The sequence below is a fragment of the Apium graveolens genome, chromosome 10, assembly GCF_009905375.1.
Source record: "Apium graveolens cultivar Ventura chromosome 10, ASM990537v1, whole genome shotgun sequence".
In the NCBI taxonomy this organism is placed as follows: Eukaryota; Viridiplantae; Streptophyta; class Magnoliopsida; order Apiales; family Apiaceae; genus Apium; species Apium graveolens.
The window spans coordinates 231,136,960-231,209,048 of record NC_133656.1 but is presented as its reverse complement, the minus strand read 5'-3'; the positions used below and the strand labels follow the sequence as shown (position 1 = coordinate 231,209,048).

Genomic DNA, 72,089 nt, shown 5'->3' with positions numbered 1-72,089 from the left:
TGAAGGAGCTGGAGAAGAGGGCCACGGAGGCCGAGGAGGAACTCAAAAGGGTGAAAACCCAGAACGAGATCCTGGACGGTCAGGCTACTGCGCTAAAGGAAGACAAGGCCAAGCTGGAGGAGGCCCTTAAGAAGGCGAACCGGAGGATCTCCCACCGGAACGTCTAGCTGAAGAAGCCCCGCAACGAGCTTCAGAAGAATAAAAAATAGCTGGACCAGACGGAGGAGCGCTGCTTCCGGTTCGGCGTTGACTATGTCCTGGGGAAGGCTCATGGCCTGAACTAGGATTATAAGTAGCTGCTGGACGACAACCTGGAGGATCCTATCGGCCGACCAACAGATGAAGTCCCTCATGTCTCCTCTGGTGAAGATGAAGAGCTCTCGGATGAAGACCCACAGGCCTAAGCTGCCGGCACCGAGGTGCTTGATATGACTGAAGATGATCTTGTGGCGAAGTTTGCCGTTGGTGTTTCCATGGTCATACCCAACTCTTGCAGCGGCTTTCTTCGTTCGTCTTCTTTACTTGTAATTTTATTTTTTATAATTGATACTCTTTTCTTTGAGCTTTTGTAATTTAACTAGCCTTCGGGCTTTTATATTTTAATGCATCTTCATCTTTTGTCAGCATTATTTCTTTTATTTTAACCGCATGTTCGGCCTACTCATTTGCCATAACGATTTTAATAAAACGAATTGTATCTTCGGATTATTCACCTTAACAATTTTAATAGACGAATGAGTCGCACCTTCAGCTTTACTCATTTGTCTTGGCAATTTTAATAAGACGAATTGTATCTTCGGCTTCATTTGCCTTAACAATTTTAAGAAACTAAAATGAATTGTATCTTCATCTTCATTTGCCTTAACAATTTTACGAATTGTATCTTCGACTTCATTTGCCTTAGAGACTTCGGGTTGTTAATGCTTCAAAAGGCTGCTGTTGGGGGAAGGAACAGGGATGTTGATCGTTTTGTAATTGTCCTTTGACCAGCATGACCTCGTTCATTTCGCCAATAAGGTGGAGCGACCGGTCTTCTTCGGGATCGCCCCTAGACCGGGTTGTCATCATTTTGTATGCGTGATTGAGGCCGAAGGATCATGTATTTTTTTGGGATTGCCCCTAGACAGGGTTTCCTTCAGACATCTTTAATATCATTAAACAGTATGGGAAGGATGAAGAGTTTATCGTCTTCGAGATTGCCCCTAGATAATACTCCTGCGGCCGCGTCTTTGGTACTTAAGAAAGAAATGTGACATAAGAAAGTGCATCTTTATTTATGTTTGAACTGCTTAAACTTCTCATATAAAATTAAAGTACAAACAACTTTTAAAGAAATTTCTTACTGATAAAATTTCTGAAGGCGACTGGCGTGCCAGGTATTTTTGATTCCTCCGCCCGATAATGTTTCAAGCTTGTATGTTCCGGGACGAACGACCTCGATCACCTTATAAGGCCCTTCCCAATTAGGCTGAAGCTTTCCTTGTTTGGTTGGCATAGATGCAGCCAGCTCCCTCAGGACTAGGTCTCCAACTCCGAACGACCTCTTCTTAATGTTGGAGTCATAATGTTGTGCCACTTGTAGCAAGTATTTCATGTTCCTTTGGTGGGCGACTTCTCTTTCTTCCTCCAATAAGTCCATGTTTTCACTTAGCCCAAAGCTGTTGGTTTCCATGTTGTAAACCTCAGTTCGGTATGATTCCAATCCTACTTTGACTGGGATCAGGGCTTCGGTTCCATAGGCCATTCTGAAAGGGGTTTCCCCTGTTGAAGTCCTAGGGGTCGTTCGGTAGGCCCACAAGATCCAAGGGAGTTCTTCTGCCCATCTTCCTGTAGCCTTGCTGAGCCTCTTCTTTATCCCTTGAAAGATTACTTTGTTCGCCGCTTTTATTACCCCATTCCCTTGTGGTTGGGCGACTGAGCTAAACCTTTGCTCGACTCCGAAGTGGTGTAGAAACTTACGAAATTTGTTTCCAATAAACTGAGTTCCATCATAAGAGATACAAATATTCGGAATTCCAAATTGGAGGATAATCTGTTCTAGGAAGAACTTCTTTGCTGCTTCTTCGGTTATGGCCGATAAAGGTCGGGCTTCGACCCACTTGGTCATGTAATCAATGGAAATTATGCAGTACTTTGTTTGCCTCGTGCTTGTTGGGAGAATGCCTACTATATCCACGGCCCACACGACGAACGTAATGGGATTAGTACGGAAGTCATTTCTTCTGGGGGTTGTTTCGGGACAGTGGCGAATAATTGGCACTATACACACTTATTGGCGTATTCACTGGCATCGACCTTCAGGGTTGGCCAGAAGAAGCCCCGGCGAAGGATTTTAAAGGCGAGGGACCGACTAGCCAGATGCTCGCCGCAGATTCCTTCGTGCATTGCCTCAAGAGCTTGTCGTTGTTCTTCGGTTTTTAGGCATCTCAGGAGGGGTTGACTGACTCATCGGTGATACATCCTCCCGTTGATGATGGTGTAGCTCGATGCCCTGTATTTGATCTTTAGCGCCTCCCTTCGGTCCGGATGGAGGATACCTTTCTCTAGAAAGTTCCTTAGGGGATTCATCCAATCGTTCCCTTGGTGAATCTCCAGACATTCTTTCTTCTCGATCGAAGGCATCTTGGCTTCGGCGAGGTAGATCGAACCAGTTAAGCTCTGTGTTTCAGTCGAAGCTAGCCTGAAAAGGGCATCCGCCCGTCCATTGTTTTCCCTGCCAATTTGACTTAGCTCAAAAGTTTCAAATTACAAAGAAGCATCTTTTACCTTGGTGGCGTAAGCCTTCGTCCGGGGGTCTCTCTGCTCATATTCTCCAGAGAAGTGCTTCACCACCAGCATAGAGTCGTTGAAGGCCCTTAGGTGCTTCGTCTCAAGGCTTCGGGCCAGCTCCATCCCTGCGAGGAGTGCTTCGTACTCTGCTTCATTGTTTGCCAGAGGGAAATCGAATCTTATAGCCTGGCATATCTCGAATCCTTCGGGGCTGGAGAGAATTAATCCGGCCCCACACCTTTTCCCAACGACTGGCCCATCTACAAAGAGCTTCCATTTTCCTGGGGTCCGAATGAGCTGTTCGCTGGTCGTGCGATCCTGTGGCCCCGTGAATGTGCACTCGACCACGAAGTCAGCTAGGGCTTGGGCCTTGATCTCCGTTCTGGGGACATACTCGAGATCAAATTCCCCGAGTTCGATGGACCAGGCCACTACTCTTCCCGAGGCTTCAGGCCTGGTTAAAATCTTCTTCAGAGGTTGACTGGTGACAACTTGAATCGTTCGGTCTTGGAAGTAATGTCACAATTTTTGGGAGGCCATAACCAACCCATATGCGAATTTTTCGGCATTGGGGTACCTTGTCTCTGCATCCTTGAGGACATGGGACACGTAGAACACAGGGTATTGATTGCCTTCATAGTTTTTCACAAGAACGACCCGTAGGGTTTTGTCGGACACGGCCAAAAAAAGTTGGAGAGTTTCCTTCGGGTCGGGCCTCATTAAGAGTGGTGCCTTAGTAAGGTATTCTTTCACTTCTTCAAATACCCTTTGGCACTCGGGCCCCCACTCGAAATTCTTTGACCCTTTAAGAACGGCGAAGAAGGGGAGTGCCTTTTCGGCTGATCGGAAGATGAAACGCCGAAGGGCGGCGAGCCGACCGGTCAGCTTCTGGATGTCTCTGATGCATTTAGGGGCTTTTATATTAATGACTGCTTCGATCTTTTCAGGGTTCGCCTCTTGTAATATCCCGTAATTTTTAGAATTAGATTAATAATATAATAATAGAATTAAAATTAGACAAGGACTAGGATTTAAAATTTAAGTAGACTAATGGGCCTAAAATTTGGATCAGATTATAATATAGATAACTTGTAGGTTAAGAAATAGGGTTTTGTATCGTTATAAATACATTCTATTCGTCTTCCTCATTTTAATCATTAAAATTCGTAGGCCTTTTTCTCTCATAAATCAGCAGTTTTGTAAAATTCGTAGAAAATTCATCGTAAGTCGGAATTCAGTGATCCTGGATTTTTCGGAGAGGACTTTTCGTTATCTTCAACTTTCTTGTTTCGTGTTTTTCAAGAAAACGTATTTTAGAGGGTCAAAAATTATATATGTCTTTCTTGTTTCGTGTTTTTCTTGTTTCGTGTTTTCTTGGTATATATGTTCTATGGTCGTAAAGTGTTTTTTATATAAATTATTATGATTGTTGATATCTATTATAATTATAATATATTATAATAAATAATATATTTAGACAATGATGGTGATGTATGATGAGATAATGTCTCATTACTCCACTTTCAAAAATAAAAATAACTACCGGCAAGAACAGTGCTCAGATACCCGCCAAATATGTAAATCACTTGTGTGTATTCATATTTTTTTGAATTATACATATTGATTTTAATTAAAAAATTTAGTCTCTGCATATTCAAAATGCATATTTTTTATAAAAAAAATATACATATTCAATATTCATGTACCTGTTAACAAAAAATATATATACAAAACACGCATGTGTGTGATATGTATTCGATACACGCATTATGCATACTAACCTATAACCCGTGCGATGCACGGACTAATTATACATTTATAATTTTATTATTTTCTAAAAATAATTAATAAAATACGATAATTATATATTATTGAGATTAATGAAATTAAATATTTACATATTATTTTTGTATGTATTATATCGAATGATTCAAAATTTAGATAGTTAAATTTAAAAACAAAACACTCAAAATATTATAAATGCTATGACTATGGTTCGAGTTATGAAAATAGAACTACAGGGACAAATTTTTAGAAGATGTTAAGAATTTTTATGTTAAGAACTCTATTAAAGTATCTAATATGGATGACATAATATCGATTTGCGGTCATAGGCGTGAAGGACAAATTGTTACATAATTTTATCTGTTGAGATATTTTATGGCGTTAGTTATTTACTTTCATTATTTATGTATTTTTTTTGTTTTAGTCAATTTATAACTTACCTATTTTGAGTCTTCCATGTTGATATTTTCTGTTCAAAACTGTTTTTCAAGTGATTGATATAATATCCCGAGAGATGGAATACCGAGGGTAACACCGAGTTACTTGCATTGCCTCTCTTAGGCCTTAAAATACATTTTTTCGATTTTGATATTACAAAACTTCTTCGACTGCCACCTTTAATCCAAATTATGATTTGGTATTATTTTTTTGTAATTTTGTTTTTAAATTTTTTCATGGTTTTTTAATTATTTTTGTTATATTATAATCTGAATTATTAAAACTAATTTTGGAAGGTTTTTGTTTCCCTACAAAAGAGACAAGAAAGGAGTTGAGTGCGATTATATATTATTGAGATTAATGAAGTTAAAATATTTACGTATTATCTTGTATATAATATATTATTGAATAATTCAAAATTTAGATAGTTAAAATTTTAAAATGTCGTGTTACTTTGGGTCGCTTCACACAAGTGCATAGACTATTGAAAAGTGGGAGTTTTGAATAGTAATGGTGTATATGGATGATTTGGTATTGTTTTTTATAATATTATTTTTTTGTTTTTTTCTTGATTTATTAATTATTTTGTTATATTATAGTTTGAATTATAAAAAAAATTTGGAAGGTTTTTATTTTCCTACAAAAGTGATAAAAAAGAAGTTGGGTGCGATTAGAAATCAAGTTGGATAGTAATTCAAAGAATTTGTAGTTATAGCAGATACATGATTTAATTTTTTAATAATTTATAAAAGATAATAAGTATATATTATTGAGAGTAATGAAATTAAAATATTTACGTATTATCTTGTATGTATCATATTATTGAATGATTCAAAATCTAGATAGTTAAAATCTTAAAATGTCCTCCTACTTTGGGTTGCTTCCGCATAGACTATTGAAAAGTGGGAGTTTAGAATAGTAATGGTGTATGGGGATGATTTGATATTGTTTTTTAGAATATTGTTTTTTTTTACTTTTTTCTTGATTTATTAATTATTTTGTTATATTATAATTTGAATTATAAAAAAATTGGAAGGTTTTTATATCGCTACAAAAGTCATAAAAAAGAAATTAGGTGCGATTAGAAATCAAGTTGGATAATAATTTATAGAGTTTGTAGTTAATAAGTTATATCAAATACATGATTTAATTTTTTTTAACTAAATTATATTTGTTTAAACTTTATTTTGGAAGGTGTTAACATATATTTTAGAAAGGTGTTAAGTGACCGAGGAAAAGAAATCATGGTTTGCTTATAATAGTATAGTATAGATTCTTGTTTACTGAATATTTTGAACAATTCTTTCCGTCATTGGATATTTGCGTATTCTAAATAGAAAAGTGGATATTTTGATACAACTACATTTATTATTATAATTTCGTAATTACCTAAATAAAATAATTTGGCCCGTGAATATCGTGTAATCTTTCGATAGTTTATAACAAGAAGAACATTAGTATATATTTTCCCAAAACGAAACCAGTTTGAAATAAAAGTCTTAACTGGCGGATTAAATTTATCTATTTTGAATAAAATCGTTAGATAAATAAATATTTTACTTAATTTTTCTTATTATATACTTGAAAAAAGTCTTTCAAGTATTTTTCAAAATTAGCTTTTTGATAGCAAAAAAATATTTCAAAAGAATAACTATCAAAAACTAATATCAAGATTTTTATTTGTTTAAACCTCTAATTTGATTTAAAAGTAGCATGGAGTATAATTTTAGTTGCGGAATGCGGATGGAAATTGAGCAGCGGTTAAAGGCCCAAAATAATGTCGTATGATTAAAAAAAGTCCGAAACAGCTCAAGAGGGCCCATTTCTAACCTTAAAGGAATGTTCCAACGATAATCCTGAACTTTAATGTCTTTTTGTAAAAAAAGGAAAAATGTTTTTTGGTTTACTTTTCTTCTTCCTTTTTTTTTGCAGAAAAATCACTGGCGATCACATGAAGCTGTATTTTTCTAAAATTGAAATTTAAATATAAAATTTTTATTTCAGTTTAATTATTTATGCAAATATCCCCTAGTAGTTAGAATAACTATAAATAAGTTTAAAAATGTAAAAGAATAATATTATTACAGTTTAATTCCGCTGTAAACTTTATTTATGCAAATATTCTCTAGTCGCTACCAAAATTATGAATAATTAAAAAATTATTATTATTTAATAATCTCTAATAAAATGGAACTTAACTCTTAAGTTAATTATTATTATAATTAACTTGACTATTTTGTTAGGACCCTTTTGATATCATATTTTCTGTACTAAACCAGGAGTCTTTATCAATTTCAAAATTTTGGATTAAGTTATTATATAAGCGTACTTGAAAAAACAAGAAATTTTATGCAGACAACACTGCCAAATTACAATTATGCATATGAGTTTGAAATCAAGAATCGGGTTAAATTGATATGAGATTGAGGAATGATTGCTCATATAATGTGTTTGGTTCAATGTTATAGATAATCTGTTTAATTTTAATATAATTAAAAGTTCAATTGCTTTCTAATATGATAAATAAAAACATATTATATAATACATTGAAATTAAGTTTTTATACAACTTACAAACAAAAATTTAATAAACATGCATATGATTGGTAAAATAAAATTCAAACAATTAAATTATAATTTAATATTTGTTAAGAAATTAATATATAACTAACTGACAATAAATAAAAATAATAATATTTATTTTAAAATTAAATAATATATCATTTTTAAAATATATGTATTAAAATTGTATTTAACTAATATATAAATATGTTTGAAATAATAAAAAAAAATATATACCTCATGCCCTTTTTCCAAACTCACCTTTCACATGTAGGATGAACCAAACGACCTTTAATTATTAGATTCAGTAGTAGAAGTAAAATGATAATTGAACTGAATTAACAAAAAACCACTGCCGAAACTGCACTGAACAATTAAGGCTTGCAAGCGTCGTTCCATGGGAGCTCGTGGTTGCCAGTTGGCAAATTTCTCCGAACAATTCTAGGATTCAAGTTTTCTAGTATTACAAAATTGAGGCTGGCGGCGGGGATAGGTCTGTGTATACATTGAAACTGGTTACTGTACAGTCATCTCTTTATATTTATATTAGAGCATCTTCAATAACCTCTTCAAACAAGTTTTTAAATCAAAATTTAAAAAGTATGTCAAAAAACCAAGTTTCAACAAGCTCCTAGTAGCTCTTAAAAACCTTAAGAATCTCTTCTCTCTACTCTCTTTTAAGAGCCATTAGATAACTCTTAACTTCTTTTAGTTAATAAAATATTCACATGCACATGTTTCATTTCAAACATTTGTCATGCACAATTTGAAATATGAATAAAATATAACTTAAGAGGCAAAATAAAGATTATTGTTGGAGTTAGACACGAAAATCTATGTCCTCACTTGCTAAGAGTCACATTGTTTATATTATATTTAAGAGTATACTAAGGGACCGTTGTACATGCTCTTGAACTACTAAAACTCTAACACAAACTCCAAGTATTTCTCTATTCCCCCTGTTAAGTCATTCAGCAGACTCTAATGTTTGTTAAACTATTTTAATATTAGTAATACATTTTCCCTATGTTTGTTAAACTATTTTAATATTAGTAATATATTTTCCCTCCAAAATATAGTCACCATTTCACGCTCCATTATGTTAAACTCCTGCTATCATGTGTATGTTGTGCAAATGTTTAGGACATTTTATGTACTTGGTGATGTTACTACTGCTGCTCTATGTCCTGGTGACACCACTTGTTCTCCTGCTATCTATCTCAACGGTTTTCGACTATCCGTGATTAAAAAAAATTCATCATCTGGTTACCTGATTTTTTAGGCTTACTAATAATATTTCATTTAGTGGATATGGATTTGGTATATTTGGTTGATATATCATCATAACTAGAGGTTTTGAAACAGCAGTAGCGTTGCTTCCATCGGTGATCAATTGTTGGTATTCATATATGGAGTGGTGACCAATTGTTGGTATTTAGAATGAAGTCAGTTGCATATGTTCATATATGGAGTTATATCTATGGAAAATAGAATAAAAAAACAAACAGAAAAAATATTGAGGAAGGCTTGTTGGAACATGTCCAAATAATATGACTTAAAAGTCTACATAATATTTATTTTTATAAGGAGTCTATCATTAACTCTTGGAGTTGCTCTAAAACTATTAAATAATACTGCCTTCTTTCGTCCCACCCGTTTGTATACATATGGGATATACACAACAGATGTTGGTAAAAAAAAGTAATTTAGTAGAGAAAAATAAAAAAATGGATAAAATGATGGGACCGAAAAGTGAATAATGATGTGACCAGTTAATATTTAATGTATAAAGTGATCGTGGTGGAAAGTTGAAGTGGATAATAGTTAATTTTAATATTATTAAATTTTATTAATTTTGGAATGTATAATTTAGTAGGAAAAACTAAGAGAAGTGATAAAGTGATGAATCGATTAATATTTAATGTATAAAGTGAGCGTACCGGAAGAAAAGAGTAGATAATAACCACTCCCTCCATCCCTTTGAATTGTATACCTTTTTTTTTGGAAAGCAACTATATATATAACTGGGACAAAGCCCAATAATCCTTAAAAACCAGCCCAATTGAAATTGGGTTTAACCATACTTAGCTTCATCAAAACAAACATCATAAATCACACCATAATCCAGCATAATTAACCACTAAAAACTGAACTTTAAACTAAATTATCTTAAATTAAAATTAACTAATAAAAAACTGTTGGACTTCCCTAACAGTCTTCCCCCTTCAGCATCTTCACTCCAGTGCCGCTTCACAGCTCCATTCCTGCACACCATCAGCTCCATTCACCCCTGCAACAGGCAGACCCACCACAATCTGAAGCCCTTCCATATCCTCTTCATCATCAATGCCCGCACCCACTGCATCTGCATCCACTTCCTCATCATGCAACCCTATTCCCTGGTTCTGCACTCCATTAATTTATGCCTCCTGAGGCACATCGACTTCCTGAGGATCCAGCACCCCATCTTCCAGAACATCAGCTTCGATCTCACCTTGTCTAACAACCCTGAACCTTTACTCAATACTTCCCAACCCCATGTCTAAGTACCAGAACTCTTCAATTCTCCCAAAGTCCCTTTCCACAATCACCATCCTATCCCAGTGGTTAGCCCCATACTCTGCCAGATATGCAGCTAGCACATTGGCTTCTCTATCAACCAACCTAAGCTCACACTTATAGTTCCTATCAGCCTTCCTTTGATTTAGCTGTCACAAAACATATGCGTATTGAGGCCTGCCACCAAGAACCGTAGAATTAAACAACTCCCAATATGCATCTACATGTTCAATTTCCAAGATCACCCTCTTATACCCCTTATAATACGCCTCCTTCAGCCCCTTTAATAATGCATGTAACTCGTTCTCCCTCTGATCACCCAGATCCAAAGACCCACCAGTCATATGCAAAATGAACCCCCCCAGATAATCTCTAAACACTGCACCTATACACGAATGCTGCCCATTTGGCAAAGCTTCCTGTGAAAAATAGTTATGCACATTGCACTTCACCACCCCCGTACTTAGCATCAGCCACCTTGCATTAACATTGATGTTCCCTTCCTCCATTAAAACCCCAATACAAGACTGTAAACCCTACAATTAAACTCTCTTTACAAAGAAATACTAATGATTTTCTGAACAGACAAATGTGAAAAATGTCTACCTGCAAAGAGTCTCTTATATACTACCCCCAATTAATTCCCCAAGAGACTGTCATAATAACTCTATAGCCTCAAAACTATTCCCCAACGCAACGGTTTAGGTTTCCAAGAAGGGATCTAAAAAACCTTTCCAGATTCCCCAAGTAAAATAATTACACTACTAGTAATCATAACTAGGCTATTTAATATCTAAAAATCTACTAAATTCTAATAGCCGAAATTACTTTTCTAATGAACAACAATTCTCCTATTTAATCACCTCCAAATTATTCATAAAAACTCCCCTTTTTGCATGCCCATCCGCAATTTCATTCCACCTTCTATTAATATGCTTCAACTGAACATCTAACAGCTTTTCATTCCACATTTTTTTCTGAAGCTCACCCAAATCAGTTTTCTTAACTAAATTCTCATTATCTGACAGCACCAAGATATGTTTACTAGACCACCTGCTATCCTTGAGCAACTTAAGAAGAATTTCCAAAGCAAATCTCTCCACCTCCAACACACTAGGAAGAGATGCAGGCCCAACAAACTGCAATAATTTTTCACCTGCAATATTTTGAACTAATCCACCAATGCCAGCTAAAATCTTGCCTTGAACATCCCTTTTAAAACTTCCATCTATAAATGCCATAATATCAAAATTACCTTGCTTTATAAAATCTGTCCACAAGTCCTTCTCACTTGAAGTTACTACCCCAACTAGATTAAAAAACCACCAATCCCTTCTCTTTATACTGATAACCCCATTAGCCAAACACCATTCCAAAGCTCTACTTTAAATCAGAATATATACCTGTTTGTAATCTGGATATTTGCTATCAAAGAGATTTCTATGTAGCTAAATTGTCCATATGGTAGCTATTAACACACTATTCCAAACTGATTTAATACCTTCATGATGAAAAACAAACTTTGATCTCCACATAGAATCCCAATCTACAATATATACCATTGAAACTATCCCCCACCAACTTAATACCAAAATCCAGATTTTCCTTGAGAAAATACATTTTCAAAAAATATGTTCTTGGGATCAAAACCACATAGCAAACAAATCTTACATTTACAGTAGTCATGCATTCTCTGAGCTAACCAGATCTTTGTTGGAACAATTTTAGATTTTACTTTTCACAAGAACAATTTTACCTTCTCAGGCACCTTGTATTTCCAAATGTATTCCCATTCATCACATTTCACTACATCACTTTTGATCAGCAATTCATAAGCAGCTCTAGTGGTATATTTATCCTTAGCTGGTACCCAAATAATCATATCCTTATTAGCAGAAAAATACACTGAGTTCACTATAACCCCAAGCTCCTCAAATTCCTTTAATTCCCAATTCCTTAACTTCCTCTTCCAAAATACTTCACCACTCTTCTCATAACAATCCCATAAAGACTTGAAAATGCTTACTTCCTTCTGCTGTAACTTAGAAATGTTGTATAACTAGGGAATCTGTCCATAATGGTTATATCTTTGAACCAAAGATCTTCCCAGAAAAGAGATGATTCCCCATCAGCAAATTCCCATCTCACAGCTCCAGACCTAAAATATCCAGATTCAGAATGCTTAGGAACTGCCCCTAGTATGTCCTGCACCATTACTGAGCATGATTTCTGATTGCTCAACACCTTTATACCCCCACCCTGACCACAACCATACTTGTCTCTTAACGATACATTCCAAGCCATCTTTCTCTCAGCTTGCCATTTAAACCACCACTTACAAAGCAATAATGAATTCATATGCTGCAAAGAGCTCAAACCTAATCCTCCCCGTTTCTTTGATTTGCGAACTGAGCTCCAAGCTATTAAATGCATCTTTTTGCATTTATCTCCTCTATCATCTGCTGAATTTCCCCAAATGAAATCTCTTCTAATTCTTTCCAACTGATTACAAATTCCCACTGTTACTTTATGTAATGCAAACCAATATATTGGTAAACTATCCAAAGTTGACTTAACTTAAGATAACCTCCCAGCTTGATTCAAGCTATCTCTTTTCCAATTGGCTAATTTATTTCTGAATTTCTCCACCAATGGTTTCTAAAAGACTGTCTTTCTGGAGCTAATACCAATTTGACTTCCTAAATAAACCAAAGGCCAGACTCCTATCTTGCAACCCAACTTATCTGCCATATATTCCAATTCTAGATTTGGAATGTGACAAGAATATATGTTGCTTTTTTGGAAGTTAATCTTCAAACCAGAAAGCAACTGAAAGCATTGGAGTACTTTTATTATTCCCAAAATTGATTTCTCATTACCTTGTAGAAAGACTATTGTATTATCAACATACTGTAAGTGAGAAATGTTCTTACCCTCCTTTCTCATCTATAAACCCTCAATGATTCCTTGTTCACTTGCTGTATTTAACATTTTGCTTAAGACCTCTCCGGCTAGATTAAATAGCACAGGAGAAAGAGGATCCCCTTGTCTAATTCCATTAGACATGCTGAATTCTCTAGTAGGTGTACCATTGACCAGATAAATAACCTAATTGATTTAAAAAGATTTTCCATCCACTTGATCCATCTGCTCCCCAATCCCAAACACTTTAGATTTTTGAACAAAAAACTCCAATTCACTGAATCAAAAACCTTCTCAAAATCCAACTTTAAAATCAGTCCTTTATTTTTTGAGGTCTTCATAAAATGGAAAACCTCATCTACTATCAAGATGCTTTCAGCAGCCTGCCTACCCTTTACAAAAACAATTTGATTCACCCCTACTAACTTATCATAAACTGAGTTTAGCCTATTTGCCAATACCTTAGTTAAAAGTTTAGTAACACTATTTATTAAACTTATAGGTCTGAACTCACTGAGCTTATTTGGCACCCTGACCTTTGGCACCAATGCTATGAATGAAGAATTAAAACCTTTAGGAAGAACTCCAGTACTAGCAAACAAATTAAACCCTTCCAAGACTTTAACCTTCAAAAAATGCCAAAATTCCTTAATATACTTCATATTAAAACCATCTGGCCCTGGAGCTTTATCATTACTAAATAATTTCAATGCATTTACTATCTCCTCCATACAGAAATCCCTTTCCAAAAACATCACTTCTTCATCATTTAACCTTTTATCGATTAATGATCCCAATTCAAAACACTCCATCTTCCTTGAATTAAAATATTTTTAAAATACTTGTAGAAAGCCATTATGACCTCCTGAGCTCCAGTTAAGACATTTCCGTCCACTACAACTTTGTCAATTTTAATTCTGCATCTCCTTCTCTAAATCAGTTTATGAAAAAAATTTGAATTTTTGTCTCCTTTCAGATTCCAATGTATTCTTACTTTTTGTCTTAGCATTGAGTCCCTTTTCTTGTAGCTTTCAGCTAATTCTAGTTGACACTTAACAACTTCCTCTCCTCCAACATGGCTTCTATCCATACACTCCAATCTAATTTCCACTTCTTTAATCTTAATATCTAACTTATCCTTAGATCCTTTACACCATTATTTCAGCCCCAACTTAAACTTCTTTAACATGACTTGGAAATTTTCTTGCATTCCTGATCTTTACCTTGCTTCCAAAATTTCTCCATTTCCATCCTAGCCTTTCGTCAGACAACCACCAATTAAATGCCCTAAAAGGTACCGGTTACTTTGTACTTTTACTAACATACAACAACAAAGGCCTATGATGCGATACCATCATGTTGAGTGCCAAAACTTCTCAGTTATCAGCAGCATACCAATTATCAGTCACCAAAAACCTATCTAACTAACCACACCTCCCAACAGACCCATACCAAGTGAAATTCTCATTTACCATCCCAATTTCACACAAATTATTACTCCTAATACAAGCCTTAAAACCCTGTACACACCCAACCTTCTATATGTGCAAATGCAATTGGCACTCTCTTTCTCATCCATAATACTTTTAAAATCTCCAACTACAGATACCAAATTATTACCTGCAATAACTAAATTTTTTGATATCTCCACCCACAACTACCTCTTACCTTTTAAATTAGAGGACCATAAACATTGACTACATGAAAAATGTCATTATCAAGTTGCATTTGAACTGAACCTACTGCCACGTTCTTCTGGAAGCCAAACCTAAGTATTTGAGACACAAACTGTCCCATGCCATGATCAATCCCCCTGACAAACCCTCTGAATTCTGTATTAGCCATCCTACCTGATCACTATCCATATGGATTTTTCCCAAAACTTCCTCCAGTCCATACATTTTGTTTCCTACAAACATAATATATTAACCCCTCTAGATCGATCAAGTCTTTAACCATCCTCCTCTTCACACCATGACACAACCCTCTACAATTCCAAGATATTATTCTTATATCTCTACTGACATAATGGTTTATTTTTACTAAAAAACTACTTCACTTACTAAATCAACTTACAGCTCTCCTTGTTGCAACTGTTCTGCTATTCCATTAAGAAACAATCTCTCTATCTCCTAACACCGTTAATCCCATTTGCTCAGCACATTCTATTATTTCTCTAGCTGCTTCTTCCTATTTATCTCTATATTTTCTGCAAAAATCTCCAAACTGCCTCCAACTCCTAAACCAGGGCCTAGCTTTTTATTTCTTCCAAGATACTTCCTACAACCCAAATTAAAAACCACCTTTCAAATCAAAAGGATTGTTAAATTTCTACCTTTCTTTTTAGGTCTTCCAACTCCTTTAACATTGAACTTAACAATTCCATTACACAAAGAGCCCTGGGAATTGGCAGCAAAGACACCAGATTCAAAGTTGTCAGACATTTCAACTATATCTTTTGTCTCCCTAAACTTCAACTCACTTAGAGAATCCTTACTAGAAAGATAATGATTCTACTCCAACCATTCTTCTGCAGCTTTACCCTTTACCAAATTCAAATTCTCCCTATCCTCTCTATCCACATCCAACATCTCTCCCTCCTTACACAATTCTTGCTCCCGAGGAGCAACTAAACTTCCCTTAGTGCAACCTTTGCTCCCATTACTTACTACTACTGAATTAGACTCCTCTACCTGTCTAAAATCCACTTCCTTGACTACATTCAAATCCTTATCCTTAGATTCCATTCTACTATCCTATTTCCTAACTCTTGATATTATCTCTCCATCAGTTAAACTCATTGGACCCATTTTATTCTTCAGCTTTTCAAATTTGGGCATGCAGGTTTAAGAAAATTATAATTTTAGGAGAAAAAAAATAAGAAAAATGTGTAACTTTATTGTATAAAGTGAGTTAGTGGAAAAAGATAGTGGATTTAAGCGGGTATAATTAATTTTTACTCTATCCGTCCCGTTGAGATGTATACGTTTCGTTTGGGCACGAAAATTTAGAAAAAATGAAATTTTGTAAAGAAAAAATAAAAAATAGGGAAAATGGCGGGACCAATCAATATTTAATTATAAAGTTAGTGTAGTAGAAAAAAATAGTGGATATAAGTGGATGCTTTGTTGTTGTTAATTTTTATATTATAATTTTTTTATTATTTGTAGTAAATTTTGAATTATATAGAATTGAATGGGACATCACAAAAAGAAAGAGTATAGAAAATGAATGGAATAAATGAAGTATATTATAAAACTTGACTATTTTAGATAAATTTTGAAATTTATAAATTGAGCGGGACTTCTAACAAAGATAAGTGTATAGAAATGAATGAAACATACAAAATAATTTTAATATTATTAAACTTTTCTATTTCCGGAATATTTGATTGAGATTAAACGGGACAAAGAGTATTTTCCATAAACAACTACACACCATGTCATGCGAGATCATATATTTCCCATATTTTTTATAATTTTCTAATTGATTTGTTTCTTTAATTTCTCGTAAGGGTTCTAACTAGAGCCGGTTGTCACGACCTTAGAGTTCGACCCGTTCTAAGTCCAACCGTGTCGGCGTCTAGCGCTTGTCGCCCTCCAAACGAACTACTAGATCAGTCTTCCCCAAGTGTCCGCCCTTACACTTATGCAGCGAATATTAGAAAAATGTAATTTTTTTATCGTAGGGAACCCGCAGCCGCTACCCTTTGGGTGCACACTGGGTAAACCCCACGAGCTCACGCAATAGCCTGCAAATCACATGAACCAAGTTAAAACCGTATTTAAGCGACAAGCTCTGACTCAGGAGGCATAATCATAAATTCTCCTCCCGTGAGATTCGAACTTGTGACCAAGAGAAAATTATCCCCTCTTTAAACCAACTGAGTTAACCCTTGCGAAGGAGAAAAATGTAATATTAGACACATACTTACTAACAAAGGCCTATTTTATTTATTAAATTTTGTATCAAATATTATAATACTTATAGAGTTTAATTATATATACAAATAATTATTGTTCAAATTATTAATATAAGGAATTTGTCAAACATCTTTTTTTTGTAAAATTATTTACGGTTTTATTAACTTCTGATTAAAATTATAAAAATAGCATTTTATTATGAAAATATATGCCAAATACGATTTGCATAATAATTTGAACTATACTATTTTAGATTGCCAATATGATTGTAAGTTTGGAGAATTCAATTTCACAAATACTTTTCCAAAAATTGAGTTGTAAATATGGTTGTAAAATGTATTTTTGCAAAAACCAATAATTGGCGATTTATGAAAACCTCTTAATAATATAATAATTTTAAGTTCAACAAAAATTTAAAATATAATTGTTACGCCCAGATTCATTCGGGTGTTTGAACAGGCTTCGGCCTACGTGAAAGATGGCTTTCGGTTAGTACCTGAAAGTGAAGAGAATGTGAGGGTTTGTACCCCCGATTCACCTCCGACATGAGAATAAGAATCTAGTTGTAGAGGTGGGTAAGAATACAAGAAGAGCAGAGTGTTTTAGAAAATCTGTGTGTGTGTGTGTTGTCTTACTTTTCCAGGGGTTTTATACCCAATTTTACCAGGAATGAATTTTACGTTACTCATCATTAAAGAGGGAGTAAAAAGGGGGGAGTTATGCTTCTTCTCCTTTCCAACGGCCTCGAAGAGAATGGGGCTTTGGCCTGGGATTTTTCATGGGCCTTCGGCTTATGGGCCTAGGTGGGCCTTCGGCCCAATAGCTCAATCGTCCAGACGGGCCTTCGCTCAGAGGGCCTTATTGGGCCCTACAGCCAACATGTCCCTGTCCTTCGCTGGGGCCTTCAGGCGGTCTGAAAGACATCAATTCAGGCCCATATTGGGACGAAGAAATCCTAGGGCGACCGCTCAGTTTCGCCTTGATCTTCGTTCGTACACGTGGCACATCTTTGGAAACTTGTGGTGTATTAAAGTGACGCTGTTGGCACGTCATTTCACGGATTAATCCCAGCCATTGAATCCTCAACCGTTTTAAATCTTGGGACATCTAATTTTGAAACCCCCAAACCTCGCCTTTTGAATTCATTTTGGGCGCCTATATAAGTCCATTTGTGCATTTCCTTTTCTTTTCATCACTTCCATTTTCTCTACACACAACAACGACTGCGGCTAGTTTTCCAACCACGGTAACAACTCTGTCTTTCTAGATTATCCCATCTCAATATAAGAACACCGTCAAATCAGTAAGTTCTTTTTTATTTTCAAGCGTTCCTTACATTTGCATGCAAGTTTTTGAGTTTTATGGTTTGTGTATGTGAGTCCAGTGGCTTTAAGTTGTATGGGATATTTTCTGGGTTTTAAGTGTACATTGTTGTGTTTTTGGGGTCTTTTAGTTTTATGTGTACTTCTGGGGTAGACAATAGGAGTTTTCTGGGTTTTGGTAGTTTTCTGGGGCCTACCACGGGTTCAATAATGGCATGCGAGACATGTTTTTGGCCAAGAAACCTCTTCAGGAGTTCTTGGCCTAAGAACGTCCTTCGGGAGCCGACCCAGGGGGGCAGATGGGCGGTTTGGAGTTTAAAGATGGCAGTCGAAGGGTTTTTGGGGGCTAGAACTTCCTTCCTTCCGGGAGATTTGCCCGTTAGAACATCCTTCGGGAGCTTGACCCCTTTGCCAGATTCTTTTTTGTTCGTTCGGGTCTAAGGACATGGTACTCGGCCTTTTAGGCATGTTATGGCATTTTTTCCTTTATCATGTCCTGAGTACATGGACTAATGTCCTCTGTTTCCGAATACCCGGGACAATGGACCGAACGATCGCGCCTCACAGAGGACTTGGGTGACCCACGGCCTGGCACTTTGGCGGGAACGTCTTCATTCCGCCCCGAGAGACGGTCGCGATCTCTTCGGATCGGTGGCCGAAATTATCCGGCGGCGAACAACATGGTCGGAGCTGTTCCGAAGGAGAGGATAATTCAGATGTATTCTAATTCTCCGTCCCTCGAACTTCTTCTGGCTCTATCCCAAGGAAAATGAGTGGATCTATGATACTCCGGGGTGCCGGAGAGGTATGGCAACTGTGCTGTCGGATTTCGGAGGCGGCGTTCAAGTGCGGCTTCCGAGTGCCGACGCTGAAGATAGTGAAGCATCTCTTCAAACAAATGGGGATCGCTCTGGGGCAGATGGATCCAAATGGGTTCATCCACATTACTGCTTCCAGAATATATGCCTTCATGCCGGAGTTACTCCTACTCCGAGACTATTCTGGCGGCATTACGACTTCCGAAGGAACTCGAAGAGCCCGGGGTTTTATACCATCGCTCGTCGGGCTGGCCGGGCGGATTAGACGGCCACCAATTCCAGCAACAAGAACACACATACTCACTGGTGCTTCATGAGTGGGTGGAGGTTGGCCCCAATGTCCGTCTGGCGGGATGTGAATCTCTCGTTGCTCCTTGCGCCGAGCTTGACGGAGAGGGAGAAGGAGGACTACGCGGCCCTGGTAGAGTGTCCGTGTGAGTAAGCTGGGTCCCGAAGAATTTCGGGATAAAGGCTAGCTGTTAAGTTTGTGGGGTGGGGGGTAACAAACTTCTCATTCGTCATCTTAGTTTCTCTTTTATTATTCTAGCAACTTTCTTTGTTCTTTCATTTTCTTCTTCATTTCTCCATTATCGGTCTGACTTATTTTTCTTTTATTTTTGTTTAGTGTCTTCCATAGAGGCTTTGATCGAGAGGAAGAAGGCCAGGGCGGCCGAGAAGAGGGTCGCCGAAGAGGCGGTAAAAAAGAAGCTGCTGAGGGAAGGGCCACGCCGAATCCTTCTGAGAAGAAGGAAGGCGGTAGAGGGTCTTGCCACTTCGTCAGGCTCCAGCCGCTTCCGGAGGGGATGAGGAGGACGAGCTGGTGGTGGTCAGGGAGGGGCATCCCTCCAAAAGGACCCGTAGCCGGGAGGGGGTCATTCAGTCTTATCTCCCAGTATGGGGTGTGCTGACGTCCGATCACACGGTCTACTACCCAGAGAGGCAGTCCACGAAGGAGGTGGCTTCGGACTTGTGCCACGGTTTCCAGCTCCCGGCCGATCTGCCGGACTTTGCTTCGCTTCTCCAACCGAGGATTGTACTGAGCTTCTATCCTTTTTGTCCCTGGTATATTTTAATTTTGTTTCTTCTGCTTTCGCTCGTCTTATCTTTCGGCTCCTTTCTCTTTGTTTAATGCTTTTGCCTTGTCTTTTTTGGCAAGCTGCTCCTTGGGCTGCGCCGTGGAGGACAAAGTCCGGGACATGGAAACTCAAATGTCCGAGATGAAGGAGCTGGAGAAGAGGGCCACGGAGGCCGAGAGGAACTCAAAGGGTGAAAACCCAGAACGAGATCCTGGACGGTCAGGCTACTACTGCGCTAAAGGAAGACAAGGCCAGCTGGAGGAGGCCCTTAAGAAGGCGAACCGGAGGATCTCCCACCGGAACGTCTAGCTGAAGAAGCCCCGCACGAGCTTCAGAAGAATAAAAAATAGCTGGACCAGACGGAGGAGCGCTGCTTCCGGTTCGGCGTTGACTATGTCCTGGGGAAGGCTCATGCCTGAACTAGGATTATAAGTAGCTGCTGGACGACAACCTGGAGGATCCTATCGGCCGACCAACAGATGAAGTCCCTCATGTCTCCTCTGGTGAAGATGAAGAGCTCTCGGATGAAGACCCACAGGCCTAAGCTGCCGGCACCGAGGTGCTTGATATGACTGAAGATGATCTTGTGGCGAAGTTTGCCGTTGGTGTTTCCATGGTCATACCCAACTCTTGCAGCGGCTTTCTTCTTCGTTCGTCTTCTTTACTTGTAATTTATTTTTTATAATTGATACTCTTTTCTTGAGCTTTTGTAATTTAACTAGCCTTCGGGCTTTTATATTTTAATGCATCTTCATCTTTTGTCAGCATTATTTCTTTTATTTTAACCCGGCATGTTCGGCCTACTCATTTGCCATAACGATTTTAATAAAACGAATTGTATCTTCGGATTATTCACCTTAACAATTTTAATAGACGAATGAGTCCGCACCTTCAGCTTTACTCATTTGTCTTGGCAATTTTAATAAGACGAATTGTATCTTCGCTTCATTTGCCTTAACAATTTTAAGAAACTAAAATGAATTGTATCGTCATCGTCATTGCCTTAACAATTTTACGAATTGTATCTTCGACTTCATTTGCCTTAGAGACTTCGGGTTGTTAATGCTTCAAAAGGCTGCTGTTGGGGGAAGGAACAGGGATGTTGATCGTTTTGTAATTGTCCTTGACCAGCATGACCTCGTTCATTTCGCCAATAAGGTGGAAGCGACCGGTCTTCTTCGGGGATCGCCCCTAGACCGGGTTGTCATCATTTTGTATGCGTGATTGAGGCCGAGGATCATGTATTTTTTGGGATTGCCCCTAGACAGGGTTTTCCTTCAGACATCTTTATATCATTAAACAGTATGGGAAGGATGAAGAGTTTATCGTCTTCGAGATTGCCCCTAGATAATACTCCTGCGGCCGCGTCCTTTGGGTACTTAGAAAGAAATGTGACATAAGAAAGTGCATCTTTATTTATGTTTGAATACTGCTTAACTTCTCAATATAAAATTAAAGTACAAACAACTTTTAAAGAAATTTCTTACTGATAAAATTTCTGAAGGCGACTGGCGTGCCAGGTATTTTTGATTCCTCCGCCCGATAATGTTTCAAGCTTGTATGTTCCGGGACGAACGACCTCGATCACCTTATAAGGCCCTTCCCAATTAGGCTGAAGCTTTCCTTGTTTGGTTGGCATAGATGCAGCCAGCTCCCTCAGGACTAGGTCTCCAACTCCGAACGACCTCTTCTTAATGTTGGAGTCATAATGTTGTGCCACTTGTAGCAAGTATTTCATGTTCCTTTGGTGGGCGACTTCTCTTTCTTCCTCCAATAAGTCCATGTTTTCACTTAGCCCAAAGCTGTTGGTTTCCATGTTGTAACCTCAGTTCGGTATGATTCCAATCCTACTTTGACTGGGATCAGGGCTTCGGTTCCATAGGCCATTCTGAAAGGGGTTTCCCCTGTTGAAGTCCTAGGGGTCGTTCGGTAGGCCCACAAGATCCAAGGGAGTTCTTCTGCCCATCTTCCTGTAGCCTTGCTGAGCCTCTTCTTTATCCCTTGAAAGATTACTTTGTTCGCCGCTTTTATTACCCCATTCCCTTGTGGTTGGGCGACTGAGCTAAACCTTTGCTCGACTCCGAAGTGGTGTAGAAACTTACGAAATTTGTTTCCAATAAACTGAGTTCCATCATAAGAGATACAAATATTCGGAATTCCAAATTGGAGGATAATCTGTTCTAGGAAGAACTTCTTTGCTGCTTCTTCGGTTATGGCCGATAAAGGTCGGGCTTTCGACCCACTTGGTCATGTAATCAATGGAAATTATGCAGTACTTTGTTTGCCTCGTGCTTGTTGGGAGAATGCCTACTATATCCACGGCCCACACGACGAACGTAATGGGATTAGTACGGAAGTCATTTCTTCTGGGGGTTGTTTCGGGACAGTGGCGAATAATTGGCACTATACACACTTATTGGCGTATTCACTGGCATCGACCTTCAGGGTTGGCCAGAAGAAGCCCCGGCGAAGGATTTTAAAGGCGAGGGACCCGACTAGCCAGATGCTCGCCGCAGATTCCTTCGTGCATTGGCCTCAAGAGCTTGTCGTTGTTCTTTCGGTTTTTTAGGCATCTCAGGAGGGGTTGACTGACTCATCGGTGATACATCCTCCCGTTGATGATGGTGTAGCTCGATGCCCTGTATTTGATCTTTAGCGCCTCCCTTCGGTCCGGATGGAGGATACCTTTCTCTAGAAAGTTCCTTAGGGGATTCATCCAATCGTTCCCTTGGTGAATCTCCAGACATTCTTTCTTCTCGATCGAAGGCATCTTGGCTTCGGCGAGGTAGATCGAACCAGTTAAGCTCTGTGTTTCAGTCGAAGCTAGCCTGAAAAGGGGCATCCGCCCGTCCATTGTTTTCCCTGCCAATTTGACTTAGCTCAAAAGTTTCAAATTACAAAGAAGCATCTTTTACCTTGGTGGCGTAAGCCTTCGTCCGGGGGTCTCTCTGCTCATATTCTCCAGAGAAGTGCTTCACACCACCAGCATAGAGTCGTTGAAGGCCCTTAGGTGCTTCGTCTCAAGGCTTCGGGCCAGCTCCATCCCTGCGAGGAGTGCTTCGTACTCTGCTTCATTGTTTGCCAGAGGGAAATCGAATCTTATAGCCTGGCATATCTCGAATCCTTCGGGGCTGGAGAGAATTAATCCGGCCCCACACCTTTTCCCAACGACTGGCCCATCTACAAAGAGCTTCCATTTTCCTGGGGTCCGAATGAGCTGTTCGCTGGTCGTGCGATCCTGTGGCCCCGTGAATGTGCACATCGACCACGAAGTCAGCTAGGGCTTGGGCCTTGATCTCCGTTCTGGGGACATACTCGAGATCAAATTCCCCGAGTTCGATGGACCAGGCCACTACTCTTCCCGAGGCTTCAGGCCTGGTTAAAATCTTCTTCAGAGGTTGACTGGTGACAACTTGAATCGTTCGGTCTTGGAAGTAATGTCACAATTTTGGGAGGCCATAACCAACCCATATGCGAATTTTTCGGCATTGGGGTACCTTGTCTCTGCATCCTTGAGGACATGGGACACGTAGAACACAGGGTATTGATTGCCTTCATAGTTTTTCACAAGAACGACCCGTAGGGTTTTGTCGGACACGGCCAAAAAAGTTGGAGAGTTTCCTTCGGGTCGGGCCTCATTAAGAGTGGTGCCTTAGTAAGGTATTCTTTCACTTCTTCAAATACCCTTTGGCACTCGGGCCCCCACTCGAATTCTTTGACCCTTTAAGAACGGCGAAGAAGGGGAGTGCCTTTTCGGCTGATCGGAAGATGAAACGCCGAAGGGCGGCGAGCCGACCGGTCAGCTTCTGGATGTCTCTGATGCATTTAGGGGCTTTTATATTAATGACTGCTTCGATCTTTTCAGGTTCGCCTCTTGTAATATCCCGTAATTTTTAGAATTAGATTAATAATATAATAATAGAATTAAAATTAGACAAGGACTAGGATTTAAAATTTAAGTAGACTAATGGGCCTAAAATTTGGATCAGATTATAATATAGATAACTTGTAGGTTAAGAAATAGGGTTTTGTATCGTTATAAATACATTCTATTCGTCTTCCTCATTTTAATCATTAAAATTCGTAGGCCTTTTTCTCTCATAAATCAGCAGTTTTGTAAAATTCGTAGAAAATTCATCGTAAGTCGGAATTCAGTGATCCTGGATTTTCGGAGAGGACTTTTCGTTATCTTCAACTTTCTTGTTTCGTGTTTTTCAAGAAAACGTATTTTAGAGGGTCAAAAATTATATATGTCTTTCTTGTTTCGTGTTTTTCTTGTTTCGTGTTTTCTTGGTATATATGTTCTATGGTCGTAAAGTGTTTTTTATATAAATTATTATGATTGTTGATATCTATTATAATTATAATATATTATAATAAATAATATATTTAGACAATGATGGTGATGTATGATGAGATAATGTCTCATTACTCCACTTTCAAAAATAAAAATAACTACCGGCAAGAACAGTGCTCAGATACCCGCCAAATATGTAAATCACTTGTGTGTATTCATATTTTTTTGAATTATACATATTGATTTTAATTAAAAAATTTAGTCTCTGCATATTCAAAATGCATATTTTTTATAAAAAAAATATACATATTCAATATTCATGTACCTGTTAACAAAAAATATATATACAAAACACGCATGTGTGTGATATGTATTCGATACACGCATTATGCATACTAACCTATAACCCGTGCGATGCACGGACTAATTATACATTTATAATTTTATTATTTTCTAAAAATAATTAATAAAATACGATAATTATATATTATTGAGATTAATGAAATTAAATATTTACATATTATTTTTGTATGTATTATATCGAATGATTCAAAATTTAGATAGTTAAATTTAAAAAACAAAACACTCAAAATATTATAAATGCTATGACTATGGTTCGAGTTATGAAAATAGAACTACAGGGACAAATTTTTAGAAGATGTTAAGAATTTTTATGTTAAGAACTCTATTAAAGTATCTAATATGGATGACATAATATCGATTTGCGGTCATAGGCGTGAAGGACAAATTGTTACATAATTTTATCTGTTGAGATATTTTATGGCGTTAGTTATTTACTTTCATTATTTATGTATTTTTTTTGTTTTAGTCAATTTATAACTTACCTATTTTGAGTCTTCCATGTTGATATTTTCTGTTCAAAACTGTTTTTCAAGTGATTGATATAATATCCCGAGAGATGGAATACCGAGGGTACACCGAGTTACTTGCATTGCCTCTCTTAGGCCTTAAAATACATTTTTTTCGATTTTGATATTACAAAACTTCTTCGACTGCCACCTTTAATCCAAATTATGATTTGGTATTATTTTTTTGTAATTTGTTTTTAAATTTTTTCATGGTTTTTTAATTATTTTTGTTATATTATAATCTGAATTATTAAAACTAATTTTGGAAGGTTTTGTTTCCCTACAAAAGAGACAAGAAAGGAGTTGAGTGCGATTATATATTATTGAGATTAATGAAGTTAAAATATTTACGTATTATCTTGTATATAATATATTATTGAATAATTCAAAATTTAGATAGTTAAAATTTTAAAATGTCGTGTTACTTTGGGTCGCTTCACACAAGTGCATAGACTATTGAAAAGTGGGAGTTTTGAATAGTAATGGTGTATATGGATGATTTGGTATTGTTTTTATAATATTATTTTTTGTTTTTTTCTTGATTTATTAATTATTTTGTATATTATAGTTTGAATTATAAAAAAAATTTGGAAGGTTTTATTTTCCTACAAAAGTGATAAAAAAGAAGTTGGGTGCGATTAGAAATCAAGTTGGATAGTAATTCAAAGAATTTGTAGTTATAGCAGATACATGATTTAATTTTTTAATAATTTATAAAAGATAATAAGTATATATTATTGAGAGTAATGAAATTAAAATATTTACGTATTATCTTGTATGTATCATATTATTGAATGATTCAAAATCTAGATAGTTAAAATCTTAAAATGTCCTCCTACTTTGGGTTGCTTCCGCATAGACTATTGAAAAGTGGGAGTTTAGAATAGTAATGGTGTATGGGGATGATTTGATATTGTTTTTAGAATATTGTTTTTTTTTTACTTTTTTCTTGATTTATTAATTATTTTGTTATATTATAATTTGAATTATAAAAAAATTGGAAGGTTTTTATATCGCTACAAAAGTCATAAAAAAGAAATTAGGTGCGATTAGAAATCAAGTTGGATAATAATTTATAGAGTTTGTAGTTAATAAGTTATATCAAATACATGATTAATTTTTTTTAACTAAATTATATTTGTTTAAACTTATTTTGGAAGGTGTTAACATATATTTTAGAAAGGTGTTAAGTGACCGAGGAAAAGAAATCATGGTTTGCTTATAATAGTATAGTATAGATTCTTGTTTACTGAATATTTTGAACAATTCTTTCCGTCATTGGATATTTGCGTATTCTAAATAGAAAAGTGGATATTTTGATACAACTACATTTATTATTATAATTTCGTAATTACCTAAATAAAATAATTTGGCCCGTGAATATCGTGTAATCTTTCGATAGTTTATAACAAGAAGAACATTAGTATATATTTTCCCAAAACGAAACCAGTTTGAAATAAAAGTCTTAACTGGCGGATTAAATTTATCTATTTTGAATAAAATCGTTAGATAAATAAATATTTTACTTAATTTTTCTTATTATATACTTGAAAAAAGTCTTTCAAGTATTTTTCAAAATTAGCTTTTTGATAGCAAAAAAATATTTCAAAAGAATAACTATCAAAAACTAATATCAAGATTTTTATTTGTTTAAACCTCTAATTTGATTTAAAAGTAGCATGGAGTATAATTTTAGTTGCGGAATGCGGATGGAAATTGAGCAGCGGTTAAAGGCCCAAAATAATGTCGTATGATTAAAAAAAGTCCGAAACAGCTCAAGAGGGCCCATTTCTAACCTTAAAGGAATGTTCCAACGATAATCCTGAACTTTAATGTCTTTTTGTAAAAAAAGGAAAAATGTTTTTTGGTTTACTTTTCTTCTTCCTTTTTTTTTGCAGAAAAATCACTGGCGATCACATGAAGCTGTATTTTTCTAAATTGAAATTTAAATATAAAATTTTTATTTCAGTTTAATTATTTATGCAAATATCCCCTAGTAGTTAGAATAACTATAAATAAGTTTAAAAATGTAAAAGAATAATATTATTACAGTTTAATTCCGCTGTAAACTTTATTATGCAAATATTCTCTAGTCGCTACCAAAATTATGAATAATTAAAAAATTATTATTATTTAATAATCTCTAATAAAATGGAACTTAACTCTTAAGTTAATTATTATTATAATTAACTTGACTATTTTGTTAGGACCCTTTTGATATCATATTTTCTGTACTAAACCAGGAGTCTTTATCAATTTCAAAATTTTGGATTAAGTTATTATATAAGCGTACTTGAAAAAACAAGAAATTTTATGCAGACAACACTGCCAAATTACAATTATGCATATGAGTTTGAAATCAAGAATCGGGTTAAATTGATATGAGATTGAGGAATGATTGCTCATATAATGTGTTTGGTTCAATGTTATAGATAATCTGTTTAATTTTAATATAATTAAAAGTTCAATTGCTTTCTAATATGATAAATAAAAACATATTATATAATACATTGAAATTAAGTTTTTATACAACTTACAAACAAAAATTTAATAAACATGCATATGATTGGTAAAATAAAATTCAAACAATTAAATTATAATTTAATATTTGTTAAGAAATTAATATATAACTAACTGACAATAAATAAAAATAATAATATTTATTTTAAAATTAAATAATATATCATTTTTAAAATATATGTATTAAAATTGTATTTAACTAATATATAAATATGTTTGAAATAATAAAAAAAATATATACCTCATGCCCTTTTTCCAAACTCACCTTTCACATGTAGGATGAACCAAACGACCTTTAATTATTAGATTCAGTAGTAGAAGTAAAATGATAATTGAACTGAATTAACAAAAAACCACTGCCGAAACTGCACTGAACAATTAAGGCTTGCAAGCGTCGTTCCATGGGAGCTCGTGGTTGCCAGTTGGCAAATTTCTCCGAACAATTCTAGGATTCAAGTTTTCTAGTATTACAAAATTGAGGCTGGCGGCGGGGATAGGTCTGTGTATACATTGAAACTGGTTACTGTACAGTCATCTCTTTATATTTATATTAGAGCATCTTCAATAACCTCTTCAAACAAGTTTTTAAATCAAAATTTAAAAAGTATGTCAAAAAACCAAGTTTCAACAAGCTCCTAGTAGCTCTTAAAAACCTTAAGAATCTCTTCTCTCTACTCTCTTTTAAGAGCCATTAGATAACTCTTAACTTCTTTTAGTTAATAAAATATTCACATGCACATGTTTCATTTCAAACATTTGTCATGCACAATTTGAAATATGAATAAAATATAACTTAAGAGGCAAAATAAAGATTATTGTTGGAGTTAGACACGAAAATCTATGTCCTCACTTGCTAAGAGTCACATTGTTTATATTATATTTAAGAGTATACTAAGGGACCGTTGTACATGCTCTTGAACTACTAAAACTCTAACACAAACTCCAAGTATTTCTCTATTCCCCCTGTTAAGTCATTCAGCAGACTCTAATGTTTGTTAAACTATTTTAATATTAGTAATACATTTTCCCTATGTTTGTTAAACTATTTTAATATTAGTAATATATTTTCCCTCCAAAATATAGTCACCATTTCACGCTCCATTATGTTAAACTCCTGCTATCATGTGTATGTTGTGCAAATGTTTAGGACATTTTATGTACTTGGTGATGTTACTACTGCTGCTCTATGTCCTGGTGACACCACTTGTTCTCCTGCTATCTATCTCAACGGTTTTCGACTATCCGTGATTAAAAAAAATTCATCATCTGGTTACCTGATTTTTTAGGCTTACTAATAATATTTCATTTAGTGGATATGGATTTGGTATATTTGGTTGATATATCATCATAACTAGAGGTTTTGAAACAGCAGTAGCGTTGCTTCCATCGGTGATCAATTGTTGGTATTCATATATGGAGTGGTGACCAATTGTTGGTATTTAGAATGAAGTCAGTTGCATATGTTCATATATGGAGTTATATCTATGGAAAATAGAATAAAAAAACAAACAGAAAAAATATTGAGGAAGGCTTGTTGGAACATGTCCAAATAATATGACTTAAAAGTCTACATAATATTTATTTTTATAAGGAGTCTATCATTAACTCTTGGAGTTGCTCTAAAACTATTAAATAATACTGCCTTCTTTCGTCCCACCCGTTTGTATACATATGGGATATACACAACAGATGTTGGTAAAAAAAAGTAATTTAGTAGAGAAAAATAAAAAAATGGATAAAATGATGGGACCGAAAAGTGAATAATGATGTGACCAGTTAATATTTAATGTATAAAGTGATCGTGGTGGAAAGTTGAAGTGGATAATAGTTAATTTTAATATTATTAAATTTTATTAATTTTGGAATGTATAATTTAGTAGGAAAAACTAAGAGAAGTGATAAAGTGATGAATCGATTAATATTTAATGTATAAAGTGAGCGTACCGGAAGAAAAGAGTAGATAATAACCACTCCCTCCATCCCTTTGAATTGTATACCTTTTTTTTTGGAAAGCAACTATATATATAACTGGGACAAAGCCCAATAATCCTTAAAAACCAGCCCAATTGAAATTGGGTTTAACCATACTTAGCTTCATCAAAACAAACATCATAAATCACACCATAATCCAGCATAATTAACCACTAAAAACTGAACTTTAAACTAAATTATCTTAAATTAAAATTAACTAATAAAAAACTGTTGGACTTCCCTAACAGTCTTCCCCCTTCAGCATCTTCACTCCAGTGCCGCTTCACAGCTCCATTCCTGCACACCATCAGCTCCATTCACCCCTGCAACAGGCAGACCCACCACAATCTGAAGCCCTTCCATATCCTCTTCATCATCAATGCCCGCACCCACTGCATCTGCATCCACTTCCTCATCATGCAACCCTATTCCCTGGTTCTGCACTCCATTAATTTATGCCTCCTGAGGCACATCGACTTCCTGAGGATCCAGCACCCCATCTTCCAGAACATCAGCTTCGATCTCACCTTGTCTAACAACCCTGAACCTTTACTCAATACTTCCCAACCCCATGTCTAAGTACCAGAACTCTTCAATTCTCCCAAAGTCCCTTTCCACAATCACCATCCTATCCCAGTGGTTAGCCCCATACTCTGCCAGATATGCAGCTAGCACATTGGCTTCTCTATCAACCAACCTAAGCTCACACTTATAGTTCCTATCAGCCTTCCTTTGATTTAGCTGTCACAAAACATATGCGTATTGAGGCCTGCCACCAAGAACCGTAGAATTAAACAACTCCCAATATGCATCTACATGTTCAATTTCCAAGATCACCCTCTTATACCCCTTATAATACGCCTCCTTCAGCCCCTTTAATAATGCATGTAACTCGTTCTCCCTCTGATCACCCAGATCCAAAGACCCACCAGTCATATGCAAAATGAACCCCCCCAGATAATCTCTAAACACTGCACCTATACACGAATGCTGCCCATTTGGCAAAGCTTCCTGTGAAAAATAGTTATGCACATTGCACTTCACCACCCCCGTACTTAGCATCAGCCACCTTGCATTAACATTGATGTTCCCTTCCTCCATTAAAACCCCAATACAAGACTGTAAACCCTACAATTAAACTCTCTTTACAAAGAAATACTAATGATTTTCTGAACAGACAAATGTGAAAAATGTCTACCTGCAAAGAGTCTCTTATATACTACCCCCAATTAATTCCCCAAGAGACTGTCATAATAACTCTATAGCCTCAAAACTATTCCCCAACGCAACGGTTTAGGTTTCCAAGAAGGGATCTAAAAAACCTTTCCAGATTCCCCAAGTAAAATAATTACACTACTAGTAATCATAACTAGGCTATTTAATATCTAAAAATCTACTAAATTCTAATAGCCGAAATTACTTTTCTAATGAACAACAATTCTCCTATTTAATCACCTCCAAATTATTCATAAAAACTCCCCTTTTTGCATGCCCATCCGCAATTTCATTCCACCTTCTATTAATATGCTTCAACTGAACATCTAACAGCTTTTCATTCCACATTTTTTTCTGAAGCTCACCCAAATCAGTTTTCTTAACTAAATTCTCATTATCTGACAGCACCAAGATATGTTTACTAGACCACCTGCTATCCTTGAGCAACTTAAGAAGAATTTCCAAAGCAAATCTCTCCACCTCCAACACACTAGGAAGAGATGCAGGCCCAACAAACTGCAATAATTTTTCACCTGCAATATTTTGAACTAATCCACCAATGCCAGCTAAAATCTTGCCTTGAACATCCCTTTTAAAACTTCCATCTATAAATGCCATAATATCAAAATTACCTTGCTTTATAAAATCTGTCCACAAGTCCTTCTCACTTGAAGTTACTACCCCAACTAGATTAAAAAACCACCAATCCCTTCTCTTTATACTGATAACCCCATTAGCCAAACACCATTCCAAAGCTCTACTTTAAATCAGAATATATACCTGTTTGTAATCTGGATATTTGCTATCAAAGAGATTTCTATGTAGCTAAATTGTCCATATGGTAGCTATTAACACACTATTCCAAACTGATTTAATACCTTCATGATGAAAAACAAACTTTGATCTCCACATAGAATCCCAATCTACAATATATACCATTGAAACTATCCCCCACCAACTTAATACCAAAATCCAGATTTTCCTTGAGAAAATACATTTTCAAAAAATATGTTCTTGGGATCAAAACCACATAGCAAACAAATCTTACATTTACAGTAGTCATGCATTCTCTGAGCTAACCAGATCTTTGTTGGAACAATTTTAGATTTTACTTTTCACAAGAACAATTTTACCTTCTCAGGCACCTTGTATTTCCAAATGTATTCCCATTCATCACATTTCACTACATCACTTTTGATCAGCAATTCATAAGCAGCTCTAGTGGTATATTTATCCTTAGCTGGTACCCAAATAATCATATCCTTATTAGCAGAAAAATACACTGAGTTCACTATAACCCCAAGCTCCTCAAATTCCTTTAATTCCCAATTCCTTAACTTCCTCTTCCAAAATACTTCACCACTCTTCTCATAACAATCCCATAAAGACTTGAAAATGCTTACTTCCTTCTGCTGTAACTTAGAAATGTTGTATAACTAGGGAATCTGTCCATAATGGTTATATCTTTGAACCAAAGATCTTCCCAGAAAAGAGATGATTCCCCATCAGCAAATTCCCATCTCACAGCTCCAGACCTAAAATATCCAGATTCAGAATGCTTAGGAACTGCCCCTAGTATGTCCTGCACCATTACTGAGCATGATTTCTGATTGCTCAACACCTTTATACCCCCACCCTGACCACAACCATACTTGTCTCTTAACGATACATTCCAAGCCATCTTTCTCTCAGCTTGCCATTTAAACCACCACTTACAAAGCAATAATGAATTCATATGCTGCAAAGAGCTCAAACCTAATCCTCCCCGTTTCTTTGATTTGCGAACTGAGCTCCAAGCTATTAAATGCATCTTTTTGCATTTATCTCCTCTATCATCTGCTGAATTTCCCCAAATGAAATCTCTTCTAATTCTTTCCAACTGATTACAAATTCCCACTGTTACTTTATGTAATGCAAACCAATATATTGGTAAACTATCCAAAGTTGACTTAACTTAAGATAACCTCCCAGCTTGATTCAAGCTATCTCTTTTCCAATTGGCTAATTTATTTCTGAATTTCTCCACCAATGGTTTCTAAAAGACTGTCTTTCTGGAGCTAATACCAATTTGACTTCCTAAATAAACCAAAGGCCAGACTCCTATCTTGCAACCCAACTTATCTGCCATATATTCCAATTCTAGATTTGGAATGTGACAAGAATATATGTTGCTTTTTTGGAAGTTAATCTTCAAACCAGAAAGCAACTGAAAGCATTGGAGTACTTTTATTATTCCCAAAATTGATTTCTCATTACCTTGTAGAAAGACTATTGTATTATCAACATACTGTAAGTGAGAAATGTTCTTACCCTCCTTTCTCATCTATAAACCCTCAATGATTCCTTGTTCACTTGCTGTATTTAACATTTTGCTTAAGACCTCTCCGGCTAGATTAAATAGCACAGGAGAAAGAGGATCCCCTTGTCTAATTCCATTAGACATGCTGAATTCTCTAGTAGGTGTACCATTGACCAGATAAATAACCTAATTGATTTAAAAAGATTTTCCATCCACTTGATCCATCTGCTCCCCAATCCCAAACACTTTAGATTTTTGAACAAAAAACTCCAATTCACTGAATCAAAAACCTTCTCAAAATCCAACTTTAAAATCAGTCCTTTATTTTTTGAGGTCTTCATAAAATGGAAAACCTCATCTACTATCAAGATGCTTTCAGCAGCCTGCCTACCCTTTACAAAAACAATTTGATTCACCCCTACTAACTTATCATAAACTGAGTTTAGCCTATTTGCCAATACCTTAGTTAAAAGTTTAGTAACACTATTTATTAAACTTATAGGTCTGAACTCACTGAGCTTATTTGGCACCCTGACCTTTGGCACCAATGCTATGAATGAAGAATTAAAACCTTTAGGAAGAACTCCAGTACTAGCAAACAAATTAAACCCTTCCAAGACTTTAACCTTCAAAAAATGCCAAAATTCCTTAATATACTTCATATTAAAACCATCTGGCCCTGGAGCTTTATCATTACTAAATAATTTCAATGCATTTACTATCTCCTCCATACAGAAATCCCTTTCCAAAAACATCACTTCTTCATCATTTAACCTTTTATCGATTAATGATCCCAATTCAAAACACTCCATCTTCCTTGAATTAAAAATATTTTTAAAATACTTGTAGAAAGCCATTATGACCTCCTGAGCTCCAGTTAAGACATTTCCGTCCACTACAACTTTGTCAATTTTAATTCTGCATCTCCTTCTCTAAATCAGTTTATGAAAAAAATTTGAATTTTTGTCTCCTTTCAGATTCCAATGTATTCTTACTTTTTGTCTTAGCATTGAGTCCCTTTTCTTGTAGCTTTCAGCTAATTCTAGTTGACACTTAACAACTTCCTCTCCTCCAACATGGCTTCTATCCATACACTCCAATCTAATTTCCACTTCTTTAATCTTAATATCTAACTTATCCTTAGATCCTTTACACCATTATTTCAGCCCCAACTTAAACTTCTTTAACATGACTTGGAAATTTTCTTGCATTCCTGATTCTTTACCTTGCTTCCAAAATTTCTCCATTTCCATCCTAGCCTTTTCGTCAGACAACCACCAATTAAATGCCCTAAAAGGTACCGGTTACTTTGTACTTTTACTAACATACAACAACAAAGGCCTATGATGCGATACCATCATGTTGAGTGCCAAAACTTCTCAGTTATCAGCAGCATACCAATTATCAGTCACCAAAAACCTATCTAACTAACCACACCTCCCAACAGACCCATACCAAGTGAAATTCTCATTTACCATCCCAATTTCACACAAATTATTACTCCTAATACAAGCCTTAAAACCCTGTACACCCAACCTTCTATATGTGCAAATGCAATTGGCACTCTCTTTCTCATCCATAATACTTTTAAAATCTCCAACTACAGATACCAAATTATTACCTGCAATAACTAAATTTTTTGATATCTCCACCCACAACTACCTCTTACCTTTTAAATTTAGAGGACCATAAACATTGACTACATGAAAAATGTCATTTATCAAGTTGCATTTGAACTGAACCTACTGCCACGTTCTTCTGGAAGCCAAACCTAAGTATTTGAGACACAAACTGTCCCATGCCATGATCAATCCCCCTGACAAACCCTCTGAATTCTGTATTAGCCATCCTACCTGATCACTATCCCATATGGATTTTTCCCAAAACTTCCTCCAGTCCATACATTTTGTTTCCTACAAACATAATATATTAACCCCTCTAGATCTGATCAAGTCTTTAACCATCCTCCTCTTCACACCATGACACAACCCTCTACAATTCCAAGATATTATTCTTATATCTCTTACTGACATAATGGTTTATTTTTACTAAAAAACTACTTCACTTACTAAATCAACTTACAGCTCTCCTTGTTGCAACTGTTCTGCTATTCCATTAAGAACAATCTCTCTATCTCCTAACACCGTTAATCCCATTTGCTCAGCACATTCTATTATTTCTCTAGCTGCTTCTTTCCTATTTATCTCTATATTTTCTGCAAAAATCTCCAAACTGCCTCCAACTCCTAAACCAGGGCCTAGCTTTTTATTTCTTCCAAGATACTTCCTACAACCCAAATTAAAACCACCTTTCAAATCAAAAGGATTGTTAAATTTTCTACCTTTCTTTTTAGGTCTTCCAACTCCTTTAACATTGAACTTAACAATTCCATTACACAAAGAGCCCTGGGAATTGGCAGCAAAGACACCAGATTCAAAGTTGTCAGACATTTCAACTATATCTTTTGTCTCCCTAAACTTCAACTCACTTAGAGAATCCTTACTAGAAGATAATGATTCTACTCCAACCATTTCTTCTGCAGCTTTACCCTTTACCAAATTCAAATTCCCCTATCCTCTCTATCCACATCCAACATCTCTCCCTCCTTACACAATTCTTGCTCCCGAGGAGCAACTAAACTTCCCTTAGTGCAACCTTTGCTCCCATTACTTACTACTACTGAATTAGACTCCTCTACCTGTCTAAAATCCACTTCCTTGACTACATTCAAATCCTTATCCTTAGATTCCATTCTACTATCCTATTTCCTAACTCTTGATATTATCTCTCCATCAGTTAAACTCATTGGACCCATTTTATTCTTCAGCTTTTCAAAATTTGGGCATGCAGGTTAAGAAAAATTATAATTTTATGAGAAAAAAATAAGAAAAATGTGTAACTTTATTGTATAAAGTGAGTTTAGTGGAAAAAGATAGTGGATTTAAGCGGGTATAATTAATTTTTACTCTATCCGTCCCGTTGAGATGTATACGTTTCGTTTGGGCACGAAAATTTAGAAAAAATGAAATTTTGTAAGAAAAAATAAAAAATAGGGAAAATGGCGGGACCAATCAATATTTAATTATAAAGTTAGTGTAGTAGAAAAAAATAGTGGATATAAGTGGATGTTGTTGTTGTTAATTTTTATATTATAATTTTTTTATTATTTGTAGTAAATTTTGAATTATATAGAATTGAATGGGACATCACAAAAAGAAAGAGTATAGAAATGAATGGAATAAATGAAGTATATTATAAAACTTGACTATTTTAGATAAATTTTGAAATTTATAAAATTGAGCGGGACTTCTAAAAAGATAAGTGTATAGAAATGAATGAAACATACAAAATAATTTTAATATTATTAAACTTTTCTATTTCCGGAATATTTGGAATTGAGATTAAACGGGACAAAGAGTATTTTCCATAAACAACTACACACCATGTCATGCGAGATCATATATTTCCCATATTTTTTTATAATTTTCTAATTGATTTGTTTCTTTAATTTCTCGTAAGGGTTCTAACTAGAGCCGGTTGTCACGACCTTAGAGTTCGACCCGTTCTAAGTCCAACCGTGTCGGCGTCTAGCGCTTGTCGCCCTCCAAACGAACTACTAGATCAGTCTTCCCCAAGTGTCGCCCTTACACTTATGCAGCGAATATTAGAAAAATGTAATTTTTTTATCGTAGGGAACCCGCAGCCGCTACCCTTTGGGTGCACACTGGGTAAACCCCACGAGCTCACGCAATAGCCTGCAAATCACATGAACCAAGTTAAACCGTATTTAAGCGACAAGCTCTGACTCAGGAGGCATAATCATAAATTCTCCTCCCGTGAGATTCGAACTTGTGACCAAGAGAATAATTATCCCCTCTTTAACCAACTGAGTTAACCCTTGCGAAGGAGAAAAATGTAATATTAGACACATACTTACTAACAAAGGCCTATTTTATTTATTAAATTTTTGTATCAAATATTATAATACTTATAGAGTTTAATTATATATACAAATAATTATTGTTCAAATTATTTAATAATAAGGAATTTGTCAAACATCTTTTTTTTGTAAAATTATTTACGGTTTTATTAACTTCTGATTAAAATTATAAAAATAGCATTTTATTATGAAAATATATGCCAAATACGATTTGCATAATAATTTGAACTATAACTATTTTAGATTGCCAATATGATTGTAAAGTTGGAGAATTCAATTTCACAAATACTTTTCCAAAAATTGAGTTGTAAATATGGTTGTAAAATGTATTTTTGCAAAAACAATAATTGGCGATTTATGAAAACCTCTTAATAATATAATAATTTTAAGTTCAACAAAAATTTTAAAATATAATTGTTACGCCCAGATTCATTCGGGTGTTTGAACAGGCTTCGGCCTACGTGAAGATGGCTTCGGTTAGTACCTGAAAGTGAAGAGAATGTGAGGGTTTGTACCCCCGATTCACCTCCGACATGAGAATAAGAATCTAGTTGTAGAGGTGGGTAAGAATACAAGAAGAGCAGAGTGTTTTAGAAAATCTGTGTGTGTGTGTGTTGTCTTACTTTTCCAGGGGTTTTATACCCAATTTTACCATGAATGAATTTTACGTTACTCATCATTAAAGAGGGAGTAAAAAGGGGGAGTTATGCTTCTTCTCCTTTCCAACGGCCTCGAAGAAGAATGGGCTTTGGCCTGGGATTTTTCATGGGCCTTCGGCTTATGGGCCTGGTGGGCCTTCGGCCCAATAGCTCAATCGTCCGACGGGCCTTCGCTCAGAGGGCCTTATTGGGCCTACAGCCAACATGTCCCTGTCCTTCGGCTGGGCCTTCAGGCGGTCTGAAAGACATCAATTCAGGCCCATATTGGGACGAAGAAATCCTAGGGCGACCGCTTCAGTTTCGCCTTGATCTTCGTTCGTACACGTGGCACATCTTTGGGAACTTGTGGTGTATTAAAGTGACAGCTGTTGGCACGTCATTTCACGGATTAATCCCAGCCATTGAATCTCAACCGTTTTAATCTGGGACATCTAATTTTGAAACCCCCAAACCTCGCCTTTTTGAATTCATTTTGGGCGCCTATATAAAGTCCATTTGTGCATTTCCTTTTCTTTTCATCACTTCCATTTTCTCTACACACAACAACGAACTGCGGCGAGTTTTCCAACCACGGTAACAACTCTGTCTTTCTAGATTATCCCATCTCAATATAAGAACACCTTCAAATCAGTAAGTTCTTTTTTATTTTTCAAGCGTTCCTTACATTTGCATGCAAGTTTTTGAGTTTTATGGTTTTTGTATGTGAGTCCAGTGGCTTTAAGTTTATGGGATATTTCTGGGTTTTAAGTGTACATTGTTGTGTTTTTGGGGTCTTTTAGTTTTATGGGTACTTCTGGGTAGACAATAGGAGTTTTCTGGGTTTTGGTAGTTTCTGGGGCCTACCACGGGTTCAATAATGGCATGCGAGACATTTTTTGGCCAAGAACTCTCTTCAGGAGTTCTTGGCCTAAGAACGTCCTTCGGGAGCCGACCCAGGGGGCAGATGGGCGGTTTGGAGTTTAAAGATGGCAGTCGAAGGGTTTTTGGGGGCTAGAACTTCCTTCGGGAGATTTGCCCTTTAGAACATCCTTCGGGAGCTGACTCCAGATTCTTTTTTTGTTCGTTCGGTTCTAGGACATGTACTCGGCCTTTTATCATTTATCATTTTTCCTTTATCATGTCCTGAGTACATGGACTAATGTCTCTCTGTTTCCGAATACAGGGACATGGACCGAACGAATCGCCCTCCAGAGACTTGGGACCCACGGCCTGGCACTTTGGCGGGAACGTCTTCTATTCGCCCCGAGAGAACGGGTCGCGATCTCTTCGGATCGGTGGCGAATTATCCGGCGGCGAACAACCGGTCGGAGCTGTCGAAGGAGAGGATAATTCAGATGTATTCTAATTTCTCCGTCCCTCGGAACTTCTTCTGGCTCTATGCCCCCAAGGAAAATGAGTGGATCTATGATACTCCGGGGGTGCCGGAGAGGTATGGCAACTGTGCTGTCGGGATTTCGGAGGCGGCGTTCAAGTGCGGCTTCCGAGTGCCGACGCTGAAGATAGTGAAGCATCTCTTCAAACAAATGGGGATCGCTCTGGGGCAGATGGATCCAAATGGGTTCATCCACATTAACTGCTTCCAGAATATATGCCTTCATGCCGGAGTTACTCCTACTCCGAGACTATTCTGGCGGCATTACGACTTCCGAAGGAACTCGAAGAGCCCGGGGTTTTATACCATCGCTCGTCGGGCTGGCCGGGCGGATTAGACGACCACCAATTCCAGCAACAAGAACACACATACTCACTGGTGCTTCATGAGTGGGTGGAGGTTGGCCCCAATGTCCGTCTGGCGGGATGTGAATCTCTCGTTGCTCCTTGCGCCGAGCTTGACGGAGAGGGAGAAGGAGGACTACGCGGCCCTGGTAGATGTCCGTGTGAGTAAGCTGGGTCCCGAAGAATTTCGGGATAAAGGCTGGCTGTTAAGTTTGTGGGGTGGGGGTAACAAACTTCTTCTTCGTCATCTTAGTTTCTCTTTTATTATTCTAGCAACTTTCTTTTGTTCTTTCATTTTCTTCTTCATTTCTCCATTATCGGTCTGACTTATTTTTCTTTTATTTTTGTTTTAGTGTCTTCCATAGAGGCTTTGATCGAGAGGAAGAAGGCCAGGGCGGCCGAGAAGAGGGTCGCCGAAGAGGCGGTAAAAAAGAAGGCTGCTGAGGGAAGGGCCACGCCGAATCCTTCTGAGAAGAAGGAAGGCGGAGAGGGTCTTGCCACTTCGTCAGGCTCCAGCCGCTTCCGGAGGGGATGAGGAGGACGAGCTGGTGGTGGTCAGGGAGGGGCATCCCTCCAAAAGGACCCGTAGCCGGGAGGGGGTCGTTCAGTCTTATCTCCCAGTATGGGGTGTGCTGACGTCCGATCACACGGTCTACCCAGAGAGGCAGTCCACGAAGGAGGTGGCTTCGGACTTGTGCCACGGTTTCCAGCTCCCGGCCGATCTGCCGTACTTTGCTTCGGCTTCTCCAACCGAGGATTGTACTGAGCTTCTATCCTTTTTGTCCCTGGTATATTTTAATTTTGTTTCTGCTTTCGCTCGTCTTTATCTTTCGGCTCCTTTCTCTTTGTTTAATGCTTTTGCCTTGTCTTTTTTGCAAGCTGCTCCTTGGGCTGCGGCCGTGGAGGACAAAGTCCGGGACATGGAAACTCAAATGTCCGAGATGAAGGAGCTGGAGAAGAGGGCCACGGAGGCCGAGGAGGAACTCAAAAGGGTGAAAACCCAGAACGAGATCCTGGACGGTCAGGCTACTGCGCTAAAGGAAGACAAGGCCAAGCTGGAGGAGGCCCTTAAGAAGGCGAACCGGAGGATCTCCCACCGGAACGTCTAGCTGAAGAAGCCCCGCAACGAGCTTCAGAAGAATAAAAAATAGCTGGACCAGACGGAGGAGCGCTGCTTCCGGTTCGGCGTTGACTATGTCCTGGGGAAGGCTCATGGCCTGAACTAGGATTATAAGTAGCTGCTGGACGACAACCTGGAGGATCCTATCGGCCGACCAACAGATGAAGTCCCTCCTGTCTCCTCTGGTGAAGATGAAGAGCTCTCGGATGAAGACCCACAGGCCTAAGCTGCCGGCACCGAGGTGCTTGATATGACTGAAGATGATCTTGTGGCGAAGTTTGCCGTTGGTGTTTCCATGGTCATACCCAACTCTTGCAGCGGCTTTCTTCGTTCGTCTTCTTTACTTGTAATTTTATTTTTTGTAATTGATACTCTTTTCTTTGAGCTTTTGTAATTTAACTAGCCTTCGGGCTTTTATATTTTAATGCATCTTCATCTTTTGTCAGCATTATTTCTTTTATTTTAACCGCATGTTCGGCCTACTCATTTGCCATAACGATTTTAATAAAACGAATTGTATCTTCGGATTATTCACCTTAACAATTTTAATAGACGAATGAGTCGCACCTTCAGCTTTACTCATTTGTCTTGGCAATTTTAATAAGATGAATTGTATCTTCGGCTTCATTTGCCTTAACAATTTTAAGAAACTAAAACGAATTGTATCTTCATCTTCATTTACCTTAACAATTTTACGAATTGTATCTCGACTTCATTTGCCTTAGAGACTTCGGGTTGTTAATGCTTCAAAAGGCTGCTGTTGGGGGAAGGAACAGGGATGTTGATCGTTTTGTAATTGTCCTTTGACCAGCATGACCTCGTTCATTTCGCCAATAAGGTGGAGCGACCGGTCTTCTTCGGGATCGCCCCTAGACCGGGTTGTCATCATTTTGTATGCGTGATTGAGGCCGAAGGATCATGTATTTTTTTGGGATTGCCCCTAGACAGGGTTTCCTTCAGACATCTTTAATATCATTAAACAGTATGGGAATGATGAAGAGTTTATCGTCTTCGAGATTGCCCCTAGATAATACTCCTGCGGCCGCGTCTTTGGTACTTAAGAAAGAAATGTGACATAAGAAAGTGCATCTTTATTTATGTTTGAACTGCTTACACTTCTCATATAAAATTTAAGTACAAACAACTTTTAAAGAAATTTCTTACTGATAAAATTTCTGAAGGCGACTGGCGTGCCAGGTATTTTTGATTCCTCCGCCCGATAATGTTTCAAGCTTGTATGTTCCGGGACGAACGACCTCGATCACCTTATAAGGCCCTTCCCAGTTAGGCTGAAGCTTTCCTTGTTTGGTTGGCATAGATGCAGCCAGCTCCCTCAGGACTAGGTCTCCGACTCCGAACGACCTCTTCTTAATGTTGGAGTCATAATGTTGTGCCACTTGTAGCAAGTATTTCATGTTCCTTTGGTGGGCGACTTCTCTTTCTTCCTCCAATAAGTCCATATTTTCACTTAGCCCAAAGCTGTTGGTTTCCATGTTGTAAACCTCAGTTCGGTATGATTCCAATCCTACTTTGACTGGGATCAGGGCTTCGGTTCCATAGGCCATTCTGAAAGGGGTTTCCCCTGTTGAAGTCCTAGGGGTCGTTCGGTAGGCCCACAAGATCCAAGGGAGTTCTTCTGCCCATCTTCCTGTAGCCTTGCTGAGCCTCTTCTTTATCCCTTGAAAGATTACTTTGTTCGCCGCTTTTATTACCCCATTCCCTTGTGGTTGGGCGACTGAGCTAAACCTTTGCTCGACTCCGAAGTGGTGTAGAAACTTACGAAATTTGTTTCCAATAAACTGAGTTCCATCATAAGAGATACAAATATTCGGAATTCCAAATTGGAGGATAATCTGTTCTAGGAAGAACTTCTTTGCTGCTTCTTCGGTTATGGCCGACAAAGGTCGGGCTTCGACCCACTTGGTCATGTAATCAATGGAAATTATGCAGTACTTTGTTTGCCTCGTGCTTGTTGGGAGAATGCCTACTATATCCACGGCCCACACGACGAACGTAATGGGATTAGTACGGAAGTCATATCTTCTGGGGGTTGTTTCGGGACAGTGGCGAATAATTGGCACTATACACACTTATTGGCGTATTCACTGGCATCGACCTTCAGGGTTGGCCAGAAGAAGCCCCGGCGAAGGATTTTAAAGGCGAGGGACCGACTAGCCAGATGCTCGCCGCAGATTCCTTCGTGCATTGCCTCAAGAGCTTGTCGTTGTTCTTCGGTTTTTAGGCATCTCAGGAGGGGTTGACTGACTCATCGGTGATACATCCTCCCGTTGATGATGGTGTAGCTCGATGCCCTGTATTTGATCTTTAGCGCCTCCCTTCGGTCCGGAGGGAGGATACCTTTCTCTAGAAAGTTCCTTAGGGGATTCATCCAATCGTTCCCTTGGTGAATCTCCAGACATTCTTTCTTCTCGATCGAAGGCATCTTGGCTTCGGCGAGGTAGATCGAACCAGTTAAGCTCTGTGTTTCAGTCGAAGCTAGCCTGAAAAGGACATCCGCCCGTCCATTGTTTTCCCTGCCAATTTGACTTAGCTCAAAAGTTTCAAATTACAAAGAAGCATCTTTTACCTTGGTGGCGTAAGCCTTCGTCCGGGGGTCTCTCTGCTCATATTCTCCAGAGAAGTGCTTCACCACCAGCATAGAGTCGTTGAAGGCCCTTAGGTGCTTCGTCTCAAGGCTTCGGGCCAGCTCCATCCCTGCGAGGAGTGCTTCGTACTCTGCTTCATTGTTTGCCAGAGGGAAATCGAATCTTATAGCCTGGCATATCTCGAATCCTTCGGGGCTGGAGAGAATTAATCCGGCCCCACACCTTTTCCCAACGACTGGCCCATCTACAAAGAGCTTCCATTTTCCTGGGGTCCGAATGAGCTGTTCGCTGGTCGTGCGATCCTGTGGCCCCGTGAATGTGCACTCGACCACGAAGTCAGCTAGGGCTTGGGCCTTGATCTCCGTTCTGGGGACATACTCGAGATCAAATTCCCCGAGTTCGATGGTCCAGGCCACTACTCTTCCCGAGGCTTCAGGCCTGGTTAAAATCTTCTTCAGAGGTTGACTGGTGACAACTTGAATCGTTCGGTCTTGGAAGTAATGTCACAATTTTTGGGAGGCCATAACCAACCCATATGCGAATTTTTCGGCATTGGGGTACCTTGTCTCTGCATCCTTGAGGACATGGGACACGTAGAACACAGGGTATTGATTGCCTTCATAGTTTTTCACAAGAACGACCCGTAGGGTTTTGTCGGACACGGCCAAAAAAAGTTGGAGAGTTTCCTTCGGGTCGGGCCTCATTAAGAGTGGTGCCTTAGTAAGATATTCTTTCACTTTTTCAAATACCCTTTGGCACTCGGGCCCCCACTCGAAATTCTTTGACCCTTTAAGAACGGCGAAGAAGGGGAGTGCCTTTTCGGCTGATCGGAAGATGAAACGCCGAAGGGCGGCGAGCCGACCGGTCAGCTTCTGGATGTCTCTGATGCATTTAGGGGCTTTTATATTAATGACTGCTTCGATCTTTTCAGGGTTCGCCTCTTGTAATATCCCGTAATTTTTAGAATTAGATTAATAATATAATAATAGAATTAAAATTAGACAAGGACTAGGATTTAAAATTTAAGTAGACTAATGGGCCTAAAATTTGGATCAGATTATAATATGGATAACTTGTAGGTTAAGAAATAGGGTTTTGTATCGTTATAAATACATTCTATTCGTCTTCCTCATTTTAATCATTAAAATTCGTAGGCCTTTTTCTCTCATAAATCAGCAGTTTTGTAAAATTCGTAGAAAATTCATCGTAAGTCGGAATTTAGTGATCCTGGATTTTACGGAGAGGACTTTTCGTTATCTTCAACTTTCTTGTTTCGTGTTTTTCAAGAAAACGTCTTTTAGAGGGTCAAAAGGGCTATATTCAGATCTGGTCATGTTTTGAGGTAAGTTTTCGATCGATCCTGCTAGTATTTTCGAAATTGTGTGTTATGTGTATATATTTGATTATCAACATATGGGCTAAGTGATGATATATTTGAAAGTATTATATGTTACAAGTATACGTATTATTGTATCTCTGTGGTGTCTAGACGATAATTTTGGATCTTTGATTTGTGCCATGGTTTGTAAAAATATCGAATAAGAACTTGTGACCGCAGTCACCGGATTGTAGTGACAGTTTTCAGTAAATTTGGGACCGTTATCACCGGGTTGTAGTGGTCGTGGCATGGATTATTGATTTTGAATTATTATTTTTTATGTGCTATGTGTATCGAATAAGAATATGAAAGTGTACCGAAAGTATTTGTTTCGTATATTGTACATCGTATCGTATAGATTATCGTATTTTGTTATATATGTTCATGTTACTTGGCCTACTAGTTGGATCGATTATTTTCTTGCTGGGCTGTATAGCTCATTACTTACAATTTCAGGTCTAAGAGTTCAAGTTGGATAACATTCAAGTTCGAGGACTTAGATTTGGAGTTGATTGACTTTTGGGCTTCCGTTAACTGCGCGTTTGTAATAGTGACTTTTGTAATAGAATTTTGGATTAATAATTGTATTGGAATTTAGTTTTGTGTTTAGATTTAATAGTCCGGAAGTGCGGGCTGTTACAGTTGGTATCATGAGCAGGCTGTCCTTCAGAGTGTATTAGGTATGGGACTAGTAAATTTCCTAGGATTCGATCATGTGGACCATAGTTAAGTTTGACCAATAGGAGATTAGGGGGTGTAGAAATATATGATTGTTGTAAATTTGGGGACCAAATTCTTTTTAAGGAGGGTAGTATGTAATATCCCGTAATGTTTAAAATTAGATTAATAATAGAATAATAGAATTACAATTAGACAATGACTAGGATTTAAAATTTAAGTAGACTAACGGGCCTAAAATTTGGATCAGATTATAATATGGATAACTTGTAGGTTAAGAAATAGGGTTTTGTATCGTTATAAATACATTCTATACGTCTTCCTCGTTTTAATCATTAAAATTCGTAGGCCTTTTTCTCTCATAAATCAGCAGTCTTGTAAAATTTTTAGAAAATTCATCGTAAGTCAGAATTCAGGAATCCTGGATTTTTCGGAGAGGTCTTTTCGTTATCTTCAACTTTCTTGTTTCGTGTTTTTCAAGAAAATGTTGTTTAGAGGGTCAAAAAGGCTACTATATTCAGATCTGGTCAGGTTTTGAGGTAAGTTTTCGATCGATCCAGCTAGTGTTTTCGAAATTGTGTGTTATGTGTATATATTTAATTATCAAAATATGGGCTAAGTGATGATATATTTGAAAGTATTATATGTTACAAGTATACGTATTATTGAATCTCTGTGGTGTCTAGACGATAATTTTGGATCTTTGATTTGTGCCATGGTTTGTAAAAATATCGAATAAGAACTTAGGACCGCAGTCACCGAATTGTAGTGATAGTTTTCAGAAAATTTGGGACTGTTATCACCGGGTTGTAGTGGTCGTGGCATGGATTATGAATTTTGAATTATTGTTGTTTATGTGCTATGTGTATCGAATAAGAATATGAAAGTGTACCGAAAGTGTTTGTTTCGTATATTGTACATTGTATCGTATAAATTATCGTATTTTGTTATATATGTTCATGTTACTTGGCCTACTAGTTGGATCGATTTTTTTCTTGCTGGGCTGTATAGCTCATTACTTACAATTTCAGGTTTCGTCTAAGAGTTCAAGTTGGATAACATTCAAGTTCGAGGACTTAGATTTGGAGTTGATTGACTTTTGGGCTTCCATTAGCTGCGCGTTTGTAATAGTGACCTTTGTAATAGAATTTCGGATTAATAATTGTATTGGAATTTAGTTTTGTATTTAGATTTAATAGTCCGAAAGTGCGGGCCGTTACACCTCTATTCCCCGGGAACTGACCATGTAGCCTAGGAACTTGCCACTGGAGACTCCGAAGGTGCATTTGTTCGGATTGATCTTCATGTTATTGCTTCGGAGCGTCTCGAAGCACTCTTTCAAATATTCGACATGATCTTGGAACAATGATTTTACAATCATGTCATCTACATATGCTTCCATGTTCCGACCGATCTGCTCTTTAAAGACCTTGTTTACCATTCGTTGGAATGTGGCTCCAACATTTTTTAGTCCGAAGGGCATTTTAATATAAGCATAAGTCTCCTTCGGAGTTATGAACGCTGTCTTGGGCACATCCTTGTCATTCATAGAAATTTGATGATAGCCAGAAAAAGCATCCAAAAAACCAAGTACCTAATATCCTGCCGTAGCGTCTATCAACTGGTCGATGTTGGGCAAGGGGTAGTGGTCCTTTGGACATGCTTTATTGAGGTCCGTATAGTCCACACACATCCTCCACTTCCTATTTTACTTCTTGACAACCACCACATTGGCTAGCCAGTCGGCGTATTCGATTTCTTCGATGAATTTGGCTTCCAACAGTTTTTCTACTTCGGCTTCTATAACCTTCTGTCGTTCGACTGCAAATGTCCTCTTCTTCTGCTTTACCGGTTTGGCCTCGGGCTGCACATTCAGGAAGTGCTTAGCCGTCTTGGTATCCAAGCCGGACATGTGTTCGGGCCCCCAGGCGAACACATCATGGTATTTCCGGATGACAGCTACTACCTTTTCCTTCAGATCTGCCCCCATATTTTTCCCAATCCGAACCATTTTTCCCGAATGACCTGCGTACAATTCTACCTCTTCGGTTTCCACCGCGGGCTCGGCTATCGGGCTCGAGAGATCCTCCCCAAATTTTTCCAACTCAATATTTAATGTTTCACGGCTTCCGTTGGATTCGGATTCGACCCGCTTTCTTTTTCTGGTTTCGTCCGAGCCTTCGTATTCCAGATCCTTCTCGAGATCTTCCAGCATTATGATTCGGCCAGTTTTCTGATCGCCCCTCATTTCTCCTACCCCTTTCTCGGTTGGAAACTTGAGCTTAAGATGGGGTATAAACTCCACTACTTCAAAGGTCGACAAGAAGGGTCTCCCAAATATTGCATTGTACAGGCTCTCGATTCAAACCACGTAGAACTTTACTGGCTTCTCAACAGTATATGGCAATTTGCCCAGGAGGACAGGGAGCGTGATTGTTCCTTCAAACTGAATGAGATGTCCTCCAATGGTGTAAAGGGGGGCCTCATTGCAGGGCTCTAACTGCTCTCCGGCCAAGTTCATCTTGCAGTAGGTTTTGTGGAATAGTATGTTGGCTGAACTTCCAGTATCTATCATTACCTTCCATATCTTATTATGCCCGATGATAGGATTTATAATAAGAGGGTCCTCGTGCGAACGAATGACATCCTCATAGTCTTCAGTGTTGAAGGTCATGGGCATATGGGGCTTCGCCTGACCGAACTGATATAAATTGTACAGTTGTCGGGCGTATTTCTTCTTGGTTGTCTTACTATCCTTATCCAAGATGCTGCCCACAAATATAGTTTTTACTTCGCCCCTTATCCTATCCCTTCGCTCTGGTTCCTCGGTCTATGCCTCCTCCTCTTGATTCTCATTTGGCCCAAGCCTGTCTCTAAGATCTCGGACGAACTGGTTAAGTTCGCCGTCTTTGATCATTCGCTCAATGAGCTTTTTGAGGTGATAACATTCATCGGTGTTATGCCCCTTGTCCTTGTGATAGTCGCAGTATTTGTCGGGGTTCTTCTTGTGGTTTGGGACCTTCATTTTAGCCGGACGGACGAATCCGGGTTTGCCCTTGATCTCATGGAGAATCTTGGAGATCGGTGCATTCAAAGGGGTGAACACGACCGAATCTCTATCTCGCCGCCGCTCGGCCCCCCGATCTGTTTCTTTTCTTCCTTCTTTCTTACCATCCTTCGGTCAGCGCCTGATCTTTAGCCTTCGTATCTGTCGGCTCGCTTTGATCGGTCATCCCTTCGGGAGTCCTTATATCCCCTATACTTTCCATCTTCCAGTGAATGTTCTCGCCCCTCACATATATATCATTTAGGGATTTCGGGGGGAAATTGTAAAGAGATGAGCGAAGCTTTTTACCTTTATAGGGGTCTAGCCCCGCCGTCAAGAAGCCCATTGCTTTGACCTTGTCCAGATTAGTAACCATTTCAGCTTCCTCCTTAAACCGAGCGAGATAGTCCCCCAACTCTTCGTTCGCTCTTTTCCTGCAGTGGACCAGGGCTTCAGTGTCCTTCGCCTTTCGGTATAGGTGCGAGTAGTACTTCAGAAACTTCCTCTTCAGCTCTTCGTAAGATCCAATGGGCCTGGGCTTGAGGGATTTGTACCACATCGATGCTGACCCCTTCAGATAGGTCTTGAACATTTTGCATAACATGATATCATTGTGACCCATCCCGATCATTAGCAGCTCGTACTTTTCGTAGTGATCTTCAGGGTCATCCTTCCCACTGAACTCACTCATCTTAGGGATTTGCCTTTCTTCGCCCGGGGGGGTCGATATTGCTCAATTTCTTGGGACACAACCGGTTCTCTGTCGGCCCTCCTATCGCCGAACAGGGCCTTCTCTAGACGATTGAGCCTGAGGCGGGGTCCATCAGGCTCTTCGTCCGAATCAGACGAGAAGGGTTGTTTGGTCCATTTCCTTCGGGGATGCGAATCAGAGTCAGACTCATCTTCTTCATCATGCACCCTTCGTTCTCTTCTATCCTTATTTGTTCTTCCAGGTTCGTCGGCCTGCAACGCTTCGCGCAAAGTTCGCTCTTGTAATTTAATCTCCTCTCTTTGCAGCTGCAGGGCCTTCAGCCGGAGCGCATCAGCCTCTCTTCGCTTTGCTCGGGCCTCTGCTGCCTTTTCAGTTTGATCAGTTTTGGCCTTACCCTTCTCCGCGGCCTTTTCCTGCCTGAATCTTTAGGAGTAAGGCCTCTTCCTCAGGAGTCAATGTGATGACCCCATCTTCGTCCACTAGAGCGGATGGTTGTCCCTTGTCGGAAAAGCCAGGTGGCGGTGAATGTTCATGAATTATTTTTGTCATGTTCTCGTTATCTTGGCTTGTAACTCTCGTATTTCCCACAGACGGCGCCAAATGTTACGCCCAGATTCCTTCGGGTTTTTAAATAGGCTTCGGCCTCCGTGAAGATGACTTCGACAGAGTGTTTTAGAGAATCTGTGTGTGTGTTGTCTTACTTTTCCAGGGGTTTTATACCCAATTTTACCATGAATGAATCTTACGTTAGTCATCATTAAAGTGGGAGTGAAAAGGGGGCGGTATGCTTCTTCTCCTTTCCATCGGTCCTGAAGAAGAATGAGCTTCGGCCTGAAATTTTCCGTGGGCCTTCGGCTTATGGGTCTGATGGGCCTTCGGCCCAATAGCTCAATCGTTCGATGGGTCTTCGCTCAGAGTGCCTTATTGGGCCTACAGCCAACAATAATACTAACTATTTAAAAGTACCTAAAAAATTAAAGTGCAACATTAATATTGAATAAATTTAAATAAATTTAATAATATTTTACATTTTTTATTAAAAGGTTGATATAAATTTTTTATAATAGCTAAAATTTATATTTTTAAGTCCTTAATGAACATATTTTTTAAATATTAATTAAAAATATCTATATAAATACATAATTTGTGGGGACCTTTAAAAGTTTAGGGTCTGCCACCGTCTAAATAGACCCGGGCCCTGTTCGAACTTGGCGGGTGTTAACAACAAACTTGTTATCACTTATCAGTAATTATGAAATTCAAATGTTCACAATAGGTTAAATTTTGACTAAAACAAGGCGAATTTTATTTAAACAAAAATAAGTTGCCAGTCAATTGACCAGATAAATATATGCCGAATGAATAATTAATTTATTACTCCATCCGTCCCGTTAAACGTTTCCCTTTTGACTTTTTTACTGTTTAGGATAATAAGCGATTTATTACTAATTTACGTCTAATTTATAAGATCAAACATAGTGCCCGTTTGGGAAATCTTAAAATAAGTAACTTATGACTTAAAATGATTAAGTGCGAAATAAGTGATAAGTTGATAAATACTTATAAGTTCTATAAGTGTTTGGATAAATTTACTTATAAGTCAGAATTTTTTTTACTTAAATGAATTAAAACAAATAATTATTAAATATAATTATCTTAGTTCATGAATCTTAAATTATAAAATATTTAAAAATTTATATTTTAAAAACAAAACTTTAGAAAAAAGTGAAAAAATGAAAATAAGTTGGAAAAAAGTACGTCACTGCCAACTTTCAACTTATCAGCTTATAAGTTGTAAATTCAGCTTATAAGTTGGGTCGACAAACACTCGTCGATAAGCTGTTAAGGGCTTATAAGCCATAAGTGGCTTATAAGCCGGTAGCCAAACAGGCATCATGACTAATGAGTGATTTTGTTGAATTCATATTTATGAATATTTTAATATAATAAAGTTTTTATATTTAATAATAATATGAAATTAAAAATATTAAGAATTAAAAGTGTAGATTGACAAATGTGTTTAACACAAATAATAAACGTTTTTAGGGACGTAGGGAGTAACATGAAAATAAATGTCGATAATTATTGGGCTATTCTGACATCACTTGACAATTTGGTTAATCAATTTCATCTCCAATTATTGCTAGGCAACACCAACAAAGTCATTTTTTCCATTAAAAACACCCTTATATAAAAATATTAAAAATTTATCAAAGAATCATATATAAATATATAAATATATATATTTAGATTTTAATTTTCATATAAAACGATTTTTTATGAATGAAAATATAACTTAAGAAAAAATTAGAATCAATATAATATTTTTACACATAATTTTATTGTTATAAATATATATATAATTAAATTTAATTATATACTGAATTTTATGTCACACTTGATTTTTAATTTTAGATGAGATTCTACTTTATTATATTCGAATGTTAAGTTTAATGGATATTAATAATTGTGATTTTAATTTTAACAAATATATTTTTTATGAAGAATAATTTTTTTTGATAATGTATACTTTATCTTTTCCTTATATAAATTGTTTTCTGTGGAGGGAAAAAAGATATATAAACATGGTTACATAAACAAAGCATTACACAACATCATTTCGAATTTTAATTTTTTTTTTGCGTTACAAAATACAAAGAGAGCTTTATACGTATATTAGGTACCCCTACTGAGTGCTCCGCAAGTTTCATGGAAAGAGCCCCTAATAAAGACGCCAACAAATTAACACGGCAGCGTACCATACAATCGTCATTCCACTATCAAATCGCACTTTAAATTGCCTAAAACGACATCGTCCTTCAATAATTTCTTCAAACAATGAGCTGAAACACTCCTCCCCTAGTAGAAAATTCCACTTTGTCATCTGACAAAAGTAAAAGATACTTCCTACGTCCCTTAATATGTTTCCTATTTTGACTTTTTACACTATTTATGATAATCGATTGACTATTAATTTACATCTAATCTATAAAAGTAAATATAGTCATAAATGATCTTGTTGCATTCGTAATGAATATCTTAATAGAGTGTGCATTGACAAACGTGTCCATCACAAATGAGAAACGTTTTTAGGGACAGAAGGAGTAAAAAAATTGAGTTCGAACCCACGTTATATCTTGACTTGGTTGACTCAGCTCTCTCACGCCCTTGTGTTGTAATATAAAAACCCCCCATCAAGATTCTTCCCACTTCATCAAGTCTTTCAAACTTCCTCTTCTTTCATTTCAAGTTTCAAGTCTCTCCCCTGAATATTTTTATATTCACTCTTTTCAACTTTAGATCTCTACAACAATTTACATTACAGATCTCTCATTATCACCAACAATAACATGAAGGTTAGTATATATATATTTGCTAAATATATGTATAATATCAATATCATAGTCTACTTTTCATTTTCAGTGGTATCTATATTGTTATTGTACAGTTTATGGATATTAATATATTTATTTGTAATGCAGAAAGTTGTGATGAAAATTGAGTTGCATGATGACAAAGTCAAGCAAAAAGCTATGAAAGTTGTTTCTGGCCTCACTGGTAAGCGCCCACACAATTGTACATGCCGTATTTTCGCTGAAACTCGAACTCTCTCCTCATGTTAAGGTTTAGTAGTATTTTAACATATATTCTGATATTTTTTTTTTAATTTCAGGAGTGGATTCAATTTCAATGGACATGAAAGACAAGAAACTAACAGTCACAGGAGATATAGATCCAATAACAATAGTGGCTAAACTCAGAAAACTCTGTCACACAGAGATACTCACAGTAGGGCCAGCAAAAGAACCAGAGAAGAAGAAAGATGATGGTAAAAAGGAAGATCCAAAGAAAGATGACAAGAAGAAAGATGACGGTAAAAAAGATGACGGTAAAAAGAAGGATGAAGCAGTGAAAGCTGTGCCATACCCTGGCTATTTTGTTCCACCACCACAAGTGTATCCAGGATATTTTCAGCAGCACTATGCTTATAATTATCAGCAACAGCCTCAAGTGCCATTGCAGCAGTATTATCTTAATCACAGGAGTGTTGAAGAAGATCCTAATTCTTGTGTTATTTGTTGATTATGATTTTTAAATAAATATAATTAATATTACTAATAATTAATATTACTATGTGATGGGTTGGGATAGTGTTGCTATAATTTTGTATAGGTGGTTAATTAGTGCTAGAATTTATTGATTAGTAGTATGTATTTGGTTAATACTACGATGTTTACGTTAAATAAATGAGGTATCTACTTTTTCTTTCTGTGCTGCAATGCATTTAAGTTGTAGGAAATTGTGGATTTCTCTACCAAGCTTTTTGTTAATTGTTGCTACCATTTTACGAATATTTGTTGATTAGTTGATAACTACATGCAGTGTACAACATTCTGGTTCCAAATCTTTTTAATTAATCAGGTGTTCGGATATTTCTGCACATCGAGACTATAAGCCCGTAAGTACTTGTATCGGACTGTTTATCGACCCAACTTATAAGTGAAATTTATAACTTATAAGCTGATAAGTTGAATGTTGGTAACGACGTACTTTTTCTCAACTTATTTTGATTTTTCACTCTTTTTATTAATTTTAGTTTTTAAATATATGTTTTTAAATGTTAAATTAATTTACAAGTCATTAATTAAGATAATCATATTTAAAAATAATTTATTTTAATTTATTTAAGTTAAATTTTTTTTGACTTATAAGTAAAATTAAGCAAACACTTACATAACTTATAAGTATTCATATACTTATCACTTTTAAGTCACTTATTAATTTTAAGTTATAAGTTACTTATTTTAATATTTCCCAAACGGGCACTAATATTCGAGGGAACTAGTCCGAATTAGTTTCCGTGTATTTAGATTTCAAATTAATATTTGAGTGAACTATCATAACAAGTACGATTATAATTGAATGTATTTTGTAAAGTAAATTCACCAAAATACAACAATCTCAAAATTGTAGGCAGATTAAGGCTCTGTTTAATATTGTTGTTAAAAATTGTTGTGCTGTTACAAAAATTGCTGCTGAAAAAATGCTGTTGTAAAAATCAGATGACTGTTTGGTAATTTTTATGATACGGATATGTGTTGATGTAAAAAATTAAAAAATAATGATGCTTTTAATAAGATTTGATGGTGAAATCAGCATCTGCTTCCCGCAACGGCTGAAAAACAGCTTTTTCTAAAAGCATGGGGGACTTGTTTTTTTAACAGCAGCTTTTAAGTCAAAAAACTTTTTCGAAAATCAGCTTTTAAATTTTATCAAACACTTTTTTAACCGCTTTTCAGCGAAAAACTGCTGGTGCCGGCGGCTAGAACTGTTGAAACTTCCTAATAATCTTTTGAGCATTCAGGCGAGAATTTGAAGCACCTTGTTAAAAGGGTAAAAACATTTCACGCACTTGGGAAATGGAGTTAGAATTTTCGTTAGAGTCCGCAAAACTGGGTCAAGTCAATCTTTTTTGTATAAAGTTCTGAACTACCCCTCCGTAGAAGATTAACTTAAAACTATGCAACTTTTTTTATGAATTTTATGCCTTCTAGACTCTAGTAGTAGTTTCTACGGGAATAAAATAGTTCATTAGAATATATCTTTCAAATTTTAAAATTTTGTAAAATTAAAATGTTTTATATATGATTACAGTAAACTGTAAAACAAATCCAATAATATAGTACAACAAAATAAAAAAATAGAACCCCAAAACCCAAACTATTTATTCTATAATTTTTATATACGGTGTTTCAAATATATAATGATATATATATATATATATTTATATTTATGATATATATTTGCGGTTGTGGTTCGATTTTTGAAATTATTTAAAAATTAAATTTACAGTCGATCCACGATTTTATGATTTCTGTACTGTCAATTCATATTCAATCTGCAATAAACGGTGTTATTACGAGCGGTGCAAGCGATTGTCGAAATTGAGCTGATTACGTTCTAGCTTCTAGAGCCCAGATTTTACGGATAAACTAAAAAATGGGTCAAGATAGATGAATTTCTGTTACATTACATTCTTAAACCATTTAATTAAACTAGAGTTTGTAGATTTTAACTGACGTTTGCCATCGGATTGATGTTTCGATAAATGTATTGTCTCAATCAGTATTAAATTCAATTTATTCAAGACGGCCTGCTTTTTGTTAGTTAGAACACAACACGACAAAATTAAAAAATTCAAGAGCACCACTCAAACAAAATAATGTCTTTATCAAAAACAAATAATTCAATTTCTCAAAGATGATAACCCCTTAAGTTGACCATGATAGAAAACCGACACTTCTGGCTTGTCTTTTGTTTCTTGCTTCTTCCTATCTTTTCCGATTTAACTCTAAAAATATACTTTTATATTATTTTAGTTTGAAACTCCGCTTCCACCCAATTTTCAAAATTACATAATTTTGATATGTAAAAATTATACCAAATTTGATGTTATATTAATTTTTAAGAGTTTTTTTATATTTTCATGTTGTCCTTATAATTCTTTACTAATTTCTTTTTGTTACATTTGTATACAATCATTTTATTTTTTAATTTTATTTTTGTACTTTAATAATAAAATAACCTATATAGTATATAGTTGAAAAATGATGTATAATTTAGTATTAGCTGGTTGGAATTGAATTTGAAAATAATGTAATTTTTACACTATCTTAATATAAAAATTACACTAAAACAGTGTAATGGGTTGAAAATGCCCTCCAATGTAAAAAAAGTTCAGTCGAAGTTGAAATCTGCTTAACAGTTTTTCTATTTAAAAACATAAATAATTAACTTAAGTGTCTCCTTCAATTCAACTGAAAATATTCTGAGTGATATGTGTTGTTTAGGTGAACACATTTAAAGAGTGAACGACAGTTTTTATATTACAAGTTGCAAGTACAGAGAGTGTAGTTCTATTTAATTAGAAGGTGATTAGTGATTATGATTACTGATTAGTGAGTATAATATAGGTTTTATACATGTGATAAGCCCCAAGGGTCTTGTAGATTTCATCTACACGTCTGTCCAGCATAAAAGCCAAAATTATATACTATACCCCTGCTATCACTAGTTTACAAATTCATTAGATTATTCACTCAAAACAGTTTCAGATCTCTACGCAGATTCACCATTTATTAAACTCTTCACAAAAAAAATACTAAAAAAAATATACTTAAACATGTTAGAGATTTAGCAGCGAGATAAGATAACACTTTAATGCTGTATTTGGATGGAGGATTGGGAGGGAGTGAGTTGTGCTCGGCTGGGACTGACTCAAGGGAACCATGTTTGGGAAAGTAGGGGTTGTGTTTTGTTATAAAGGGTTGAAAATGGTTAATTTATAATATAAAAATTAAAATTTTCATCACCTCAATCTAGGGTGTTGGCAGCTTACTCTTTTTCACTTAATCCTTTTAAACAAACTTAGAATAGGATTATTTAATCCATAGCACTAATTTTGATGAGATTAGTTATCCCCGAATTATTATCCCATGATTATAATCCTAAGGGTTTATCTCTCCTCCTAATCTGATTCAATTCTCGCTTATTTATTAAATGAGGTTATCATTAGTAAGACATAACAATCTAATTATTAATAAAACATGTTAAAGATGAAGATGAATACTAATGATCAAGTGACCAACAATGTGCTCATTGTATTGAGATATAATTAACCATAATATACATAAACCTATAGCAAACTAATGATGCACTATAATCACCTTTGTTAATTAAACTCATCCTCTTCTTTCCACATTTCAACCCAGTTCCTCTGCGCTTCTTCGAACCCCAAAAACGAACCTTCTCTATCAGCATCCCAGCTTGCAGAAAGTGTACCAATAGCAATCCCAAGTGCAGAAGTACCAAATGTAATGAATGTAGTCAAGAAAGGCAGCCATTTTGGCACATCCACAACATTCTGTTCTTTCACCACATCAAAACCTCGTAATATAATCACCCCAGTAACTAAAGGCACTCCTACATAAAACAGTATCCTTTTAATCATCCTGTCTGTCACTACTTGTGGTATCTTGTCATCATCATCATAATCTTTACCATTACCATTTTCAGGCTCTTTAGGCATGCCCTTTTTTGCCTGGACAATGTTTTTGTTTGATGCACCACTGAAGCCTTTTGCTTTGGCCTGTATGTTCCATTTTGTTTTGGGATGAAGGAATGGAGGTTTTGGTTTTAATGGTGATAGCTTTGTGATGTGAAGAAAGCTTTGTTCAACGCAGCAAAGGCCTCTCATGGCTTGTTTATATGGCTTGGTTTTGTAAAGTTGTCACCAGTGTTATTAGCTTGTTCAGAATCTTATCTAGCATGAATGGTCACAGTGAATTGGTTTTGCTATATATCATTATCATTTTATGCTAATTCGGATATTATCATATTACATATTACAATGGGCTATTCTTGTACATTATCAACATATTTCTGATGTTTAGCCTATTTCAGCCCTGATTATTTTTCTCTTTCAAGACTGCTGGGAGGTTATTAAGAAAATGAAACCTCTTTCGGAGACTGATCTGCATAAATATACGCACATAACATTAACCAGATATGAAAAAAAGGAGTGCCTTGGCCAAAGATTAGCCACCACGACTTCAAAAATTGTTTCCGCAGAAAAGAAAACACAAAAACATGGTTTCAAAAATTCGGGATTGTAACCAAAAATGTAATTTTGTACTATGTGTTTCTGGTATAGAATTCTAGTTTACATAATCAGCATGAAAGATTATAGTAAGGGTACATGATCACACATTGAAGAAGAATGCTGTCTCTATAAAACTTCCTTTCTGAATCGGAACCTACAACTTAAGCGTCTTATTTTTCCAGTAACTAGTAAACTTGAGTATCTTAATCCTCTTCTGATTCTGAACTTTCTGAATCAGAGTGCCTGCCATTTTCATTAGCCGCACCCTTATTATTTGTTTCCCTTGTATCTTCTTCATCTTCACTATATTCACTCTCATAATCCTCATCATATTCTTCCTCCTCATTCTCCTCTTCCTCTTCGGCTCCATCTTCTGCTATTGGTCCATCCTCCGTCATATGGGCTCCCCGAGTACCAGCCCTAGTTCGTTTCAAGACCTTGACTTTTACGCTGGTCTTTTTGTCACAACCAAGCCATGAGTCGCAAAGTAAATAAGAGGTCAGATTATAATTTCCTTCTGCTGGTGCTTGGAATTTGCCAATCACTAGTCGCGACCCAGCCTTAACTTTCTCAACTGCTTCTCTAACACCCTTGCTAGTTTCCTTAGGACTGGCCCCTGAACCTTCCATCGACTCCTCGATTGCTTTTGAGGCAGTGGTTACTGCTGCTGCTTCATCCATGAAAATGACCTTCTGAGAGAACCATACATTGTTTAAATTGGGATCTGCAAGCAGAAACCAATAATTTTCTTCTTTGTGAAAGGGATAGTAAGGAGCATGGGGGAGGGCACCGATCAAACCATTACCACGTTTGACCGTTACCCAAGCCTGAACTGTGACAACGTCACCCTCCTGTATACCCTCTTCACCTTCAGTCTCACAAGTAATATCGACCGTTAAGGAAGGCATCATCTCTAAAACTCTTTCCACATCTTGTACATCAGCAGCAGTGAAACCAGCCACTTGAGAAAGCAGCTCATCACGGTCCTGAAATGTCATATCCCGCAGGTCCTGAAACGACCTTACTTTCTGAAAAGGAAAGGCAAACCAACATTAGATCAGAGATCAGAGAGACATTTGAAAGAACTAAATTTAGAAAATAAAACAGAACAGAGGCCTCGCCTGACTGTAAGTACAACATAATATTTCATTTTAAGAACATAGTAACATGCACCAAATTGTTCTTAGAGGTCAACTATGCTATCACTATAAATATTTGAAAACACTTTTTGAGATCTCTTTGTCTGCAAATAAGGCTCGATTTAAGTTACGCTGCATCACTATCCCCAATGCCAATGTCATGTAGCTCATACGCAGGTCATAGTTAGGTTTGATCAGGCTGCTTCTAATTACTACGTCAGTTGTCCAAAGCATATGCAAGTCAACAATTCCTCTCTCCAACAATTTTGTTTAACTGGGCAGAATTAAAAAAATTCAAACATACAGCTCCCTCTGTTGCAATGTACTAGACTATGCACAAGATATAGTATTCTAGATCTAGGTATTCTTGGCAGCAGTGTTGTGTAATGCGCACATTCTTCAAAAGCGCAAGACCCAAATTTGAAGTGCCACTTGCAAAGCACCATTAAGATGCGCTTTTTTACCCATACAAAAAAACAAACACAAATTTAACAAGAAGATAATACTTGGCACAGTCTTAACTTTCAAACATAGTAGAGCACATCAAATACAACTAAAATTGTCACTAAATGAGCATGAAGCATCAATCAATGAAGTTCAACAATTCAGAAGCTCCGGATTCATTTAGCTCAATTTCCGGCCCCTCAAATTCTCGTTCTTCCTCTTCATCATTTTCGTTGAGACTTGAGATAAGGATATGCGCTGCTATGTTGTGTACAAGACTGAAGATAGGGTTTTTTTTCCTTCTTCATTAGGATAGCAAGACATTTTTACCAGTTTCAATATTGCACTAGACCCCACATTTTTATCCCAGATGATTTTAATGTAGCTGGCGTGGATGCCAGTGCCAACAATTCGTTTACAATTTGTCCTAGGGTCCATTATTCTATATAAAGTGTCTAATTTTTTAGAATTGTTTCACTAATTAGAATTAGACTTTATTTCTTCTCTAATATAAATTACAATTAATATTAATCAAAATGACATGGCAGCCATGTAAACTTGTCATAACATTCTGTACATAAATTTTTGTACAGGATCTGGGGTGCCCGAAATTACATCGCCATCGACATGTCAGATTATAAACTTCCAAGCGCCACAGATTTTGAAGATACACCATCAAAAAATGTGGACCCGATAGTTTAATGACTAACATTTACATTGTCCAGCAGCACAGGAATAAAAAAATTCATTAAAGCCACGCTCCCTAGTCTTTTAAGGGTGGAAAAGCAGGGTAATTTGGGAGCAAGTATATAAAAAGGAAAGTAAGAAGTTCACTCATTTAGTCATTTGCTCCCAAGTTTGAAAAATAAAGAGTGGAACTACTTTAATTCAAGTGCTCCCTAGTTGGAAAAAAGCATATACTTAGTCATTAAATTACAATTTTATCTTTGCATTTATAAAATAATATTTTGATTAGCAAGGGGTAAATTTATAATATTAATCCTCTTAATTTACCCCACAGACTTGCTTTCCTTTGCATTCCACTTTTGGAGTAAAAGCACATTAATTGCATCCCTCTTCAGTTGTTTTCCTTGAAAAAAAAACCGCGAGCACGAATAGGAATGCAAATTCTATTATGTTAGTTCCTCTTCATCTTTCCTCCCAGTTTAAAAGTTGGGGGGCAGGGTGTATTAAGATATTAAAACAATTTCCTTTCATCGTTTAGACAGTGAATTTATATTGTGCAAACAGGTTATAAAGCGAAAAAGAACAGCGACCTATATATCACCACTGGAATTAAATTTTTTGGCCAAATCGCTACCATTGGGGGGGGGGGTTAAAATAAAAAGGCTTCTGTGTTTTTGATTTGGGGGTTTTTGGGCCCCTTTCGATCTTTTTCGTTGTGAAGCAAAGGTTGGTAACTAAAATTTATGTTCTCTCTTTAATTCACATTTTACAGTCCCTTTGATCTTTCTCAAAAAGGTAGGTTAATGTCTGGCTTTCAGCGCCCGTGTTCAACATTAAAGGGGACGGAGGTGAGATAGGCGATGGGTAGCTTGCTTCCAAATCTGAAAGCCGGCAAGAATCCCAGTTCTAAATTACAGCACCTAGCATTCCTATATGAGTTTCAGATGCTATAGGTTGAAGCCTAATGAGCCATTAACCAAGTGGAGGCTTTTTTTTCCTTTTTGATAATTAAACACACCACACACCCACTCGACCTCCCTTAAAAGGGGGTGAGAGAGATACCACCGGACCAAGAAGTTATCCAAACAACTTTGTACTATGAACAGTAGAGAAACTTGCAATTAAGGCTGAATGATGTACTAATAACAGCCCCGTCAGCAAGCTGATAAGCAATTAAATGTATTAAGGCAGAACTATGAAGCAGTGACATACCTTACGGGCTATCTTCTTTATGACAGCTTCACTAAAATGAGGTAGCTGAAAAAATGGTGCATTGCCCTCAGGAGATCCTCCACCAGCTTTCTTTGCACTAAGAGGAACAGCCTGAAAAAAGATCCAGTCATGATACTTCATCATAGCAAGAGGAGAAAGATAGAGACGTAGGCAATAATACTAGGACACGATCACATGACAAAACTACTGAACTAGTATGCCAAGTAAAAACCAGGGCAGTAAAAAGATAATTTATCAGAGACTACAAATCTAAATAAAAAAGATATCACCGCATGTTTAAACAAATAAGGGAAATTTGATGGTGAGAAGGAGAAGGTATGCAATAACGAATTCTTTGAAATTTCTTTATGTTCTTGACATAAAAAATAGCTCAGATTGGAAAACTATAACGAAATAAATATTTTATGTTTATTGAGCGATCACTGAGGCAGGTATATGTTCTTACAGAACAGAAGTAGTTGAGACTTGAGAAAGCTTTACAGATTGATGTTTTTTCACAAAAAAAAGGTGAAAAATAAAGAACAGTTACAACAGATAGCCGGTTAATTCAAACCTGGATAATACATTGGGAAAGTTCAACCACACCCACTGCAGGCCTTAGCCAACCATGACCCTGAGCTGTCCGCGGTATAACAGCCATCTGCATATGGTAATTAATAAATTATCATTAAATGGCAGGTTAAACATATATTCAAATTCTAAGTATGCTTTATAGATTTAAAATCAACTGTTTTATAAGGGATGAGGCCAGTAATGCTTTAGCCCTTGCGAAGAAGCAAGATTTAAATAATGAAGAAAAGGCATGAAAGATAAGAGATGGCGAGTACAATTGTTCTCATAAATACTCCACTTCAGAGAAGCGGCAATTTCTCTGGTAAAACGTCCTCAAGGTAGGGTTCTCTGGCGATACATCCACAAGGTAGTGGTAGACAGATATTGAATGGGATAGAAGTACACACTACACACACACACATAACCTATTACATGGACAAAACTTAAGATATGGTTCTTGATATTGCGGAATTTAGGAAAAAGATTATTGGACCTCACCGAGTACAAGATTATGGCTTTATTGAGGTGAGTTCTCACTTACAGCATATGATCACTTCATTTATGCAATAATTAATGGATTTTTGTCTATGACCATTAGCTAAAGTAGAAGAATCAATCGTGAATATTGCCCATAACAAAATTATGGATTAGACTATCAGCGGACTGTTAAACACTAGGTATCCTTAAACACTATCATATGAAGAAGTGGCAAAATCCTCAAGATCTAAAGATGGTCTATCAAAAAATATAATTTTTCATTTGCTACTCTTTTATAATGTCACTAAATTTTTTATTAATGTGCTACATGAGTGTTATAACTATCATCAGCACATAACTAGCATCAACAACATACCACTGATGTAGGTAGAAGCAGTAACAAAAAAGGTTAAAATTAAAAGCATCATTATGGGTATTGGATAATTTTTTGGGAGTTGGGACCACACAAAAAGTCAATTTCAGTAAACCAAAGCTCAATATACTCCAGAACCTTTTGACAATCATAAAATTTTTACCAAAACGAACCCTCATGTCATGGACTTAACAATCCTGAGGGCAGCAAATCTTAGGGTTATGGTCAAGACAGGAGATATGTAGGTCAATTGGTGATAACTGTTTAGTCTAATGTACCATGGAGATAAAAAGAATGTACCCAACATCAATTTCACCAGAGGTGCACTTCAATATATATCAGTGAAGAGTAAATTCAGAAACTAACTTTCATCAGCTCTTCAAGAAGGCGAGGTGCAAGCTCTAACACACGCTTAAAGTCTCGCTGCAAGTCGGGTGACAAAGCTGCTGTGTCACGGGTTAAATGGGCTTGAATTAACAACTCTGTCTGCAAGAAAAAAGACAAGGCAGTAAGATTTAGACTCACTATAAGATATGGAACTCTAAAATTGATTTCTAGCACTTCATTTAATGCACCGCAAAGTAATTTGATATTTTGATTTCAACAAGAATGTACCTTGACAAGTGCGGGATGCTGCTTCCAAAACTTTGCCTGCTCTTGCTTGATGTTCTTAAGGTCCAAATTCAACTCACTTCGAACCACCACAAAAAGCTTCTGAAGAGGTTCAGCATCGGACCTACGGACCGGAATTTCCATGTACTCAGCAGCTTTAATAAACACGTCCATGACTTTACTGCAATATTAGGTATCACAAAAGAATAATTACTACGTAATTATGGATACATGTATACACCAGCTCATATTCTACAATCAATCGATCAAATCGTAATGAGTAAATTTATCTATTTCTGCCAAACAAACTAACAAAGTAAAAGGCCTATGTTTAGATCATCTAAAAAAAGTAGGCCTACGCATATCCTCAGTGAAATAATTGCCACCTTGTTATTGAATGCAGTAAAAAAAATGGGTAAAATAATGTCAGTAAGCCAAACCTAATGTACTTTATTAGAATATAAAGGCAGCAATGTCACATATTGAATGTCATTTGGATACATGTACTACTAGAAGTGTGCTACACCTTAATTATGCCAAGTTCGTACATTGAAATTTCGAAAAATGAACCCCAGTAGGGTGTTTCAGAAACAAGGACCGACATAACATTGAAAGGATCAAAGTGCAAAAAGAAATGCTGGCATTTGTGAAATAAAAAATATAGTTCATCTGTATACATAAAAAAGGTCTTCTTGGTATTATACATAACTTCCCAAAGAATTTGGAAGTCTCTTGACACCCATATACTGTGAACTGTGAACTATAAATTGTTACCTCGGGGCCAAGGAAGGCTTCATAAAGTAATAATAAGCTGACAGTGTCTGGTGCATGACATAATTTCCAGTGTATTTGGATGATCTTGATAGATATACAACAGCAATAATCAAGGGCAAGAGAATACAGACTCCTACAATCCATAGCAACAATATTCCACCAGATGCACCGTCAAAATTAAGCAAAAACTGGGGCAGAGCTATTCCCATTTGGAACCCCTACATCCAGATATGGTAGTTTTAGTAGATACTAGATTGACATTGAATGATGCATTATATCATAAATGTATAAAAAGGTTGTTCCAAGAGATTATGGTACATACCTGTCTACCATCAGGATGACCATACTTTTCAAAATTCTCACGTGAAATTGGATCCGTCAAAGCTTGATAAGCCTTGGATATGGACTCCACAAAATACTTGTTTGCATCTAAATAAATATAGAACACAGGAAATTATTATTTTTTAGGATTCTAGTTTGCGCACAATTAAAAAGGCAATTAATGTACTTAAAGAACCAAAACACCTCCAACCTGGATCTGGATTCTTATCAGGATGGTATAGTATAGAAAGCTTCCTATAAGCTTTCTTTATTTCAGAATCTGAAGCTCCAGATTCTAACCCAAGTATAGTGAACGGGTCGAATACTTGTATCTAACACGGAAACAAAATAAATAAGTATCCTCTGTGGATCAGAAACCATCAAAACACTAGTTTTCGTAAAAATATTTACCTCACGACTTATATGTTTAATGTAATAAACAAGGACACCCATGACAACCCACAGAAGCACGAGTGTCATGTTACTACATGTTGAGAGGTTTGAAAGCTGCAAGAGAAATTTTTAAAAAATAGAACAAGAAAAGAACAAGTTATACTATAAACAGGATATCAATAAGTCATAGAGATAATCATCGATTGCAAGAAGAGCATGAGGAATGTACCCGTTTAAATATTGATTTGCGATACTTTCCTGATCGAGAGCAAACTGAACAGTCACAGTGGATGGGCTTAGCTTTTTTTGAGGCAGCACGGCATAATTTTAGTATTGTATATGGCACTAAAGGAATCGCAAGTATTGTCAAAATGAAAATCGGAAACAATCCACTATTTTCTTCCGAGGTAGCCATAGTAAACTTTTGTCTGTGTGTATATTCTTACTGCCTTGCTATACCTGAAATGAAATGTTAACAGATGATTAGAAGGATCTATAATGATGTGCACGTATAACTGCTTCTTGAAATTGTAAATTAAAGGTCAGGTTCAGGAAATTAGAGTAGTAGCTTGATACCGCGAAAGGCTCTTGGTATTGAATGTCTAAACCTAGAGGCTTATTACTTATTAGAGATATGTGGGTATGTTTATCTGAAGCAATTATCTTAAGTAATTGATCTTCCAAGATTCGGAACAAGTTTGTAAACCTGGTTGTACATTATCACGAAATAGAACGGAAATATAAAAACCACACATTCCAAGAGACAATCTATTTCAATTAATTGGTGATCCATTAAGGAATATACACATTACAAGATAAATATTTCTATTTACATTTCGCTCATTTCCTAACCTAAATCACAAGTTAAATGCCTCAGAAAAACCTACAATAAACACAGTCCCATTCATATACTGAAAAACACTTCACGTAAATAATTCATATCAATTAGCTTATGCCAGTAGCATTTCAAACCAACCAGGTAAACAATTTATCTCACTTACAAGTTACAATTTGCAACCAACCAGTTACAATTTGCTCATTACCTTATCCAAAATACACGTTAAAGACCTTGAATAATCCTCTATAACAAACTAAGTACCATTCATAATTTAACGGACAATCGACACAAATAACTCAATTTAAATTGCTCATCCCAATTATATACTGAATCGATCAGTTAATTTACAGGTAAACAATCCATCTCACCAAACTAGCAGAGCTCCAAACAACAGTAAATTACAGGTATTGATATACGAAATAATCGAATTCGAATATAATAATCGAATACGTAATTGAGATCAAAGCAACGAGTATCGAAATGTCAGAATCAGGTCCACAATTCAGTTCAACTATCCACACACACATATCTATTATCAAGTAATTGAGATATAAATATATACACACAAATAAATTAAAAGATGAAAAAAAATACCTGAAGAAACTGAACGGAGGATGAAAATGAGGAGAAAAAAAGAGAGGGGTTTAAAAGAACGGGGCTCCCTTCAGGCTCAGATCTAAACTATCCTTTTTTTGAGTTTTAACTTACTCTTTACTCCCCTTTACATTATATTTCAGATTTATATAATCAGGAAGTAATATCTTTTTTTTTTGTTAAAAATTATCTGAATAATATACTTTTTCTAATTAGATGTCAAATTTTATAATTAACAAATGTAAGTATATTAAAAATGGTACTCCCTACTTTTACCCGTACTTTAAGATATATTGACAGCATAGTTTCATATATTAGTTTTCAATTTTTTTTGAATATAAAATTCAAGTTTTAAATTTTTATTCATAAAAAATAAATTTGAAAAATAATTAACAGAATTATGTAGTCAATATGCACCTTAAATAAATTATGTGTAAAATTAAACTAAACAAGTAAATTGGGATAGAGTGAGTATTATTTTTTAAAACTGTTGGTTTCTTTGACTTGTGCCGAGAAAATGAATTAAAATAAATTTTTTCTTTACTTTGATGCTGAGGATTTGTATATGTTTTATTTTACGTGTTTTATTTTAGTGCGATACTAAAAGTAATATTTTCAGAAAAAAAAATGTTACACCATATATAATTTAAAAAATATTAACATTTTAACCAGAAATTGAAAAATTAGAACAATAAATTTATATTATATATATAATATATAATATAATATAATAACCGGAATGAGTTATAATTTGTAATTTGGTCAACCTCTCATTTTGGTTATCCTTTTCTATCACGACCGTCCGGTCTTTTTCATCAAATAATCAGAGCCGTTAAATCCAAATACTAAAAAACATATACTCCACAAGTTATCGGGTTCGAATTCCGTCAATAACAAACATTTATATTATTATTTATAAAAATATATATATATTTCTCATGTTCAAATCGCGTAAACAACAAATATTTATATTATTTATAAAGATGCATACTCCCTTCGTCCCTCCCAATTGTTATCGTTTGTAAGAGAGTGTCTGACACACGTTTTAAGGTTTATAGAAAGTATAGTTCGATAACTTTTTTTAATTTTTTTCTTTTTTTGAATAAAAGTTTGAACATTCTATTTTTATTTAGTATAAAAAAAGTTATAAAACTATACTTTATATTTATTTTAAAATGCATGTCGAACAGTCTCTCACAAACGATAACAATTGGGTGAGACTAAGAGGGTATAAGTTTTCATATTCGAACCTCACTTACCAACAACAAATATTTATATTGTTATTTATAAATAAAATCTCATCAATCATATATTATTTGAACATAATTTAAAATTATAATTATATAATCATTATATAGTCTTTAATTATTTATATCAAATTTTAATAAAATTATATAAAACAAAATTAAAAATATATAAATATTAACCAATACCCGTACATCACAATGGTCATAAGCTAGTATAGGTAATATTTAATTTCCAAAACACGTGTGGGAAATTAAGGATGAAAATTGTAAGTGATTCTTCACAAGTTCGAATTCCGTCAACAATAAATTATTATTTACAGGTTCGAATTACGTTAACAACAAATATTTATATTATTTATAAAAACACATTTAAGTTTTCATATTTGAATCTCACATACCAAAAATAAATATTTACATTGTTATTTATAAATAACATCTCATCAATCTTATACTATTTGAACATAATTTAAAATTATAATTATATAATCATTATATATTCTTTAATTATTTATATCAAATTTTAACAAATCATATAAAATAAAATAAAAAAATATATAAATATTAACCAATACCCGTACATCGCACTAATCATAAGCTAGTATAGTTAATATTTAATTTTTAAAACACGTGTACGAAATTAAGGATGAAAATTGAAAAGTGGTAGAAGTACTTCAACTTCTTATTTTGATTATCACTTTCGATCACAATTATCGGGTCTTCTTATTAAATAATAAGAGCCGTTACATCCAAATACTAAAAAACATACACTTCACAAGTTCTCAAAATTCTGTCAACAACAAATTATTATTTATAAAGATATATATAAGTTTTCAGGTTCGAATACCGTTAACAACAAACATTTATATTATTTATAAAGATACATATAAATTTTCATATTCGAATCTCACTCATCAACAACAAACATTTACATTGTTATTTATAAATAAGAACTTATCAATCATATACTATTTGTACCTAATTTGAAATTATAATTATATAATTATTATATGGTCTTTAACTATTTATATCAAATTTTAATAAAATTATATAAAATAAAATTAAAAATATATAAATATTAACCAATACACATGCATACCAGTCATAAGCTAGTATAGCTAATATTTACTTTCCAAAACACTTGTGGGGAATTAAGGATGAAAATTGAAAAGTGATAGTAGTATGAACCAAGTGTGAGGTCCTAACAAATAAAAGCTATGATGAACACAGCTAGCCCCTAGCTAGCTAGCTAAACAATTTGATACACGAGTGATAGTTCAAACTATCTAACAAGAAGAGAAACAACTAATAATGTTTGAAATAAAATCCAGCATTTAAGGGTAGCTTGGAGCTGAGAAGCATCATCTGTTTTGCCCCGAGTGCTGAAAAGAATGACACAAAATATGTTAGGAGACTTAGGACTCCATAGACACAATCAACTATAACTGTGACGACAAACAATCAACTATAACTCTGCGACGAATTGATTAACGGAACTCACATTGTATCCTGAGATGTGGCACATCTGAGATGCACAAAATATGTGCATTCTTGACAGTAGTAAGACCAGCAGTGTTTGCGAACCAATTTCTTGCACTTTCCACAAAATCGATCAGAATCACGATGCATATCTGGAATAGCAAAGATAAGCTGCACAGGATGATGGTGAAAATTAGGCATAGAAACCGTGGTTGTGGAAGAAGCGCAACTTTTATGGATCCAAAAGTCACAGTTGTTACATGAATATGACGAATCTTTAGCTTCTTGTCCACATGCATCACAATCAAATAATGCTTCCCTTTTAATCAGTTTGAAAGTGTGATCATCATGACTTGTATGACGAAATTCATGTTCTTCCTCGAAAGTACATAGTGTTAAGGATTGAGCATATCATGGTCAATCTTTCCTTAATACTAGTTGTGCAGATACTTAGCATAATCAGATTCCTAGACTTCAGCTGTGTAAATAGTTAGCACAATTGTCTCCCTGATTATTAGTCTAGTTTATTACATACTTGTAACTGATTCATATAGCCATATATAAGTAGAGCAGTGTACACTATAAATACCACATTTGATCAATGAGAAAAAGCAACTTCTCTGAATATATCTTTTCTTTATCTCTTTATGGTATCAGAGCCTTGATCCATCTTTCCCTTTCTTCTTAAACACATTATTAATGGCCAACGATACTCCTTCATATCAGATCCCTAATGGCAACGATCCAACCAAGCCATTTACTTTTCTAAACATTCACAACACCATCAAACTCACCTCTACAAATTATCTCTCTTGGAAAATACAAATGGAGGCCATTCTGATAGGCCATGACCTATATAAATATGTCGACGGGTCTCTTACTTGTCCTTCTCCGGTTGTCACAACCGACACTATTGAAAAAACCAATCCTAAATTTCTCTACTGGACTCGTCAAGATAAGCTACTGTTCGGTGCACTTGTTGGTACCTTGTCTCAAACGTTGGTCCCTCTCGTATCTCAAGCGCACACAACCAAAGAGATGTGGGATATCCTTGCCAAAACATATGCTCTACCAAGCAGGGGCCACATTAAGCAATTGAAGGATCAATTTAACCGCACTACCAAAGGTAATCGTTCTATTACTGAATTTATGCAGGCCATTAAAACTTGTGCCGATCAACTTGCTGCTCTAGGAAAAAAGGTGGAACATGAAGATCTTATTGATCGTGTCCTACTCGGTCTAGATGAGTCATATACCTCTGTGATTGAAGCTGTTAATGGAAGAGATACTCCTATTTCATTTGAGGAACTTCATGAAAAGCTCATAAATAGAAAACTCACCATTCAACAAAATCGTCAAGACTCCTCAATGCCAACAACTGCCTTTGCTGTTACAACTCGCAACCATGGTAAGAATTACGGTCGCTCAAATGCCCCTGGCATTCTCCCACTCCCTTCCAACAATTTTACAAAGCAAACTCGTCCCTACTTGGGTAAGTGTCAGTGGTGCCGTCAACAAGGACATGTTGTATCTCAATGCCCAGTGTTTACTCAGAAGTTTCCTAATGCTACACCACCTCCACCTCCTCCATTCCAGAACCGTTATGCACAAAGTTACAGGAAACCAACACCTCCTCAAGCACACACTGCTAATGTTCAAATTCCTCCCTCATCATCTACTTGGCTTTTGGATAGTGGCGCTTCACATCATATAACAACAGATCTGAACAACTTGGCACTACACACTCCGTATGATGGAACTGAGGAGTTGATTATTGGAGACGGCACAGGTTTAAAAATTTCTCATATTGGTTCAATGTCTTTTTCACACCCATCATCTCCTCTCTACCTTAATAATGTTCTTTATGTCCCTTCAATTTCTCGCAATATAATTTCAATCTCTCAATTTTGCAATGATAATAATGCATCTATTGAATTCTTACCTAATTCATTTCTTGTGAAGGATCTCAAAACGGGGGCTTCTCTCTTTCAGGGTCCGGTTAAGTCCGGTGTTTATGAAATTCATTCTAATTCACCTCAAGTTTTCGCAAGCAACAAGACTGATTCGCTCGATTGGCATCATAGATTAGGCCATCCTTCTCAAAAGGCTTTTAGAAAAATTATTTCATCCAATAATCTAAATATTTCCAGTATTTCTATTTTAGATTGTAATTCTTGTGCTTGCAATAAAATGCATCAATTACCCTTTTCAGTTTCTTCTATTTCTTCTACTGCCCCTCTTCAATATATCTACACAGACTTATGGACTGCTCCTATATATTCCCATGATGGTTACAAATACTATATATTATTTGTTGATCATTATACTAAATACATTTGGTTGTACCCATTAAAACGAAAATCTGATACCAAAAATACATTTCTTCGATTTAAAGCATTAGTTGAGAAATATTTCCAACTTCCTCTTATTACTTTATACTCTGATAATGGTGGTGAATATGAAGCCCTTAAAGAATATCTAGCAGTAGCTGGAATTTCAAGACTTACAACCCCCCCTCACACCCCTCAACACAATGGGTACTCTGAGAGACGTCACCGACACATTGTCGAAATATTTCTTTCTCTTCTAACTCATTCCTCGATGCCACTTGAATACTGGCCGCATGCCTGTTCAACAGCGGTTTATTTAATCAATCGTCTTCCCACACCTACACTGAAAAATGAGTCTCCTTTCTTTAAATTATTTGGAAAGCAACCAAATTATCAAAAGCTAAGGGGTTTTGGTTGCTTATGTTATCCTTGGATTAAACCTTATAATAAACATAAACTTGACCCAAAATCAATTCCTTGTATCTTTGTTGGATACTCATCAGCACAAAGTGCTTATTACTGCCTTGATCCAAAAATGAACAAGGTATATATCTCCAGACATGTTCATTTTGTGGAGAGTAAATTTCCATTCTTGGATCTCACAAAACCAACGCCATCTGTACATACGTTACTAGAAGAATGGTTTTCACTTTCTCTTCCTATTTCATCATCAGTTACAGAAAATTCTTCAGAAACAATATTACCAAGTCATTCTACTCCTTCCATAGACATAGTAAG

General features: G+C 36.3%; 4 protein-coding genes across 5 annotated transcripts; 1 reads left to right on the top strand and 3 right to left on the bottom strand.

Moving 5' to 3' along the window:
• Positions 1-47,803: 47,803 nt before the first annotated feature.
• On the bottom strand, positions 47,804-49,178 carry LOC141691978 (uncharacterized). The gene is made up of 2 exons (XM_074496726.1): positions 48,613-49,178; positions 47,804-48,209 (listed from the first exon to the last, which is right to left on the bottom strand). Exons 1-2 carry the CDS (start codon positions 49,176-49,178, stop codon positions 47,804-47,806), a joined length of 972 nt encoding a protein of 323 aa, XP_074352827.1.
• A 3,220-nt stretch (positions 49,179-52,398) lies between these two features.
• Positions 52,399-53,469, top strand: LOC141688899 (uncharacterized). Of its 2 annotated transcripts, XM_074493043.1 has the most exons (3): positions 52,399-52,555; positions 52,682-52,757; positions 52,873-53,469. In XM_074493043.1, the coding sequence occupies exons 1-3, from the start codon at positions 52,550-52,552 to the stop codon at positions 53,280-53,282; spliced, it is 492 nt and encodes a 163-aa protein (XP_074349144.1). In that variant the 5' UTR covers positions 52,399-52,549; the 3' UTR covers positions 53,283-53,469. The 2 variants fall into 2 exon arrangements, with proteins under 2 accessions (XP_074349144.1, XP_074349145.1); XM_074493044.1 differs by lacking the exon at positions 52,399-52,555 and having other exon boundaries at positions 52,676-52,757.
• A 3,321-nt stretch (positions 53,470-56,790) lies between these two features.
• Positions 56,791-57,550, bottom strand: LOC141689073 (uncharacterized protein PAM68-like). The gene has a single exon (XM_074493248.1). The coding sequence runs from the start codon at positions 57,454-57,456 to the stop codon at positions 56,932-56,934; it is 525 nt and encodes a 174-aa protein (XP_074349349.1). The 5' UTR covers positions 57,457-57,550; the 3' UTR covers positions 56,791-56,931.
• A 311-nt stretch (positions 57,551-57,861) lies between these two features.
• Positions 57,862-66,440, bottom strand: LOC141689664 (dnaJ protein ERDJ2A-like). The gene is made up of 11 exons (XM_074494019.1): positions 66,299-66,440; positions 65,096-65,325; positions 64,885-64,980; positions 64,685-64,805; positions 64,475-64,581; positions 64,153-64,370; positions 63,382-63,559; positions 63,133-63,252; positions 61,918-62,004; positions 61,344-61,454; positions 57,862-58,889 (listed from the first exon to the last, which is right to left on the bottom strand). The coding sequence occupies exons 2-11, from the start codon at positions 65,279-65,281 to the stop codon at positions 58,065-58,067; spliced, it is 2,049 nt and encodes a 682-aa protein (XP_074350120.1). The 5' UTR covers positions 65,282-65,325; positions 66,299-66,440; the 3' UTR covers positions 57,862-58,064.
• Positions 66,441-72,089: the final 5,649 nt, after the last annotated feature.

What these genes read in the sequence shown, in the direction of transcription:
- LOC141689073 (XM_074493248.1), bottom strand. Translation starts at nt 57,456, where the DNA reads ATGAGAGGCCTTTGCTGCGTTGAACAAAGCTTTCTTCACATCACAAAG.
- LOC141689664 (XM_074494019.1), bottom strand. Translation starts at nt 65,281, where the DNA reads ATGGCTACCTCGGAAGAAAATAGTGGATTGTTTCCGATTTTCATTTTG. An exon ending in GTCATCCTGATGGTAGACAG is followed by an intron (nt 64,371 to 64,474) that starts GTATGTACCATA and finishes ATCTGGATGTAG; the next exon opens with GGGTTCCAAATGGGAATAGC. An exon ending in TTCTTGAAGAGCTGATGAAA is followed by an intron (nt 62,005 to 63,132) that starts GTTAGTTTCTGA and finishes TACCATATGCAG; the next exon opens with ATGGCTGTTATACCGCGGAC.
- LOC141688899 (XM_074493043.1), top strand. An exon ending in AGTTGTTTCTGGCCTCACTG is followed by an intron (nt 52,758 to 52,872) that starts GTAAGCGCCCAC and finishes TTTTAATTTCAG; the next exon opens with GAGTGGATTCAATTTCAATG.
- LOC141691978 (XM_074496726.1), bottom strand. Translation starts at nt 49,178, where the DNA reads ATGAGTGAGTTCAGTGGGAAGGATGACCCTGAAGATCACTACGAAAAG. An exon ending in CAGGCGCTGACCGAAGGATG is followed by an intron (nt 48,210 to 48,612) that starts GTAAGAAAGAAG and finishes ATTTGTGGGCAG; the next exon opens with CATCTTGGATAAGGATAGTA.